The sequence below is a fragment of the Hevea brasiliensis genome, chromosome 8, assembly GCF_030052815.1.
Source record: "Hevea brasiliensis isolate MT/VB/25A 57/8 chromosome 8, ASM3005281v1, whole genome shotgun sequence".
Taxonomy (NCBI): Eukaryota; Viridiplantae; Streptophyta; class Magnoliopsida; order Malpighiales; family Euphorbiaceae; genus Hevea; species Hevea brasiliensis.
In genome coordinates this window covers 101,127,968-101,188,915 of record NC_079500.1, presented here as the reverse complement: position 1 = coordinate 101,188,915, position 60,948 = coordinate 101,127,968, and the positions used below count along the sequence as shown (strand labels likewise).

General features: G+C 35.5%; 7 protein-coding genes across 22 annotated transcripts; 3 read left to right on the top strand and 4 right to left on the bottom strand.

Annotated features, from left to right (window-relative positions):
* Nucleotides 1-8,040: 8,040 nt before the first annotated feature.
* Nucleotides 8,041-13,289, bottom strand: LOC110668035 (U-box domain-containing protein 35). The gene is made up of 11 exons (XM_058150864.1): nt 13,021-13,289; nt 11,459-11,700; nt 11,030-11,154; nt 10,817-10,941; nt 10,336-10,598; nt 10,189-10,246; nt 9,785-10,079; nt 9,548-9,709; nt 9,070-9,474; nt 8,219-8,983; nt 8,041-8,121 (listed from the first exon to the last, which is right to left on the bottom strand). Exons 1-11 carry the CDS (start codon nt 13,287-13,289, stop codon nt 8,041-8,043), a joined length of 2,790 nt encoding a protein of 929 aa, XP_058006847.1.
* A 430-nt stretch (nt 13,290-13,719) lies between these two features.
* LOC110668065 (superoxide dismutase [Mn], mitochondrial) lies at nt 13,720-17,156 on the top strand. Its single transcript, NM_001405331.1, is given in 6 exon segments — nt 13,720-14,067; nt 14,984-15,030; nt 15,110-15,235; nt 15,358-15,414; nt 15,842-15,919; nt 16,811-17,156. Coding segments are annotated over 6 exon segments (702 nt in total). The 5' UTR covers nt 13,720-13,772; the 3' UTR covers nt 16,910-17,156.
* A 772-nt stretch (nt 17,157-17,928) lies between these two features.
* On the top strand, nt 17,929-19,701 carry LOC110668095 (40S ribosomal protein S26-2-like). 2 transcript variants are annotated; one of them, NM_001405330.1, is given in 5 exon segments: nt 17,929-18,170; nt 18,271-18,363; nt 18,464-18,548; nt 18,627-18,760; nt 19,372-19,701. In NM_001405330.1, coding segments are annotated over 5 exon segments (399 nt in total). In that variant the 5' UTR covers nt 17,929-18,167; the 3' UTR covers nt 19,456-19,701.
* A 3,158-nt stretch (nt 19,702-22,859) lies between these two features.
* Nucleotides 22,860-25,946, bottom strand: LOC110668099 (tRNA (guanine(26)-N(2))-dimethyltransferase). The gene is made up of 6 exons (XM_021829192.2): nt 25,336-25,946; nt 24,859-25,059; nt 24,646-24,745; nt 23,994-24,194; nt 23,812-23,874; nt 22,860-23,402 (listed from the first exon to the last, which is right to left on the bottom strand). The coding sequence occupies exons 1-6, from the start codon at nt 25,944-25,946 to the stop codon at nt 23,289-23,291; spliced, it is 1,290 nt and encodes a 429-aa protein (XP_021684884.2). The 3' UTR covers nt 22,860-23,288.
* Nucleotides 25,947-26,217: 271 nt separating this feature from the next.
* On the top strand, nt 26,218-45,887 carry LOC110668066 (uncharacterized). Of its 8 annotated transcripts, XM_021829102.2 has the most exons (12): nt 26,218-26,358; nt 26,556-26,687; nt 31,384-31,513; nt 31,664-31,972; nt 32,953-33,132; nt 36,078-36,170; nt 43,193-43,375; nt 43,462-43,564; nt 43,650-43,835; nt 44,344-44,858; nt 44,954-45,458; nt 45,541-45,887. In XM_021829102.2, exons 4-12 carry the CDS (start codon nt 31,757-31,759, stop codon nt 45,618-45,620), a joined length of 2,061 nt encoding a protein of 686 aa, XP_021684794.2. In that variant the 5' UTR covers nt 26,218-26,358; nt 26,556-26,687; nt 31,384-31,513; nt 31,664-31,756; the 3' UTR covers nt 45,621-45,887. The 8 variants fall into 8 exon arrangements, with proteins under 8 accessions (XP_021684794.2, XP_058007903.1, XP_058007902.1 ...); XM_058151920.1 differs by lacking the exon at nt 31,384-31,513 and having other exon boundaries at nt 43,650-43,805; XM_058151919.1 differs by lacking the exon at nt 31,384-31,513 and having other exon boundaries at nt 45,546-45,887.
* On the bottom strand, nt 40,738-42,444 carry LOC131182393 (uncharacterized). Its single transcript, XM_058151929.1, has 2 exons — nt 41,442-42,444; nt 40,738-41,130 (listed from the first exon to the last, which is right to left on the bottom strand). Exon 1 carries the CDS (start codon nt 42,420-42,422, stop codon nt 41,580-41,582), a length of 843 nt encoding a protein of 280 aa, XP_058007912.1. The 5' UTR covers nt 42,423-42,444; the 3' UTR covers nt 40,738-41,130; nt 41,442-41,579.
* LOC110668068 (alpha-galactosidase 3) lies at nt 43,743-53,364 on the bottom strand. Of its 8 annotated transcripts, none has more exons than XM_058151925.1 (16): nt 53,037-53,364; nt 52,671-52,729; nt 51,889-51,945; nt 51,755-51,789; nt 51,239-51,342; nt 51,053-51,125; nt 49,692-49,750; nt 49,542-49,607; nt 49,365-49,448; nt 49,003-49,067; nt 48,823-48,905; nt 48,209-48,299; nt 48,010-48,068; nt 47,395-47,600; nt 46,852-46,919; nt 43,743-43,963 (listed from the first exon to the last, which is right to left on the bottom strand). In XM_058151925.1, the coding sequence occupies exons 1-16, from the start codon at nt 53,252-53,254 to the stop codon at nt 43,947-43,949; spliced, it is 1,344 nt and encodes a 447-aa protein (XP_058007908.1). In that variant the 5' UTR covers nt 53,255-53,364; the 3' UTR covers nt 43,743-43,946. The 8 variants fall into 8 exon arrangements, with proteins under 8 accessions (XP_058007908.1, XP_058007906.1, XP_058007907.1 ...); XM_058151923.1 differs by having other exon boundaries at nt 47,460-47,600; XM_058151924.1 differs by lacking the exon at nt 43,743-43,963 and adding an exon at nt 46,287-46,547.
* Between the last annotated feature and the right edge of the window lie 7,584 nt (nt 53,365-60,948).

The following is a 60,948-nucleotide window of genomic DNA, read 5'->3' as shown; positions in this document are numbered from 1 at the left end:
AGTTATTCTAATATGTTCAGACAATGAGGCGCTTATGCAACTTAGATACTTTCCGATCTCATCCAGTCATGGAACAAAAAAGGAATTTCATTTCATTTCAAATTAAAATATATACAAGTCATTCGGCTGGAGGATCACCCCCAGCCTGTTTTACATTTTGTTCACCCCCTCTATCACCTTCAGCCTCCTCCTCGCTATCCTCTTCGTCTTGGGGAGCCAAGTCCACCATCCAGGAAAAGTCCTCCTCGGGATAACGCTTCCTGAGCTCGGCCAAGTGATCCCCATGGGCGTTCACATAAGCGTCGGCCTCTCTTGTCACTGCCTCTTCTTCTTTTGCTTTGAGTTCCTCAGTGAGGCGAGCGACATCAGCGGCTCGGAGCGCCCAAACCTCTTCAAGAACATGAGCTTGCTCGGCCAGTTTATCCTCGTAGAATTTCATCCGCCCCTCAATTTCAGCTATGTAGTTTTGGGCGGATGAAAGTTGGGATCGGAGGGAAGCGGCTTCCTGACCCACCTTCTCTATCTCCTGCCTCAAGCGGTGAGCCTTTTCCCGAATGATATGTTGGTTCACCAAACTCTCCACACTCAGGCTCATAGTCTGGGTCAGGATATCATCGAGACTGTTCGGGGTTAGCCTATCCCGATCCTCCCGAAGGCAGATGGAGGCCCCCAAAACCTTAGCCAAACCCGGATTCTCCCGAACAGTTCGGTTCTTCTCCAGGGAATGGATCAGTACTTGAGCGCCGCGGGAGAGGGTCCTCGAGGTAGGTTGGGAAGGACCCCCTTCCGCACTCGAAGCAACTGGAGGGGGTGGTGGCGGCTCTTCTTGACAAGGAGGAGACCGGATCACTTCTACTTCAGGGATCGGAGGTCCCGAGGGTCGGGATGAGCCTCCCTGCATCTCTACTGAGTCATGCCTGGGCGTCTGAGAAGCCTCGGCGCGTTTCATCTCCCGCACCTTTCTGGAGACCTCTCTCTTCCGCTTTCGGCTCTCTTTGGAAGCCTCGCTGCCCGCCATGCCTGCACAAAGAATAAGTCAGTGAGTTCGCTAAGGCCCAAAGGTCAGAGATATAGAAAGTACCGAGGCCGAGGTCAGAGAGCTGAAGCCCGCGTTCTTCGCCGGTAATCAGCTGCATTGTCCAATGATGCAGTTCGGCCGTCACCGCATCTAAACAGGAGAATTTCTGAGTGGCCGCCTGATCTTTCAACTCCATCACCATTATGCCCTCTTCCCTATTCAGGGTGATGCGCTTCGGAAGTAATGGGCCCTGATGCAGCCAGCTATGCGGGAAACCCTCAAAACCGCTCGGAACCTTGCTCCTCAGAATAAAAAAGCGATTCTTCCAATTCTTCAGGGAGGAGGGCAGGTCGGTAAAAAGCCCACAATGTGGTTTCGCCTGAAAGAACCAGTATTCATCGTCCTTTCGACGAGTCAGCCTATGTAGCTCGGCGAACACCTTCGCTGTAGGACTGAGTCCCTTAGCTCGGCAAAGACCTCTGAAGGCTACCAGGATCCGCCATGAGTTCGGGTGAACTTGAGCTATGCAGACTTGGTGGAATTTCAGAACTTCCTTAAAGAAGTCATCAAGAGGAAACCGCAGCCCAGCTTTTAATTGCTCTTCGTATACCATGATCATATCATTTTCCTCGAATAAGTGATCAGCTCGGAGATCGCCATGATACCTGATAAGTTCGTATGAATCGGGCCGAAGGTTATATTCTTTGCTAAACAACTGCAGATCGGTTTCTTGAAGGATTAACGGCAGCTCGTCCACAGGAAGGCTTTCTCTCCCTGAAGAATGCGTTTGCCTCGAGGGTCCCACTTGACCACGGGATGGAACGGAGGATGTTGGAGGTTCAGATCGCCCGCTTGGTCCGACCACCTCAACTTCATCAGACGACCATGAAACATGAACAGAAGAGGGGCTCGTCGCTCTCTGAGCCTCGACACCGCTCATTTTCAAAGAAAAGAGAGAAATTTAACTAAAGAAAAGATCAAAACCCTTACTGGAGTGTGATTGGTGTCGGAAGAACTTGAAAAATCGAGAGAATTTTGGAATCACTCGCGAGATGCTGAAAATGACATAAGGGGGCAACTGGCTGACCCATCCCTTATTTATACCCGTCTGGGCAGTTAATGCTCACAGTGTCCCAAGCGGCGCATCAGTTAGCGGGATTCGCCAGCTTTTTCTGATACGTCTCACGAATATTCCGGAAACTCCGTAATTAAATGAGGGGGGGATCGACTAATTAAAGACCGGCAGATTAAGGTAGATGTTTTACAGATCGGTTAAGGGCTATTCAGTTGGGAATCAGATCGGATAAACATATCAGAGATCGGAAAATAACCAATGCAATAATAATAAAATGATAATTGTCAAAATAAAATTTCACTTCCAAAAAGGTCAGATTACATCATTTGGGCGATCTCTATAGATCGGATTACATTAGAGGTCAGATTACATCATTTGGGTGATCTCTATAGATCGGATTACATCAGAGGTCAGATTACATCATTTGGGTGATCTCTATAGATCGGATTACATCAGAGGTCAGATTACATCATTTGGGCGATCTCCAGAGATAGGCAGTACATCCTATCTAGTAAAGGCCTATGTCAAAGCCTAGTCTCGTGGCTGAATCAAAAGATGTGTTTGATCAGGAGATCGGCCATCGACATCGGATAGATGTACAGCTTAGATGGGGGGACTATGACTCTCATGAGGATAAGAGAGGTCATCGTCAATGTTATCGCTCCGAACCGAGCCGCTGTCGGAACACCCAATGTGGTGAGAAGCGAAATGAACTTCGAAGGGCAGTCACCAATAATAGGAGAGAAATTAGCAGTCTTCTCACCCGAAATCAGTTCGCCGATTATATCAGTCAACCAACTCGAGATTGACACGATCCATATTCTCGATCTGGATCGGTAAATTAGTCCGGTTCTCTCACTGTTATCAAATATGGCCATAGTGATTTTCTGATCACCAGGGTCGAAAATTTTCAGTCGGTGAACAAGGTGAACAACCGGAAAAAGATCAAAAGCAGCTATCATGGCTGGGATTGTTGTCGGAGCAGCTAGAACAGGAAAAGTGAGAAAGAAAGAGGAGAAAATGAAATGCAGAAGGATTTCCCGTTGAAGGTATATATAGAGAAGGTCTGAGCATTTATTGCTAGCAGAAAACGAAGCGGACGCCTTGGAAACTGAAGGAATAAATGCCTTGATTGAATAACCCCGGACAAAGGAAAAGACTTTGGAGCGGGAAAGATCGGAGAGGGGCCCGGCATGAGAGATCGGAAAAGGATCATATTAGAAAGATCGGAAGGGAGGGGAGATCGGAAAGCAAAGAGAATAAGACAACTTCCAATAACTGTCGTCATAATCAGAGCCGAGGTAGTTAAAGCGTTGCAGACGAGATCAAATCTCCACCGCACGCCTCATTTGCAGAATCGCTCACATTACTGACAGGTGCCAGAGTATGTCATGACAGTCCTGTACATCTCAATCTCCACCATTGATCTTACTTGTAAGGACAAGCCCGGAGCCCTTGGATCAAAGAAGAAGGCGACAAGACTAGCGCTTTTTATTCCCAGCCCTCGGATCGCCCTTGACAAGAAAATTTTAAGCCGTCAGATTAGAAAAGAGAAAGGACAAATATTCTGAAAAGGATCTCAGCCGTTCATTCTGATTCTCTTTAATTCTCAAGCATCAGATCATGTCTTTTAAAATCCAAACCTTCCATCTCCCTCAAAGAAAATCCTGACCCTTCATTGGAAGCACCCGGTCCCTATAAATACCTGCATGAAAACTGTTGAAAAAAAGGGGAGGAAACGAAGAAAAGGGTGGTGACTATAGTGGAGAGGCTCTGAAACTTAATTCAGTTTTGCTACTCTGCTATTTTTAAGCTTTCAAAAATAGGAAAAACTTCAGAAACCAGTTTTCTAAAGTATTTTCTTTGAAGAAGTATTGAATACTGAAACTATCCATTTTCAATTCGTTCATTACTTTGTGATATCCTCTCTTAGTTTCAGTTCTGCCTTCATTTCCACTTTCATTTTCCAAGCTCAACCTCATTCAAACTCGGTTGTTGTCATTTCGGTTTGACTGCATTTTAACTTGGTACTCTTCATTCCAAGGAGAACATTAGTCCCCAGATTATTAGCACGCAACTCTGCAACATTCGTGACTTCATAGCTAGTTCAATAGGTTCAACTTCCTACAAGTGAGTGTCTGAACTGTTGCCCTATTCAATGTTTGTCTCTATTATCTTTTTTTTTATGCTCGTAATTTTTGTTAAAGTTTGTCTTATGTTAGAAGGTCCCACGTAGGTAGTTATTCTCTTGAGTTTATCTTTTGATACATCAGTTCATGTTATTTATTTGTTCTTGGTCTTTTATTATCTCTTAATGTAGGTGTTCTGGTTACGGGTAGCGTATAGGTAGTTTGATAAAATGTTGGTAACTGTATCTTAACACAAGAGTTTCTTTAAATAAAAGTTTGGATAATAAATCAGAGAAAATTATAAAGACGAGCCACTAGACTAGCTCAAGAAGGTGACTGGGTAAGGTGTGGAGTCGGAGTAAAATCGAATTTCAGACTAGCAAATGAAATAGAGCAAATATGGCTTGCCGAAAGGTACTGGTAAGGCGACCACATGGGAGATCGGTAAAAATTAAGTCTGATTTCCCCTATCTAGTCACAAGATACCGATGAGTTAAAAGAAGCTTAATCCGGGTTCCCAGTGTCTTCGGATGCCAGAACCCTTAGCCTAAGGTCCTTGCGCGACACGAACATAATTAAAGTTCAAGAGGTCGGAGGAGAGTTCTTACCTGATCCTCATCCAAACCAAATAGGAGATCGGAGGAGAGTTTTTATCCGATATCCTTTATCAAAACTCTAAAATTACATATTAAAAGAGATCGGAGGAGAGTTCTTATCCGATTCTCAACCAAAATTTTAATAAATATTTAAAGAGATCGGAGGAGAGTTCTTATCCGATTCTCAATTAAAAGTTTTAATAAATATTAAAAAAAAAGACCGAGGAGAGTTCTTATCTGATCTTTAATCAAAACTTTTAATAATCATTTAAAGAGATCAGAGGAGAGTTCTTATCCGATTCTCAACCAAAATTTTAATAAATATGTGGAGATCGAAGGAGAGTTCTTATCCGAGATCCATCATTCAAACTTTAAATAGAGTATCCCCAGAGATCGGAAAAGCTTTTACCTGGATTTTCTCAAATTTAAACTAAGACAGCACAATACGCAAAGTAACCCCCTAAATAAAACTGATACGCAACACTAACTCACTAAGGGTCATCTCATTTATTTATGTATCTGGGTAACCCGAATTAGTGAAAAATCAAATATTCCCTTTTATCAAAGGGATTAATCCACTAAGACTCTTTCGATCTGAATCTGTCACAATTCCATGCCCACCATCAACTCCAGTTGCTTTTGTGGCGTTGGCACGAGCAACTCCTCCCTTGCTATGTCCTACTCCATTGCCACGCTTTCGACCACCTCTTCGTCCAGCAGAAGTTTCACGTGGTCTATTACCCCACCATTCTGGATAACCTATCTGCCGAAAACAACTTTCAACATCATGTCCCTCTCGGTTGCAATTAGAACAAATTGAGGATTTGTCTTTATCCCCCCCTGAATTTCGATTACCTGCTCAAATTGCAAAGCTCATAGGATTGCCTCTTTCTTCCTTGGTTCGTGTCATAGTTCGCACCCACTCTTGCTGAACAACCATAGCATAGGCACGATTCAAGTTGGGCAAGGGTTCAGTGCTCAAAATATTAGAGCGCACTGTTCCATATCCTTCTTCATCCAAGCCCATCAAAAACTGATGAACTCTCTCTTGTTCACGCTTTCTTTCCAATTCAATGGTAAGATTGCATCTGCAGCCTGCACAAATATACACTGGTATCTGATCATAGTTGTTTATTTCATCCCATAATGTTTTGAGTCTTCCGAAATAGGACACGATCGGTTGACCTTCCTGCCTAAAATTTGCCAGATCCGATCTCAGTTGCTGCATTCGTGGACCATTCCCAATCGAGAACCTCTGTTTAATATCCTCCCACAGATCCTTTACATTCTCCATGTGAGAGATGGTCGAGCAAAGCGTCGGTTCAATGGTGTTAAACACCCAAGAAACCAGCATAGAGTTAACCGTCCACCAATCTTCGAGTTCCAGTGAGTCATCTGCTGGTTGCTTGACAGATCCATCAATAAAACCATATTTCTTTTTAGCCCGCAATGCAGTCCGCATAGCTCGTGCCCATTCTTCGTAATTCTTGCCCTTCAACTGAACTTGGGTAATCAAGTTACCTGGGTTGTCATTCGAATTCAGTGTGTAAGAACTAGAAGTTTTCTTCCCTGATCCAGAACTCTCATTTTTCTTTTCATCAGCCATGGCTCTGATACCATGTAAAAGAACTAAGAAATTTTGGAATAAGAATTCTGATCTTTATTGCCCCATAAATCAAAGATATATATAAAAAATTACAGCTAACAATTAGGTTCCTAATCAAGCTAAATTACCAAAATTGTATCAGAATCATACAACAAAAAGTAAGAACAGATATGCACACAAAAATTCCTAAACAAATGCTCTAAATAAATGCAACATAAGTGGCAGCTAACAGCTGCCTTTCCAATATTGAGCTAACTGCTTCAAATATTTTTACCCTAAGCGTACGTAATTGTTTTCTCAACTCTTTGCTCATGATGTCAGGAGATATGGTCATGTGTCATAATTTGTAAATTGCGAATTATTTTGGTCCTAGAAAGTTGGGAAATTTAATTCTCCAGAAGATGAGAGAACAGGAAATATATGTGACATAAGGAAGCCTTTGAAGTGTTTATTTTTTTTTCAATTCAAGTAAAAGTACTTAAAAATGTATGTTGAAGACAAGTTTGGATGAAAAGTTGGTTTCATAGATTAGAGGAAATTAGCATGAGATTATGTATGTTGAAGACGTGTGGATGAAAAATTGGTTTCATGGATTAGAGGAAATTAGCATGAGCTTATGCGTGCATAATACTGCAATTAGTAACATTTTTTGTGAGTACTGTACTGCTATCATTCATGGTGATGGTTCAACTTATATGATCTATTATGTTCTGAAAATATTGTGGTATTATGAGAGTCATGGGAAAACAATGATATTAATTATATTTGGCTGGTGGAAACTACTATGGAAACAAAAGCTGTTTGTAATAGGTCCATGGTGAATGAGAGAAAGGAGTGTGAAATAACACAATTTTTTTGGCCATACAGAACATTTTCTTTCACAACCCATTGAGCTTCAGCGACTATTTAAGCATTTTGAGAAGAATGGAAAGGGACTCAGGGTGATCTTCTTTTATTATTATTATTATTATTATTATTATTATTATTATTATTATTATTATCTTGTGTTCCGCTATTGAGCGAGAAGCAGCTGATGAATAACCAACATCATGCATGTAACTATTCATTTCTTATCTGAGACCCAAGTAACACAACAATGGTGCCTAAATCTACAGATGTGAAGCCAACCTTTTCTTCTCCTCTTTTGATTTTCTGTTTTCACCAAAATAATTACAGATGCATCAACTATTTTTCAGAAACTTGTCCCTTTTACAATCAATCTCAATCACAATAATTACAGAAAATCACCTAAACCAAAGCTAATCATAGTTGCCACATTGCTTTGTTCTTTGTTAAGTATGAAAAGAGCAAAAAAGTTTTTCTGGTACACTAGTGAGCTACACAACTGGGGTAGCTTTCCCTTCTTAAATTAACTCCCTTACCCCAATCCTGAACCAATTGAAATTCAAATTTTAATCCTTATACTGAAAACCTGAAACTTTACCCACTGGAGTATTGGAGATGAAACAAAAAATAATTACAAGCATGACAAAATTAACAAAGTAATTTCACTTCTGACTTCTTTTCTGTTGGACTCCCAGGTTCAACTAGTTTCCTCAAGTTTGGTGCCCAGTCACATGCACCATAAGCATGAAGTAACAACCAGAGGTAAAATATCATCTTCTTCCTCCATAAGATGATGAACTTGAAATGCTTGAGCTATCAGATGCAGACAGTACATCGCTCATCGTCATTTCCTGACAATAAATAAGCACATATAGTGTGAATAACAAGTTATCTAATGAATAGACTTTAATTATTGAATTGAAAATATTTTCAGGATGATTATCTCACTTGAAGTGACGAAGTATGACTGTGATTGGTTGGGCTTCTTGTGCTAAATATACCTCCAAACATGGGGTGGGGCATGTTTTCTTCTCCAAGTGCTCTCAATCTTTTAAGTTCAGGTAATATGACCTTCCCAAGATCTGGTCTGTCTTTCTTTCTTAGTTCTGCACATTGAAGAGCTAATTTGGCCAAATTCAAGGTCTCCTCTACAGGCCATTGAGGGACAGCTGGGTCAAGTACCTCAAAAAAAGTTCCATCCTCAATGGAACTTTCAACTAGATGAGCTAAACCCATTGGTGGCCTGGCTGTTATTATTTGTAGAAGCATAATACCAAGTGAGTAAATATCAGATTTTGTTCCTAGCATTCCAGTTTGCTGATATTCTGGATCAATGTAACAAAATGTTCCTGCTGCTGATGTCATGTGATATTGAGTGACACTATCAGCTACAGATGGAGGGACAAGTCTTGCCAAGCCAACATCACTTATCTTGCTGACAAAATTGCGGTCAAGCAAAATATTGCCAGGTTTTAGGTCACGGTGCACCAAAGGTTCTGGCTTGGTTTGGTGGAGGAAAAGAAGGCCCGTGGCAATCTCTGCAGCAATTCTGAATCTTACTTGCCAAGGAAGAGGTGGGGTATTTCCTCGCTGGAAGAGACGATCATCTAAGCTGCCATTAGCCATGTGTTCATAGACCAGACAACCATACTCTGGGCAGGCTCCAAGGAGGAGAACCATGTTTGGATGCCGAATGCAGGACAATACTTCAACCTGCAAGAGTTTTTGGATATTATAATTGAGATTAAAATGTCTGTCATTTTGAAGAAAGCCTAACACTCATGAGCAAAGTTTTGAACCTCTTGCTGAAACTGTGACTTTCCTTGAGCTGCATCTTCACGTAGAACTTTAACTGCAACTTCTGTATGATCTAGGTAACACTTGTAAACTGGGCCATAACCTCCTTCCCCAATTTTCAAAGAGTCTGAGAAGTCCTTTGTTGCTGTTTCAATTTCCTCAATCGAGTATCTTCGGTACCTAACATCACTTGGCACCCAAGATTCCCTTGCCTTTGTCTCTTCAGAGTCTCTGAGAGCTTTCATTTCTAAACTTATTCTCTTTTGTGCTTCCAGCTCAGCAAGTTTCTGGGCTGCCTTACACTTTGCTTTCTCCTTCTCTACTAGTGCCAATGCAGCTTCCTCTGCAATTCGTGTCTCATCAAATCTATGTTGTTCTTCAAATTTCCAATGTTGATATTCCCTAGTCTGAGGAAATTTTATCAGAATTTAATTTTTCATTAAAATTCTTTGTATAACATATGGTTGATTTTATCAATACCTTCTGTTTTGCTGAAAATGCCTCCTTGCATGCTGAACTGTACATGCCCATTGTTTGCTTCAACTCTAGTTTGAGTCTCCTCATCTCAGATTCCACATCGTCCTGTAAATTTTGAATAATTGAAGCATTAGTTTTGTCTTCAATTGGATTATATGTCTTAAATAATTAAATCAAAGAAATTGTTGTGTATTGGTGGATGTTTATGTCCTTCTCTCTGACTGTGTGCAGTGTCCATACCATGTTGTGTGAATACCATGATGTTTGCCCCCTGTCTTGTAAGCTGCATGAGTAATTATGCTGCAAACCAGTGTCTATTGATGAGCATGCCGAGTACGTTGACCCAAAGCTTCTACAGTCATAGTCATTGCCAATTGCGCTCTGGGGGCTCATTACAGATTCTGAATTGTCATGGAAAGATGGAAACAAGCGATTGCTGGATGGCGTTCCACTGCTCACATATGTTATATCCATTTCTGGTTGGTAAGGGTCATATGATTTGCCCATTGAACCTTTATTTCTAATGAATGGTGACCTGTTTGAATTGTTATCAGGTTAGTCCTCTCATCGGGGTTCCATTTTAGATGTTAGAAGTAGCCTCTATTAACTATAAATTGTTAATCACACCTTTCTGTTGAACTTACTTGATCATATCTGAGTCTTCTTGGAAGCCATTTGACATATATGATGACCTCTCTGAGGCTGTTAAAGAGATTGACATAAACTCATGTGAGCAATGACAAAACCCAGTTAAAATGGGAAGAAGGATGAGGCGAGTTACAAAAGCAAACCTCTGGGAGTTTGGCCAGTCAGATGTACATCAACTGAAGCAGGAATATGGTTGCGTATGTTAGGCAACTGAATTTGAGGTGGAGGTTTTGCAGGTGGTGGAGCACTAGCAGACCGTACAGAATGAACCTTTCCTTTGCTGATGACATATACTGTGCAGAAGTCCGGTGCAGCTTTTGACACAGTGATTGGGATGTCTGTTGTCTTCAATTTTCTGTGGCAAAAGGATATAATTAGTATTTGCATAGTCACATCAGAACCCTTCATTCAAATAGAAGTGCTTATTGAGATTGTATGGTACTGTAGAACTGATGTATGGATTGTAAGATATATCAAATAAAAAATAGAAGTTGCTGTTTAGAGCAGAGCATCTGATTGATGTTTTGCCATTCATTTATTTTCTTGTTTGTTTTTCATTTGAAGGTCCTGCCAACAAATGTCTGATAAATGATTGTTATGAGCTAAACCTCATAAATGGTATACCTGACGAGTAGGCCTCCCCTTGTTGGTGCTCCAAGTATCAAGGTCTCTATCACATGAGAAGCAGCATAGTCTATTATTGCTTTGGATATATCAACATCCTCTACTACAACGTCATTACATCTTATCTGCACGAAAGATAAATGATCAGGTTACAAGAGTAGATTTATTATGTGACGGGAGAATATGAATGAACAAAGAAACAGAGCAACTTACATCCTTCCGCGTGCAGAAACAGCGGAATGGAAGGAATAATTCCCTGGCTTCAGATTCAAGTTGTTTGCTATGTGTTGTTGAAATCTCACTAGCATCTGTAATGGAAGCATTAGCTCCCACTGTAGCTGCAAAGGGTAATGGGAAAAATTAAGTTCTTTTGGATAACAAATGTAAACCTCATACGTATCTAAGACATCATCAGCAGCAGCAATTCTCCTTAATAAGGAAACCATTAATAAGCAAGTTAACGACAAGCAAAAAGGTTTTTGTTTATAAGAATTCTTTCGATTTCCGGTGAAGAAATAATTTGATCCTTTCGTTTTTGTTTTTGGTTTGAGAAACATGTATAAAGAAAATGGAAAATTTTCTTTTGTAGTTTAGTTAATTGTTAGTGGCATGAAATGTTTATAGATGAAAGAAAAGCCATACGTGGGGCCTTTTGTTTAACATGAAGAAGTGTGACAAATTGGCCTACGCTGAGAAGATGATCAACAGCCCATTTAAGGGCATATTGGCTCCCTTTGTCCTTGCCTATGGCCACTGCAACACTTTCTTCTCCCTTTTCTGCATTCTTTCTGACCATATTTTCCCTTCCTTTTCCTCTCCCCGAAAATATTCCTGGCCGAAAGAACGCAGAATTAGCAACAATCCCGGAAAATGAAGCTTTATATCTGAACAGTATCAACAACGAAATGAAGGTGTCTAATAATGGCTGCCCCTTATTGTCTCCTTATTTATAACCAACTCAACAAATTCTTTGCCTTCTCTCCACTGTCCATAACATGGAGTCTATTAATTAATTGTCGTGTTAAGATTGTTGATTCTGTCCAGAATTTTTATGTAACGGTAAAAACAACCTCATAATTATCCTTCCCACCTTCTCTTCCTTTTGTTAGTATATATGGCTAGACTACTATGAGACCAGCTTTTGCATACTGAGATCAAACCTAAACTCTGATCAATAAGGTGGGGAACAAACTCGTTTACAAACTGAGCTAACTCTTAAGAGTTATTTACTGTAATAATATTGAATTAATTCATAATTTTATTGGACTTCAACTAATTTTTTTCCTTTTTATGGGATGAATTCCTCAATTGGAAAATCTATATAAACAAAGTATTTCCATTTTAGCTCTAATTAATTTAGCAATAAAAAGAAATCATTAATTAACTTAATAGACGTAATTAAACTAGTTGAGGTGAGTTACAAGAAAACAACCTTATACTAGTTTGAATTATATTTTGAGATAAATGCTAAAAAAATCTTATATTTTTTAAATTTTTATAATTCTACTCTATATTATAAAAATTATTAATTAAATTTTAAATATTTTAACTCTTACCAATTTCACCCTATTATTAATAAAATCGTTATTTCACTAACAGAAAAGACACGTCAACTGTCATGTTATGCCAATGATATGATATAATTATTAGAAGTTGAAAAATATAAATTCTAATTGGTAATTTAATTAGTATAGGATATAATTAGTACAAGTTAAGATATTAAAATTATTGTATATACAATGAACGCATTCTAATCATTGATTGTGATGGGATTCACATAAGACTCATCATGATCAATAATCATAGTCGTTATACAAGAATTAATTAAAGTATATGCCTCACTAAGAAATATTCTCTATAAAATGTTATTATTTACTTATAAAGAGGATTAGATAAAGAAGAATAATAGTTTCTTTTCTTTTCCCACCCCCCTCTAACTTGAGAGTCTCTTTGTTTTGTAAGTCCTCTTCGCTGATGAAAATGAGATCCATGTAGGTTCTCTTAGCTCATGAAAATGAGATCTATATTATTAATAAAGTAACAGTTTCAAAGCCCATCACCTATAAATTTCATCTCAAGTTAGAAAGCCAATGGTGTTCCAACTAGTAAACCAATTAGGTAGGATGCACCAAAGTTTATAACTATTTGGGGACAGTTGCATAGCTCGCAAGCTCCAAGTGTAGGCAAGGCAAGCGATGTCAAACCTAGCTGCTCCTTCGTATGTATCTGTCCCCACCAAATTTTCACCGCAATTGTGAAAGCAAAGGCCAATACTCCACAAACAAATGCCACAACGGGTCATATAATGGTAGCCCTTTGCCTGTGCAGGTTGCCCAGCCCCAAAATCTTGCCCAACACGGGTTGACAAACCCAAGCCTAAAGAGTAAGGAACTAGATAAAGCAAACCTGTTGTTTGAATGAGGATTCCCATTGCAGCCACACTTGCTTGTGAGAGGCCACACGATAGGAACATTACTTGATACCACCACCTAGGCCTAGCCAGGGCCGATTCAATTATTGAATCGGATTAAGATGGGTTCAGGTCAAATCTAAGATCGCCTCAGGTCAACATTTAGCAAACCATATTGGCGTTGAATTGGTCAAACTGAACAAAAATGCGACAAAACCTGCTAAAACTGTGATCAACATATCCAATTTCGATTCATCTTCTAATCAGACCCTAAACATCGATTTCAATCCAAAACCAGCCCATGGCCATGGCTATTACCAATACTCCAAGCACACTGATAATACAGTTAAGATTGATTGGACTAGTTTAGGCCCACGGTTTTATGCGGCGAAGAGTAAAACGGTCGCCAACGAGCCAGCTAGCCGCTACCCTAAGATGACCTGGCGTGTCTCGTGACGTCGCAAAGAGAAAAGCAGGAGCTGTGGTTTTATATATACTAGCATTTCTTTCTTCCCCTACCGCACCACAGAATCCTTCGACAAATCCATGGCTCTGCGATCTCTAGTGACCCGAAAGAACCTACCCTCAGCCTTCAAGGCCGCCACAGGGCTAGGGCAACTGCGGGGATTGCAGACCTTCTCTCTCCCCGATCTCCCTTACGACTATGGTGCCCTGGAGCCCGCGATTAGCGGCGAGATAATGCAGCTGCATCACCAGAAACACCACCAGACTTATATTACTAACTACAACAAGGCTCTCGAGCAACTCAACGACGCTATAGAGAAGGGCGATTCTGCTGCCGTCGTCAAGTTGCAGAGCGCCATCAAGTTCAACGGTGGAGGTTCGTTTCCTCCTTCCATCATCGATTGCTTATTTCTTTTTGTTTGAGCTGTTTTGTTTGATTATTTGATGGGAAATTTGATCATCGGGAGCAATTTTAGCTTATATAGTTGTTAAAGTGTTTTTGAGGAGTATTATTGGACTTTATTGTGAAAAAAAATTATAGTGTTGCTTTATCAGAGCAAGATTTGCTTGACTTGACGTTTTTAATTATCTTGATTATTATTCGCATTCAATTGATGGTAGCAGAAATTGATACTTAATGGAAGTGGATTCGATTGTACATTAATTGACTAGATTCAAGTGAGCAACATGATATCCGATCACGAAGAATAACATGATATTGATACTCAAAGAGCCGGCCACTTTGGTCACGGCTAGCACCTACACATTGGACCTCACCACTCTGAGGGCCACCAATCGGCTACACCAATTGATATGAACCTTTGATTAGTCGCCGTCACCACTCTGTGGTTCTGATACCAATTGGTATGAACCATTGACGAGTCGCTGGCTGAATTGAACCATGTGAACCACCTAGGTAGAACTCATATCTGGCTTGCATACAAGGACTTAAAAACTGGCTTGCGTATAAGGGCTTATTAACCTTTCACCAAGGTTGTTTCCAAGCGATGTGGGATCGTAACAGCTGTCTTCTATTTTAGAATGGGAAAGATTTACTGTTCTTGGATTTCTTTCACAATAAAACAATGCAAATGGAACTTCTGATATTGTGTTGAGGTAGTCTTGAGTGCAGATTGCTAGCTAAAATAATTCAGTTTTGTATATCTTGCCTTTTGTCTTCCTGCTGCTGTGTCTTTATTTAGGCAAAACTGATTGTGATGGTCAAAGTTTTAATGTTGCTTCACTGGTGTCCTTCACTTTGTTTAACTTATGACAAATAGTTTAACTTTCAGGTCATGTCAACCACTCCATTTTCTGGAAGAATCTTGCCCCCGTCCGTGTAAGTCTATTATTCTATTGATATTTATTTATTTAGCTCCATTTTTTTAATTCCCTGCCTAACACTTCATGCATGACAGGAAGGAGGTGGTGAACTCCCGCATGGTTCCCTTGGTTGGGCTATTGACGCAGATTTTGGCTCACTGGAAAAGTTGATACAATTAATGAATGCAGAAGGTGCTGCGCTGCAAGGATCTGGATGGGTGGTAAGTTATTCAGTTTGTTGAATATTAATCAATGGTTTTCTGTTTCTGTTTATATCCGATAGACTGGTTTTATCAGTTTATTCATTTTTGCCTTTTCCTTTGGCAATATTTGATCTTGATAGTGGCTTGCCTTGGACAAAGAATTGAAGAAGCTTGTGGTTGAGACCACTGCAAACCAGGTAACTTCATAATATTGTTGTAAACTCAACTTGTGGTGATTAATGAGTTTTCTTGCACTTCTCATGTCCTGCTACTTTAAACTTTTAGCCATGGATAATACACCGTTAACTGTTTGGATTCCATATAAGAACTGAGGATGCTATATCACTGTGAAACCTCTTGATTTCATAAGGATTCATTATACAATAATGAGGTGTATGAGCTCCACAAATCCCTTGTGTAATTTTTAGAGTTGGCCATTATCATGATACATGTGAGCATGAATCTTATCTAGGACTAATTTCAATATCTTCGGTCCTCAAGTTATCTACAGATCTGGTGAACTTCCTGCATCTGATGATGTCAAATCTTTTTAGCCTTTCTGCCGCTGGAAATTTATTATTGTGCTGTAATGTTGACCTAGTTTGGTTGTGGTTCTTGTCACAGGATCCATTGGTAACTAAAGGACCAACTTTAGTTCCTTTGCTTGGTATTGATGTTTGGGAGCATGCATACTACTTACAGGTGAACTTCTGTCTTTAAATTGTTCAGTATGGTTTCTTTGTGATGTTTAGATTCTTTTTTGTTTTTGATGAATAAAATGATGTGTTATTAGATGGTTTAATTATATTATTGATGATCCTTTACTTTTTGGTGACCTTCAGCACCTTCAAAATTTATCAGTATTGCTTTGGTTGCTACTTGCTTTAGAATGTCTTATAATTTTAGTTTAATGAAGCTAACGCTTTTCATTAGCATTTATCAAGCATTTAGATAATTAAAATCTATGAGGGACATAGTGTTACAAAGTAAAATTGTCATCCATTTTATGCGACGGGTGAAAATTTCTAATATGCCTTGGACAACATTAATGCCAAGGGTTAATAATTTATTTTGACTGGTAAAATGAACTGTTGCTTATTTTGGAGCCTTGGAATTGAAATTAATCTTAGCTTGTGTGGAATAGCAATGCAGCACTTGATTGCAGGCCAAACTAAAGAGCACAACTTACTTTCATAGTTCAGAGCCATGCTGAACATTTACATGGCATGTTAAGGTTACTTGTCAATGGCGGCCATTTCTTACGCCATGACGTTGAAATATTCATGACAAGTGATCAAAGGCAGATTATTCTCTAGTGTCGCCTTTGTCTTAACATGCCTAACTTCGAGAATGTGTTTGCGTACTAGTAGTTCTAGTTGGGTTAGGTTAAGCGCTCTCTCTCTCTCTCTCCCCCCTGTGTTGATATTGATTTGTATGGTTTGCATGGAACACTTATAGAAGCAAAAGATATTGCACTTTGAGTCTGAAACTCATTTGCTATTTGCTCCCTTTCTCCAAATATAAATTTGTGATCTTTAATCTGCTTTTGAATTTGTCAGTGACTTGGATTTTTTGTTATTCCTCATGCTGCAGTACAAAAATGTCAGACCAGACTATCTAAAGAACATATGGAAAGTAATGAATTGGAAGTATGCAAGTGAAGTGTATGCCAAAGAATGCCCTTCTTCTTAGAGTGCTTTCCATCCCATGATGGAAGTGGCTTTTTAGGCCCGGTTCAAAGATGGAATAAAATGAAATGATGTGTAATGTGTTGATGTATTGACTTTCGATTTTCCCCTGTTACCCTTTGTTCTAATGGGCTATTTACTGGCATATCCAGTGGACGAGAACTGGAACATTATTGCGTTTTTGTTCATTTGTTCTATGTTGGTTCCATCATTAGACATTCTATACTCCCTTTAATGGTGTTTTTTTTTTTGAATTTTTATTTTTGGGATCTTTTGACTACAATTTGGTTGCTAATTGAAGGGAGTTTCAGATTGCCCTGATTCCTGTAACACCATGTTCAGGTCGGATGATAGTTTCCTCGGGATTCTTCACAAAATGGTTTGTTTATCTTTTAACAGTTTGATGATTAATGCAACGATGAATGAATATGATTGCAAAGGGAGCATTATTCGGATTGTTGACGAGCATAAGAGGGGAACAGCATGATAATTCCAAATTAAAACAATGTTTTCTAACTAATTTTTTATGAACGTTTATTTCTTTCTATCTTTCTACGATGGGCGTTTTCTCTCCTAGGCTACCCAGCGTCAACGAGGACACTTCTCCTTTTGAATTTGCCCCAATCTCAACAAAAATTGTTATTTTTATTAGGCATAGACTTGAGGAAATTGTTAGAATTATGGACTGGTTTTGAGTTGGATCGCGTGTGTATGCATACATTCCCACTCTCCTTAACTTTTATTTCTAATTAATTTGACCCATCAAAGTTACATCAAAGCTCAATTAATCCCTATTTTCGTCATAATCTTCTAAATGCCAATAAAACCAACATAAAAAATAATTTACATGTACTCATCTATTTTGTAACAAAAACATGGAGAAAAAAAAAGTGAAAAATAAAAAAATAAATACATCAAAATAAAAATAAAATATTTAGCGAACTCTATATAGCTTAATAATTCATATTTTTATTATTGACAAACTAAAATTAAGAAAATTAAATATTAATTATTATTTGGGCAAAAAAAAAAAGGGATACTGGGTAATTCAGTAATTATGCCAAATGGAAGGGTACAAAGTTAAAAATAAAAAACAAAATAGTGTTGTCAAATACAAATTCTCTCAAAATATGCTACTCTGTCTCTGCCCTATAAAAGTCTCCTAAGCCATTCTCTGATCCATTGGAAAAACCCTAGCAGCAGCCCGCTCAGATCCTTCAATTCTCTTCTGGGAAACACCACCATCTCAACCACCGACAGCCATGGTGAGCTAGATCTTTCTTCTTCCATCCCGCCTCATTCTCAATCTCAATCTCAATCTCTCACAATTTTTTTTTCCTTTTTTGTTTTTTTTCGTTTTTGCAGACATTCAAGCGTAGGAATGGCGGCCGTAACAAGCACGGCCGAGGACACGTCAAGTTCATCCGCTGTTCCAACTGCGGCAAGTGCTGCCCCAAGGTATTCACTGTTTTCTAAATCCTTCATCTAGACATTAATTTGATTTTGTTTCAAATTTGTGATTTATGTCTGGCTTTTGAATTTTTGATAACACCTAAAGGATAAAGCAATCAAGAGATTTCTTGTGAGAAACATCGTTGAGCAAGCTGCTGTGAGGGACGTTCAGGATTCCTGCGTTTATGATGGTATCTCTCTCTTCCTCCTTTGTATAGCTATTTGTTGTTTATTTAAAGATTTATGGTTTGATTTGAATGATTATGCAGGATATGTACTTCCCAAGCTGTATGTGAAGATGCAGTACTGTGTTTCATGTGCCATTCACTCCAGAGTTGTGAGGGTTCGCTCTCGCTCTGAGCGCAGGAACCGTGAGCCGCCACAGCGCTTCCTCAGGCGCAGGGTACTAATTTTTTCGTTTTCTTTTCTGTTTATATTTTTTTTTTCTTCCTTCAATCTAATTTAATTTACGGTGAAGTTTGTAGTATAGCGTGTCAAGTGCTGTTGTTGTTGTGGGATTAACCATTGTCTTCTATTCTTAGGTCCTTGCTTTATTACTGTCTTGGTTGCTTTCTGATGCTACCAGTTTTCTGTTGAATCTCAAAATTGGACAATAAAGTTAATCCATATACTTATTTTAACCTGAAAGTTACAAGTGTATTTACTGGTTGCCTCTGATTTCTATTACATTCTGATGTATAGCTGAATGCAATAGCTATCTACTTATGGGACAATTGTTTGCCTAGTGCCTATTTCATTTGATTATAGGATTCAGATATTTATACATGAATAATCATATCTTTTAGCTGATTTATGTCCTGCTCTGTCTCCTTGTTCCTTTTCCTTGGTTTGTAATTCCTTGATATATACTGTTGAGTATTCTAAGGTTGTAGTTTTTCTTGTTCTATGTTGAACCATGTTTGACGTTCTTGGTCTACATGGGTTTGTGTTGTGGCTGTTTCCATGCATTATTTTAAGATTTTGTTTCCTGCTTTTGTGGTTGCGATTTCTCAGGATGACTTGCCAAAGCCTGGACAGCCTGGTCAGCCTGGTCAAGGAATTCGTCCTGCAGGGATTGGTGCTGCCGCCAGAGCTTAAGAATTTGATTTATTCTGTTTGATGTTTTGTCAAGAAGTTACTCCTGGGATTATCGAAGGAATGTCTTGAAATTTCACTCTTAAATTTGGACCTGCTAGATCTATTAAGGATTATATATGTTTAAGAACTTGAAAGTTTTTGGTTGATGAGAATGTTTTTTGAGATCACTTGATTTTCTACTTTATGGCTGGGCATTCCAATAACAGGTTTTTCCCTTATATAATCTAATGATAGATTCAGTGGCTATGTTGGCTTCTGCATTTTTAACTTTATTTTTTAGGGAAAATTTGTAGTCTTTGGGGCAATGCTTGGGTGGTAATGTGTTCAGAAAGCATTTTACCACACCCATTGATAGGGAGGAATTGGGAGAGATTGATATTGTTTCTAGGATATCTAAACTGGTAGTATTTAGTTCTTGCTAGCTATGCTGCAATTTCGCTTCTTTGATAATCTGAGTAACTCAATATTGTTCTCATACATATAATGAATGCATGCAATTTGGCTTGAAGATTGGCACATCGATGGAGTTATTTTGCAGTCTGAAAAAGAAAAACGTCTGTTCCCCCTTCCTCTCCCCAGTTGAACCCTTCCTCCTCTTCCTCCCTCTGTTGTGGTTTCTCTCTTGTTTCTCTCTAGTCTCTTAACCCCCTCTCCTTCCATCTCTCTGTCTCAGTACTTGATAAATTATTTTAGAATGTCAATTCCAAATCACTCTCGAACACAAAGCAAAACAATATAATAATGATCGCAAAAAGTAAACCATTGAAGCAAACACAAATCAAATGACAATAAGTATAATAGAATAATTCTCTGTATTTAAAACTTAATTTCTGGAGAGCGCAATAGTTGTCATGGCGTGCGAAAAAATGTAAAGAAACGGTAAGAAAATGAACAGGCTTCGAGTAGACGGATAGCTAGAACCAGGGAGAGATTTCCCCATTAACAGTAGGAGCAGCAATGACTGCACGTGAGGACCAAAATTACGAGGGAGCTGAAGGAAGCATGGAAGTTTAAGGCTGTGGGGGACAGCGGCGTAGAAATCAAGTAGATGTTATAGAAATGCTGCCCTTTTAATTTATCAATTTATTTTTTAAAGAATTTTGATTAGAGAGTATAATTATGGTAACTATTTTTTTTTTCAAAACTGTCATATAGTATGTATTTGTAATTTTAATATTTTTATATAAAATTTTTTATTAATTTTTTATATAATATAATATTATTATAATATATTAATTATTATTATGATAATATAATTACTTTTCGTTTATCATGACATGTATATGTACTTATGTTTTTTAGATTAAATTAACGAAGACGAAAGTATATTAATGAAAATAAATATTATAAAAGTGAAATTTATTATGAAAAATTTATTATTGTAATATAATTTTATTATTAGTGCCTTATAAATATATAAATTTAATTATTTATTATTTTTTTATTTATATATTTTCGTGTTAAATTTTTTAATAATGAAGTATTGAGTTTACAAGACTAATTAACCTTTAATATTTTATAATTTTTATAAAAGGTATATAATTAACGTAAAAACTTAAACTTTTTTCAACTTTATTTAAGAATTTATATATATAATAATAAAATAAATTCAATTTGATATAATTTTATATAATGTTAATTTTTTTTATTTTTAATTATTTTAATTATATTTGCTAAAATTAATTGTAAACATTCATATTAATAAATATCAATATTATTAATTTTTATTTGATATATAATATTTTACATAATTTTATATTATCAAAAACCTTTAAAATAAAATTGATAAATATATTAACACTAATAAATTAATAATTAAATTTTTTTTATATAAAAAAATCTATGTTAATAGAATAAATAATATTAATGTTAGTATATTATTATTTTTAATTAAATTATTTCTATATCAAATATCGATTCATGTTTATATTTAAATATTAATTTATTAAATTAAAATAATAATTCTTTTTTTTTAAATATTATTTTTAATTTTTTTATACGTATTTATTATTTGTCAAGTTAAAATAAGATTATAATATTAAAAAATTATTATATTTTTTATATTTACAAACATTAATATTTTTAAATTTTAATAACATATCATTTTAAAATAAAAAAAATTAGTATTTTAAATTTTAATCATCCTATTAGTTATATTAATTTTATAATTAAACTCAATTTTTTAAATAATATATATTTATCTATTTAAATTTTTTTCTTATGTATATATAATTTGTTTTACATGCGTAATTATATATTATTTAAAAATTTTAAATTCATATAATTTTATTCTATATCACATATTATAGTTACTTTTTTTTTATGAATCAAAAAATATTAATTTTTTATAATATTTCTATTGTTGCATATATATATATATATATATATATATATATATATATATATATATATATATATATGAAATTAAAAATATTAATTTATTTTAGAAATATATCTATAATTAAAAATATGAATTTACTTTATATGAAATAATTTTTAATGACTTATAAGAAATTAAATTAAGAAAAAAAAAACTTCAAAAATTAATAATATAATTCATATGTTTGGTTGATAAATTTTTTTTTCTTGTTCTTTTGCATAAATTTAAATATTATTATATTAAAATATTTTTCCATAAATAATTATAATTAAGATAGAGATAAAAAAATTCATTGAGGTTCATTAAAAAGTTATTCATATAAATAAAATACTTTCTACTTTTGTAAATAATATAAATAGTGATAGTATTTTTATAAAATTTTATTTTGAATTATATTGTAATAAAAAGTTAATTGAGTAAAATTTAAATACAAATAGAATTAAGAATTTTAGTTTTATATAAACTTTAAAATTATATAGATCATTAAATTTTAAGTTATAAAAATTTTAAATTTATGTAAATTTTAAAATTAAATTAAATAACAAAAAATATAATTATAAATACTATAAGTAATGAAGGGCAATTTAAATAAAGTCAATATTCTCCTCTCCCTTCACACATTTGTATATTATATAGATATAGAATCTTTAATTTTGTAAATATAAATAAACATTTTGAATTATAAAAAAACTTAATTAAGTAGAATTTAAATACAAATAAGATTAAAAATTTCAAATTTATATAAACTCTAAAATTAATTAGATAATAAAAAATAATGACTGTAAATAATAAAAATAATGAAGGGCTTTTTTAAAAATCTTAATGTTCACCCTCTTTCATATATTCATATATTATATAGACTTGAGGCATGCAGGGATAAGTGTAAAAAAGTTGATTTTTTTTTTTTTGAAAAAAAATGCGTCAAGTTTAGCATATTTTGGTGCTGAATCGAGTGTACAACATGCTTCTCCTTGTTTTGAATGATAATATAGAAAAAAATGCAAAAATGGGAAAAAGAACATAATTTTGTGCAGGAAAAAGAATGGTATTTGATATTTTGATTCTTCAGTTACACTCAGCATTCCCAACCTTCTCACCTTTTTCATCTTCTTCCTTTTTTCCATGGTAGATAATTTGTCTATCTCATACTATTGGTAAGATGTATTGGGGTATCATTATTGCATTCAACACATTGAATCGATTTAACTCTCATAGTAAGTGTTTCTAAACAACTTACTATTGAATCAATGTGTTGCTAAAAAGTATTATCGACCTTCAAGTAGAAAGAACATAACATTACATGCAAATACAAAATATCATCTTTGCTTACCAAGTTTACACTCAACCAATGTGAGAGAATCGACACCATCTTTTCTATTAAGCATTTTCAATGTCATGAACAACATTTCTCCCCCAGCTATGGTAAGTATGCCTGCTCTAAAATAGCTTTGCATCAAAATTTGTCAACACCCCGTAGCTCCTTTGCAATCCTTATGCATTCCGCCATGGGACAATTTGTCTTGATTGCGTTGGAAGCAATGTGCGACCGACTAACAGCATAGCCCTCCTATAAAAACCAAATTCACCAGGCTGTTACTCTTGGGAAATTATTTAATGGGGACAAAGAGGTTACTAATGAAATTTGTATCTGAGTGAAGTGTGAAAATGCTGTTACTAATGAAATTTGTATCTGAGTGAAGTGTGAAAATGCTAAGTCAGATCTTTCTTTTTCTGACACCCATGACAGGGAATTATGAAAATAAAATAAGCTTCAGGATTCGTAGGAAAAAGATGTTCTTTTCATTGTATTTTAAACTTTTATCAGTAAAAGCATAGAATTAAGCAAGAATCTATTGGGTCTCAAAATCATTCAAAATGAGGTGAAGTTGAACAGAGCTCCCTATTCATGCAGCAGTATATGTCCTATAAAGCCTCATGCCTGATCATGATGAAATGTTATAGAGGAAGCAGCCTACCTCGAGGAGGGTGGTCATCATGGTCTTCAACGGAGGTGAATTAATTTTTGCACGGCTTGCCATCTGAAATGATTAATGGGATAAATAACAAAATCTTCCTTGAAATGTACATATAAATTTGCCCAATGCAGCATATTGACAGAAACAAACAACATGAATGGAAAAGGGATTCACATGAAGACCTCATCCATTTTAATGTAGCCAAAAGGTAAACTGGGGTCACTTTCATCTAACATCCGTCTCAAAAGTTTATCCAGATCAGCTCCTGCACTGTTTCCCATCCATCCCCATTGCTCAGCTAAATTTAACATTTCTGTGATGAAGGTAGCACTATGAAGAGGTCCTGTCCATAGGGGTCCTGAAACAGTAACCGGACTACAAACCTGAAAAACCAGATAAAAAATGTTAGCATATCCTTTAATTGTATGCAGAGCTAACAATGCATGAGAGTCTTGTACTTTCATCCACAATACCAAGAGCTAGCAAGAAAACAGCAGTGCACCAGTACCAACAGGAAGAAAGAGTAACAAAGAAAAATTTAAGATCATATTATCTTGAAAGAGAATAATGTCTTAGAGTGTGTTTAATAGAAAATTAAAAAATTAACGTTAAATGCTACTTTATAAATTTTAAACTTTCAGGAGGATAATTATTCATGTAGTCCCCCCAAGGTTATCATTTAACCCTTCAAAAGAATATAAATATCAATGAAGTAAAAAGTTAACTAGTCTTTTTAAATATCTAAAAAATACTTATAAGGGATTAAAAGTTACAAAAGTTATAATTAACTCTTGTTAATCTTGTACCAAACGCACCCTTAGACTGAAAATATACCTTATTGCTGCTGCAAGAACAACTAATTTGACCAAGCTCTTCCCATGAAAATGATCGAGTATTTCCACATTGGTTGCAGTAGCTGATGAACCCATAATGCCTATCATAAATGGTAAAGACACAGCCTTTTTAAGTATCAACACCAATATACACAATCGAACTCATAAAACTATAACCCCACCAACACAATTAAAACATTGAAGAAAAACAAACCTGTTCTCATGTTCCTTCCCTCGATTTACTTGGAGCATGACCCTAAAAACTGGTCCATGATACGAATAGTATGAAAAAAGTGGGGTGACATGATAGCCCAGCAGAGATGCCTCCCGCACAGCCCCACCTATAAGCATTCGCAAACCAATCTCATTGGAACAAGGCATAGGGCGTACATATGCTCCATATGCAGCTAAGGAACTAGACCACAGAAATACAAAATTTTAACTATAATACTCAGGACCAACAAATTACAAAACCCATTCAAAAAATGTTAACTCGTAGCCAAATCCTAAGAAGCATCTGATTTTAAGGTAATTCCATGAGAAATGTGGTAACGACTATTGGCAATAAAATGTGTAGTCCTCTGATGAGACCATAAACATAACAATGAGTGTAGTGTCCAAATCACAAGAGAACAAACAACATCAAGTCAGCAGTTCATTTCTACAAGGCATGCAAACTTCAAATGCTCACCAATAAGGCCGGTGACCACCTGAAGAGTACCCATCAGTGGAAGTAAGATAAAGCAATCCATTCAATTTCAAAGTACTCATTGCAGACCTCAAAAACAAAGAATCACTCCCAAACGAATCGATATCAATCAAGTCGAAAAAATCCCTCTGCAAGTAACATTCCGTCAAGACTCTATTTGCATCAAAATGCGAAACAGCCCATCTCCTCGCATCGCCAAAGCCCCTCTCCACTTTCTTCAAATTCCCTAAAATAACTCCTCTGTACTCGTCATTTGCGTCATTTGCCAACACAAAATCCGCTTTGGCTTCGAGTAAATAGCGACAAGACCGGATTCCACAGCCACACATTGCGTCCAGGACCCGTAATCTTCCTTTTGATTGCTTGTAGAAAGCTGCGGCCAGAATCCCTAAGTCCCGGCCTTTGGCACTTTCATGGCGAAAGAAAGTCTCTCCCGTCTCGAACTCGATACCCCTTTCGGTTTGGCGCTCGCATATGCAATGAAATTGGTAAACTTGGGGTTTAAAGCTTCGAAATTTGGGGTTCGGATTAGGGTTTTGGGGTTTTCGAAGAAATGGAGAAGGGGTTAGGGTTTTAGGGGTGATAATTGACATGGCGGGAAAATTGAAGGATAGGGTGATTTTAGAAGAGTTAAGTTATTTGGCTATATAAAAGAACGGTCCAGATGCTTTTGATCATCTTTTGATCAAAAGATTTGACATCCATCCAGATTTTGCCACGTCATGATCAATCCCACTTTGGAGGTGTTTTAGAGTTGTTGGGTAACGTTTGGTGGTTGAGAGGCGTTAAGGTTTATCTCGCTTCTGGGTTTTGTGTTTGGAGTCCCGTTGTGAGGGTTTTAGGGGTTTTTTAGTTTTAAAATACTTCCTTTTTTTCTTCGACTATGATAAAGATGGTGCCTTTGTGCCTGCTTCAGTCTCCTGAAACCAACAGATATTTGAAAATTAAGCAAAATAGCAAGGCAAAGCAAAAGATGAGAGCCAAGCCAGTTTGTCACTCGTTTAGGTAAAAGCTTCGTCATTCAAAGTTTTAAGATTTTCCCATACTTTGATTGACATGAATGTAACGTGGCATTTTCTGGGTTTCGTTTCCTGTTCTTTAGCGTTTTATAACCTTATCTATTTTAGTATTCTGCATTGTCTTTTCTGGAAACTAGCAAAGAGGGGTGATTTTGTTCTGAAATTGGAATTGGCTCGTTTTAGGAAAGTTCCAGTGTAGCACAGTGGTTGCAATATACAGTGATTGGTAATCACAATGGTTATTCAACTGAACCGCAGAGCAGGCTTTAATTGATCTGTGTTTGCGGCATCATAATCAACTTACTTTTTGGAAAGGTAAGAAGGGATTTCCTTAAAAATATTCTTCTTGTAATATCAAAAAATAGAAGTTAGCCATGTAGTTGATTGTTTTGGCGTTTGTCGGTTTTGATTTGGTTTCATTTTTTTTATTACTTGAGCTCTGATGTATCTCAAGTCTCAATCATTTCTCTTTAGAGCTTTGGCTTGATAAATGTTCAACCAATTAATCATATTTAGCTTTTGCAAGAACTTACAAACTCCAATTATGATTGTTGATTTCCCCAGTTAAGTCTTAAAATCTTATAATTCTAGGATTCTGAATACCCATTACCCAATACAAGCTGGCAATAGAATATATGATTAATGTCTTGGAAGTAGAGTATATCTAAAACCTCCATTTTCAATCTTAAAATCAAGTTTAGAAATAATTCTTCATATTCGGAGATTTAAATGATTATTTCAAATCAGCCAGGCATTTAAAGTTATATCAGACATAATAGCTAAAAGCAGTAAGTAATAAACCAAATTAAAACCCTAGAAATAATTTTATATCAGGCATTTAGAAATAATTATTCATATTTGGAGATTTAAATGATTATTTCAAATCAGCTAGGCATTTAAAGTTATATCAGACATAATAGCTAAAAGTGATAAGTAATAAACAAAATTAAAACCCTAGAAATAATTATATATTAGGCATTTAGAAATAATTCTTCATATTCAGAGATTTAAATGATAGCACAAACATATAGATATTGCTTTTTTAATTTATTAGGGCTCAGCTGGCAAAACCAAAAAAATAAAACTGCCTACTTGAAAGTGAGAAAACCAAACCAAAAAAATTAGTTAGCCGAGTATATATATATATATATATATATATGTTGTTTCTTATTTGAGTTCAATTTTAGTTTTTATCATTTGAAACTGCAATTAATCAAAATGAGTGAAAGATGTATATAACATGGTTAACGGGTATATGTATCATATAGTATATACATTTTATTTATGTTTCTGATTTATAAACATAATAAGTTTTCTTTTTCTTTTTTTTTTTAGAGACTTCATTCCACTTTTGTCTCCCTTTTTTTTCTTTGGTAGAAGATCCTTTTGTTTGCAGAATTTGTCTATTATTATTTTACAATTTTATTTTGAGTATGTGGTACCAAGGGTTTAAAAAAACAGCTGGTATTTAACATATCGGTGTTTTGGCTATTGGATACAATATTTCCAGTTATGATTATGAGAATTTGGAATCAAACCAAAACATAGTTTTATTGGCTAAAACAACTATAATGATTCACTGTGATATAATAGCCATAATGGCTGTGCAAAGGAGAAGCAGCAGAAGGGGAGGAAAAGAAAAGAGAAGGGTGAATTAGTGGGTGAACTAGATAAAGGGGAGGATAATGGCATTTGGATTTCTAGATTTCCCGAAGAAGAAAAGGCAGCAGGAGGAGGAGGAGTAGGAGAGAGAATGGGGGAGTGAGGGGCATGCCTAGCATGCCATCTTGCTTCTCAAAAGGAGAAAGAGAAGGGAAAAAAGGGGGTTGGGCTGTTGTTGAACAGAAAACGTTCTCTCTCTCTCTCTCACTCTCTCTCTCTCTCTCTCTCTCTCTCTCTCTCCAATTTTCTTTTTAGTATAATGTCTAAATTGATTTCCATTTAAATTCATAATTGGATTGACACTTTTATCCTTATATATAAATGAAGGTTTGTAACACAAACTATTTGAAAATTGATTTCTTTTAATTTCGTATTTAGGTTATGTATTATTTTTTTTTATCATTTTTTTTTTGTAATAATTTAGTGTTATAACCCATTGTATAAACATCTAATTTTTGAAAAATAAGTTTTTTTAGTGAAATATTTATTTCTTTGAGTCCTTTTTCCTATAAATTATTAGTTATACAAGATTTTAATGATTTTTGCTTAAATTCTTCATTTATGTTGATTTGAGTCATTTTACTAATTTTTCAAAACAATTCATGATAGGGTTGATTTGGTTTGATACCGTTTTGCCATTCTCAATTTTGCTATTCAAAACCTTAGATTTTACTATAATGCTAACTTTAGTAAAAGAATGGATTCTTTATGTTGTTGGGTAATGTTTCTTTAAATAATTGTCGTTTATTTCTAAAGTCTGTTTGGCATTACTGTTGAGAAAAATATTATTTTAAATATATTAGTTAAAGTGTATTTGAAAATGATTTAAGATTAAATTTGATAAATTTTAATCATAAGAAGATTAAATTAACAAAATAACTTTTTTTTAAATGCTTTTTTCAATGGCGTCTAAAATGGTGATTTTTTTTATTATTTTTTTCTCTAAAAAGCATTTTTGGCACTCCAACCACAATGCCAAAATGGGCACTTAGTCTAGTAAATAGTACCATAGTTAGTGGGTTTTACATTGTAATCGACATCATGATTTTATTTTTTCAGTTTTTACTTTTTAGAGTTTTATTTGTTAAGTTTTAATTATTTTTAAAACGTGCTATAAAAGAAACCATGATTTAGTTTCAAATGATATTTGGGCTTAAATTAATAAATTGAATTTCGTCCAAATAAAAGAAAAGTAACTTGAATTTGGTAAAAACAATGAAAACCAATTTAACTGAACTTGACCACTTTGACATGTTTGTGGACACCTATTTTTTGACCCCTAGAATACATGCTTTGTAGAGACAGCGAAGAGCCCTGGGATGAAAATATCACTAGATAGTGAAGAATCCTGAAGCACTGAGGAGACTATGAAATGGCAGGCATATTAATAAAATAAAATAATTTGTAATTTTAGTAAGTAATACATGCATTTTGGTTGACTAATTCATTTTTAGGAAATTGCATTTTAGGGAATAGACATTTTAGGAAATAATTCATATTAGGAATTTAATTGTACTTTTGGAAAATAAAAAGTTTTAAGGGCCATAAGCCTGTATTATTTAATTTAGCTTAATTTAATATTTTTCAATGTTCTGTTTTGGTTTTAAAAAAATTCTTAAACCAAAATATTCAAGGTTTTAGTGAACTCTGCGCTCCTCTAGAAAGAGTTATGTTATAACTTGTAAAATCTTACAACTGTACTAATTGGTTTGGCAATCTTGAGGGCATCTTGTCAATTTTAGGGAGCTTCTTCATCCAAACGATTGGCCTCTAGTTCTTGTTATTTATAATAGGTTACGTAATTGACAAACATATAGAGCTCAGATCACCTGCAAATGATAAGTATACCTTCTCTTTGTTTATATTTTCACCTTCAAATTTTATTCCTCATTTAGATAATGTGACATTGGCAATGCGATTCTCAGGTTATGCACACTTGGATTCTTGTTGCTAATTTTTTTACCTTTTCAAACCTGCTTGTTTATTTTCATGACAAGCTTTGCAGTAAAGATGAGATTTTGACTAAAGATGTGTTTTTGACTGTGTTGTAAGGACCGTAGGATCCATCTTCACAATTGGATGCACTTGGATTCGAATTCTCTAGTTTAAACTTTTTGGTTAAAAGGATAACCAAACTATTAAAGTTATAATCCAGTCTATCCGTCTTGCAAATTGGATGATTTGAAAAAAAAAAAAAAATCTTATAAGAGGAAAGGCCCTCATTTATGTCTTGTTTCTCTGCTTTTATTGGATTGGTCTGCTATCTGACTTATGTTTAACATATTGTAGATCTGTATTTCTGTGACTATCACTTATGCTTCACAAATATGATTCCATAGAGCAAAAATTTCAAGTTTTCTTGACATTTCTAGAATATATATTCATTGAAATAAACTGAGCTATAGAAATGACTAAAAATTACAGATGAATCCAGTTCTGACTTTTATAGCCTCTTGTTTTGGTAAATACCAGGATCCCAGAATGATTTTGAACTTTCTCAAACAGCTCAGCGCATTTTATAAAAGCTTTTGTACAAGGCAGTTGACATTTTTTCCCAGAATATGACAACATTGGGCAAAATAACCAATGTGTCTTTAACTCTTTATGCAATAAATGAAATTACTAGGTCATATCTTGGAATAGAGCTAAGATTTCATTTAATAATGGAGAGATTATCCACATTTACCTATCTATTTAATTCGAATCACACAAGATGAGGATTTGGAAGCTAGAAGTAGAAAAAGCTAAAAATTGATTGTCATCAAAACTAGCTGCGGTATGTGCAAATATGGAAACACAACTTTACTATTTAATTTTATTGCAATTTGTCTTGCATTATGTGTTGGACCATTAATGAAGACGAAACCACTTTGTCAAGAGAATCTCTGCCAATTTTTGACAGGCAAGACTCTTTTTTTGTGGGCCATGAAGCTTCATTCTAACATCTTCTACTGGATAACAAGACTCCAGTCAACAGCAGAATGTATTCATTTGAAATTCATCTCTTTGACATTCACTTATGTTCATCTACTGATCCAATTCTGGAGTTTTTCTTGAATTAAAAGAGAAGATAGGGTGGGGGAATGGAAAGTTCCCTTTTTCTTCCTTGTTAATATCACATCTGTCCTTGTTACTTACTGTTGTCCATGTTTGTAGACTCCTACCTTTAATTTTTTTCTTTAAAATCTAGTCTCATTTATGTGAAAAGGGTAATCTCACCCCCTGTTCCTTTTCCAAGAGGAACCCAAATATCCTGCTTTTTCAAAATAATCCCAATATTTTGTTTATGGTTATTTCTGATCCCTTTTTACTAACTGTAGAACATAACTGTTCTTTTTTTGTATAAAAGGGCTTGTAAAACTTTCAGAAAATGACGGAAACAGTGTTGGAGTCTGTGAACAATATGAAAGTACTTTCAACTACTTCTAAAGCACCAAGCAGCTGATTTTGTTCTCAACTTGGTGCCAATTTGGGATATTGTGGGTTTCTGCTGTTTTATCAGTGTATTCTAGTCATCATGTTCTTCCTCATCTATTCTCCATGTCAGCTTTAATGAATTTGTTTTTCTTTCTGCTTAATTCACAAATCTTATTTCTAACTGCCTAATGTTCCAGTACTAATTTGTACAGAGTCAGTTGAGGAAATATCAATGGGGCATTGCAGTGGTGAGGGATCCTGAAGTTTCTTTTTCAGGAACTGAAAATTCAGCTCTTCTTTTTATTATGGGAGATCTTCAAGAAAGTTTGTCTCCTTGCTCCTCTTCCATCTCTTCACTTGATCTATACCCCTTGTCAATTGATCCTGAGCTATGGTTAATGGCTGAGCAAAGGACCCAAGAGATACTTTGGATTATTCAACCTGCTATGGCTTCTGAGCAGAAGAGGAAGGAGGTTATTGATTATATTCAGAGGTTAATTAAGGGTTATTGTGCAACAGAGGTGCGAATTGCCCACCCTCTTTTTTATGTATTTCTTTTCTAGAGGAAGTATTGGATACAGTTCTTTTTTTTTTTTTTTTTTTTTTTTGCATTTCTTTGATGTAATTTCCATTTTTCTTATAATGGGGTTGACCATAGAGATTTTCACTTACTGCCTTAAGGGGGTTTGTATATTGCGGATCTTTCTTGTCAATATATTTGTATAAATTTTTTTTTGAAGTTGTTTTCAAGGAAAGTTTGTTTTCACAAGTTCTTTCTGTATCAGCAAAGAAACCAGTTTGTGATATGGGTTTCTTATTAAGGACTCACTTCATGTTTTGGAGCCATAAGGATTTGAACTGCTGTAGTTCATCTGTGGGCAGTTATTCTTCTAAAGGATGACTAAATGTGTCTCTCTGACTTTTTTGCACTGGGAATTTAGTTAGATTTTGGATAGTAAATGTCCTTCATTGCATTTGCGTATCTCCTTCTGTTACCTAGTTTGTGCCTATTCCCTGCTACTCGTAGCGTGGCTGCTTCCACTTTTTGTATGTGGTGGGAAAACTCGTTTTTTCACTTTAAAACTGAGATTTGGTCACTGGTTGAACTTTTCTAGTTTATGGGGGAATAACTAATTTAAGCTTGTACACGCATCGTCATGTGGCATTCTGTGATAGCCTGACCCAGGTGCCACATGAAAACGATGACGTGAAAATGATGAATCAGAGGATTTAAGAGTAATTTTGTACGAGTATTTTCTTTAACCTTTTAGATTGACAGTACGTGGCATTCTGGAGCTTTTCGCGTAGCCTCATTTAAATTTGAGTACTGATCCCACTCAGTTGAAGATTTATTCCCGGGATCTGAGGAACCACTTTGACTTTGACTGCATTTGCCCGTAAAGGCTTTGCTGAGAAATTTTGATGGTCAGTTTATTGAAGGCGTATTACATCGACCTTAAATTAACTTCAAGTTGTTTTGCATTGTCATGCACATTCACAGGTCTTTTCATTTGGTTCGGTACCACTGAAAACCTATCTTCCTGACGGAGATATTGATCTAACTGCCCTCATCCAACAAAACATGGAAGAGGATTTGGCAAGAGAAGTCTGCAATATCCTCAAATATAAAGAGCAGGACCCCAATTCTGAAGTAAAAAATGTGCAATATATTCAAGCAAAGGTTAACTTTCTTGACTTTAATGCTTCTGTTGTGAATTCATGACTTGGTAGCCCGCTATATATATAATCACATTCCTTTGGTAGTTGTTCTCTGTTGCCTTTTGTTTCAATTAATAACATAATGAGTTGTTCTCTCTCTCTCTCTCTCTCTCTCTCTCTCTCTCTCTCTCTACTCTCTCTTCCCAAAACAAGAATCTCTTGCACTAATTGAGTATGGTATTCTTTTTGAGCAAAGACACTTGACCTAGGTGGTTGATTAGTTTTTCTTGACCTAAACACTTGCTCTCTTTGCTTTTAGAATATGAGCCATGATACGTACAATGCTCTAGATGCCGACAAATGCAATGAAAGGTTGTTACATTTGTTAACAAGGCTTCAGTGTGAGGATGCTGACACTTCTTTGGATTCTTTCTAAAGAGAGTATGTTTAGTAAACTGATTTAAATATTTTGAACCAGAAGCAAAACTGATCATTTAAAACTAGTGTAATATACTTTTTCTTCGTCTAGAAATTTTCAGTAACTACTTTCTATTCATTAGTTAATCTTTAGGTCATTAGTCATCTCGTCCATTCTTGCATAGGTTGACAACTAATTTGTTAATGTAATTAATTCACTGACACAAATAAAAATTTTATTGTGGATAGTTTTTGGACTCAGTCCTCTTGGGACTACATATGCCTCTATTGGAATGTTGAGTGACTACTGTATCTATCTATCTTTTTTCACACTATGTCCTTCATTTATTAATAAATACTTAAGGGCTATTTTTTTGAATCTCAGCAATGCTTCATTTGTTTCACAGACAATAACTTTGTATATAAATTTGTCTACCTTGTGGGTAGTAAGTTTTGTTAAGTAGAATATTGTAGCGCACTCTAGTTTTAGTAGCTTTAAGCTTTTGGGTATAATTGGTTGTTTAACATAATATCAGTGCAGAAGTTTCTGCACTGGCTTTACTTTCTATTCTGATATCATTTTAAGCAGCTAATCACTTTAAAACCTTGAGCAGTTAGATTGTGGGCTAGCACGATAGTTAATATGCATAATTTATGCTAGTCCTTCATTTTTGTTGAGAAGATGGTGAAAAAATTAATGAGAAATCTGGAATTCCATTGCAGACATGGCAATTCCAATCAATGAGGTCTAATTCTCAAACTGTTCCCTAACTTGTTATCTGACTGCAGAACAAAAGGAAAATAAAAATTATAACTTTTTTTTATAGCTTGAGGCTGAAATGGCCTTATTTATTATAAATTTGGGGTGATAGATGGCTTCTTCATAACTAATAAAGCATTCCATTAGCTGCATTTGGTGTTTAGAACAACTATTGGATAGGGACTTGCTCTTCTATTCCAACAAAAAAGTAGCGGTAGCAATTTCCTATGAACTTCTTTTATTATTATCATTTAGGATATGACTTCTTCATGTTTGCAAAAAAAATATTATAATTTTAAAAAGGTTCTCTGCGAAACCAGTTTTCATTTGTCATTAAATGTGCATAAAAGAGCCTTTGATCACATATCTCATTGAACTATGAGTTATTTATTACTAAAAGTTCTAGTTGAAATAAAAATACCATTAAGCCCTCTACCCCTAGCGATTGTCAATTTGGAATGTTTGTTCCAGTTAAGGAATATTCTGATTTGAAATATTGATTCTACCAATCCAACTGTTCTTAAGTAAAACAAGACAATCTTACCCATTTAGATAGTTAATAGTCTCACTTGACTATAAGTAATGAGAAAGTAGTAGCAGTCACTGTTTGAGTTTTGTTTTTATCAACTTACAAATGTAAAGTATCTTGTAGTCATTTTAAATAATATTTCATGTTCATATGAACTCTTATATTCCAAATAAGGTTTCAAGAAGTTAGTTTCTTTATGTACTCCACAAATGTCATACTTCATTTCCTTTCCTATTCCAGTTATTATGTTTATCCAAGAAATAAGTCAACTAAGGCTTCACTTATGCATTTATTTCCGGTCGAAACTTTGCTTTTACTAAGCTTAACTTGCAAAATGCAATTGTAAATTTTTTATTTAAGGTTCTCTGGAATTCAGTGGTCCATTATTGCTATGTTATGTTCCAGTTAGCAACGACTTTAAGAAGCCAGATTTTTTATGAACAAAAATAATTTCCGTTCTTCAATCTATTTAAACAAAAACATAACAGTCTAGCTAATCAATTATTTTTATTGCAAACTTTGCCTCTTAACACCTTTTCCTCATCATAAAGGAAATTTTAGTTTCCTGCTAACCCAAAACACCCCCCCCCCCCCCCAAAAAAAAAAAAAAAAAAAAAAAAAAAACCAAAACAAAACAAAATAAGAGACAGGAAATGTAGTAATAATGTCAATCAAGAATACAGGTTCTTCACATTTTCCCATCATGCTAGGTTGCCTAGCATTTGCAACCCATTCCAAATTCACGATAAGTTGAAATTCAAGCCCAAGATGTTTAACAGAGTTTATAAGAGACAGGAAATGCAGTAATAATGTCAATCAAGAATACAGGTTCTTCACATTTTCTCGTCATGCTAGGTTGTCTAGAATTTGCAACCCTTTCCAAATTCACTAGAAGTTCAAATTCAAACCCAAGATGTTTAAAAGAGCTTTCAATGATGTCATGTTGCAGAAAAAACTGGAGAGAGAAGAAGTATATCCATAATTTGTTTGTGTAAGCCTATGCAAAAGGAGGCCATTTGTATGTGTAGATATAGGATTCAGTGTCGTACCAATTACATTTAAATTCTATACAATTATAGCACTTGTCGTACCAATTACATTTAAATTCTATACAATTATAGCACTTGTACATTTTAAGACTAGATGCATGCTTATTTGTGCAACTCAGGTAACAGAAGTGATGCTTGATAATTTTTTTTTTTGTTGAACATAACAAAGTCGATCATTGTCTAATCTACAATGTTGCAATTTTTTATGGCAGGTTAAGATAGTAAAATGCTGCGTGAAGGATATATCAGTTGACATCTCTTTCAATAAATTGGCAGGGCTCTGCGCTCTTTGCTTTCTGGAGCAGGTATGATCCTACATTCCCTCAGGTCTAAAATTATGGAGTAATTTGCCTTCCTGAATGAATATACTGGTAATAATCTGTGTTAATGTTGGAAGAGATAGATGTTATGTGGAGGAGAAAATATAGAAATAAGGCAAGAAATATGTAATTGGGCTAGTAGAGCCGATTAGAATTATGGAGGGAAAGTTTGTTAGGTCTATTATGTAGTTATTAATTGTTTTAGAGGGAAACTATGAGTAGTGACAGCTGTTAGTGTTAAGAGCAAATATTAGAGAATTGGAGGGGCATATGTTACAAAAGGGAGTTGAAATGCCTGTATTAAGCATTCTGAATTCTGATCAATAATATTCTCTATCTTCTCTCTAAAATTCTCTTCTTTCTCTCTCTCTCTCTCTCTCTCTCTCTCTCTTCTATTCTATTATTTCTTCTATTTTCTTCTCTGGAATATCTACTGTTAGGGCTACTAGCAAACATTGGTATCAGATTCCCCTCCAATTCCCTAATAACTGCTTTTAACACTAACAGCTGTCACTACTCATAGTTTCCCTCCAAAATAATTAATAACTACTCAATAGACCTAACAAACTTTCCCTCCACAATACTAATATGTTCTACTAGCCCAATTACATATTCCTTTCCTTATTTCTATAATTTTTCCTTCTGTACGTAACAATAGAACAGCAAGATGAGTGAGATCTGGGAGCTTATGGCAGAGAATTAGGTACATGGTTAAAGGGGCAGTATGTAAACATTTTTTGTTCCACTCTTTTAACCTCCATTGTTGCTTCTGTATGCTGTGAGAGTAAAATATTCTCTTTTGGAATACTTTAGAAAAAAAATTTTGATGAAAATTGTTAGTTTTTGCTAGCAATAGAAATTTAATTATGTACATATAGAGATATATAGAGACACATACAAGTTGTGAGAACTCAAACTCCTGCTTTTGTGAATTTTGCATCATTACTTTGGTACATTTCATGCCCACTGCACTGCTATGCTTGTGAGGATATTATTATCTGTACTAAACTGATCGATATATCACTGTTCTAAGAACAGTGTTTTGACCATTTTACCCTCCAAGACTCAAACCTAATTACAAAACACATCACACGTCCCTGGCACTGGTGTTCAGCCCCCTTCCCCTTCTTCTTTTCTCAGTTTTTTTTTTTTTTTTTTTTTTGGTAACTTTCAAAAAATTTTGCTTTCTTTTTTGCATTTTCTATTTTTATAATAAATTATTTTAGTTCTTCCAGCGCTGTTCTAATTAAATTATAGTTATTAAAACAATTTGAGCATTATTCTTTTTAATATAATAAATTTTATTTTGTAAATTATCATTATATTGATGAAATATCAACACTTGCATCAAAGTAAAAGAAAAATAAAATCTTCATTTCATAATAATATTTTTATGCTCTTCCTTTTTGTTTTTTAAACTGTTAACTTTCTTTTTTAAATAGTAATGTTTCTTTAGATTTTTCTAAAGTTATTGCACATTAAAAGACAAAAAAGAAAAGAATATTGATAATATTTTTAAAACAATAATGAATATAAATTACCATTTTTATTCTGAAGAAAATTGCATTTAAGTAAGAAATGATTATTAAATTTTCAAATGATATCTCTTATGATTGACAATTTATTTAGTGAATTTAACTGATTATGTTGTGATGGAATTTCATAATTTTTGGTTTGTTAATAATGTGGTTAAGTGATATCATATGTTATTTTTACAAATATTAAATACACTTTCTCTATAGAATTAAAAGTGGGCATATATTCATATAAATAAAGTAGCTTTCTTTATGATTGAATTCTATAATAAAATATTTTTTTATTATGAGGTTGCTTTTTATTCAATTCATCACAAAATATAAGAAATAAATATTTTGATATATATTTCATTATTAATGTTGATTTGGCATTTGTAGAAAGAGATAATTCTTATTGATTTCAATTAATCTGTACATGGGTATATATATACAATTGATTCCTATAATTGTGTTCTACTAATTAGGAAGAAATCCTAAATAAGAAATTCTAAATAGGAATACAGAATACAGAATATATAGAAATATAGTGATCGACTTTCCATAACACTCCCCCCTCAAGTTGGAGCATAGATGTTAATCATGCCCAACTTGTTACAAATGTAGTCAATCCTAGCTCCATTCAGAGCTTTTGTGAAAATATCTCCTAACTGCTCTCCAGTTTTGATGTGTCCTGTTGAGATGATCTGTTGTTGAATCTTTTCACGAATAAAGTGACAATCAATCTCAATATGTTTGGTCCGCTCATGAAACACCGGATTAGAAGCAATATGAAGAGCAGCTTGATTATCACACCACAATTTCGCAGGCAGGGAGGTCTTAAAACCTGTCTCATCTAGTAATTGAAGTATCCACATTACCTCACATACTGATTGTGCCATGGCTCTGTATTCGGATTCAGGACTAGATCGAGAAACTACACTCTGCTTCTTGCTTCTCCAAGACACCAAATTTCCTCCAATGAAAACGCAATATCCAGTAGTTGACCTCCTGTCAACCTTAGATACAGCCCAGTCGGCATCTGAAAAACATTCAACATTCAAATGCCCATGATTACCATATAGCAAACCTCTTCCTAGAGCGCCCTTCAGATAACATAAGATTTGTTCTAAGGCTTCCCAATGAGCAACAGTTGAGAAAGACATAAACTGACTTACCACACTAACGGCATAAGCAATGTCAGGACGAGTGACTGTAAGGTAGTTCAATTTTCCTGCCAATCTCCTGTATCTCTCTGGATCTTCAAACAACTCACTGTCCCCTGCTAACAGTTGTAAAGTTGGAGTCATTGGTGTGCTACAAGGCTTAGCACCTAATTTTCCTGTCTCTGTCAATAGATCGATGACATATTTTCTTTGAGACAAGAAAATACCTTTCTTACTTTTCTTAACTTCGATACCCAAGAAATACTTTAACAATCCTAAGTCTTTGGTCTGAAACTGAGTTTGGAGGAAGATTTTAAGAGATGAAATACATGCAGAGTCACTCCCAGTTATGACAATGTCATCCACATAGACTACCAAGAGAATTAGACCAGCCTCAGATTGCCTATAAAATAGTGAGTGATCATACTTACTCTTTTGCATACCAAATTCCTGTACTGCTTCACTGAATCTCCCAAACCATGCCCTAGGACTTTGTTTTAAGCCATAAAGAGATTTTCGAAGCCTACAAACTTTACCCAACTCCCCCTGAGCAACAAACCCAGGTGGTTGCTTCATATACACCTCCTCCTGAAGATCACCATGAAGGAAAGCATTCTTGATATCCAATTGATGCAGGGGCCAATCATATATAGCTGCTAAAGAGATAAACAAGCGAACAGAAGTAAGTTTAGCTACAGGAGAAAAAGTATCAAAGTAATCAACCCCATATGTCTGAGCATATCCTTTTGCTACAAGGCGTGCTTTTAACCTAGCCACAGAACCATCAGGATTTACCTTTACTGTAAATACCCATTTGCAACCAATAGCTTTCTTACCAGTGGGCAAAGGCAATAGTTCCCATGTACCATTAGCATCTAAAGCCTCCATTTCCTCTTTCATAGCATCACACCAGCCAGGATGAGACAGTGCCTCACCAACAGTATTAGGGATAGGAACAGAGTCTAAAGAAGTAACAAAACACCGAGAACAAGAAGACAATTGATTATAAGAAACAAAAGAAGAGATAGGGTAAGTACATGAATGTTTACCTTTACGAAGAGCAATGGGTAAGTCTAGATCAGAATCATGATCAGTATGAGGTACAGGATCTCCCAACGAAGTAGCTGGTGGAGGATCTGAGTCAGGAATCTCCAATCTCCTGGAATAAACATGAACAACGGGAGGTCGAGTAGGTCTAGAGACAGAAGGAACAGGCTGTGAGAGAGGACTAGACATTGGTTGGACAATATATATTAAGAGATCATCCTCCTCCCCCTGACTCTCATACACAGATGATGGAGGAAAAAATGGAGTGGACTAAAAAAATGTGACATCTGCAGAAACAAGATAACAATTAAGAGTAGGAGAGAAATAACGGTACCCTTTTTGGAGCCGGGAGTACCCAATGAAGACACATTTGAGAGATTTTGGATCCAATTTAGTAATCTGTGGACGAACATCACGCACAAAATAGGTACAACAAAAAATACAGGGTTCAACAGGGAACAAAGATTTTGTAGGAAACAAAGCAGTATAAGGAATTTCCCCATTAAGGACAGAAGACGGCATACGATTGATAAAAAAACATGCCGTAGAAACTGCATCCGCCCAAAAGTGTTTAGGTACTTTCATTTGAAAAAGAAGAGCACGAGTTACCTCAAGAAGATGTCGATTTTTTCTTTCGACCACGCCATTTTGGGATGGGGTATCCACATAGGAAGACTGATAAAGAATGCCATTTTGTGTCATATAAGGCTGAAATTGTGCTGAAAAGTATTCTTTGGCATTGTTACTTCTTAATATGCGCACAGAAATATTAAATTGAGTTTTGATTTCATTACAAAAGGCTCAAAAGATAGAAAACAACTTAGAACAATTCTTCATTAAATATAACCAGGTAACACGAGAGTAATCATCAACAAAAGTAACAAAATAACGAAATTCAGTTTTAGATGTAACAGAACAAGGACCCCAAATATCAGAATGAACTAACTCAACAGGGAATGAAGCCCGTTTATTGACTCTAGACACAGAAGGCAAACGATGATGTTTTACAAACTGACACGACTCATATTCTAGTACTTATAAAGACTGAAATTGAGGACACAGCTTTTTCATGGTAGACAAAGAAGGATGACCCAATCTACAATGAGCTTCAAGAGGTGTTAAGGTACTGGAGCAAACAAGCGACCGCAGTACATGATTTTCCAGAATGTAGAGACCACCTGACTCGCGTCCTCTACCAATAATCTGCTTCGTCGTAAGATCCTGAAACAAACACTGATCAAGAAAAAAGGAAACAAAACAATTTAAGGTACGAGTAAGTTTATTAACAGAAAGTAGATTAAAAGAGAATTTTGGTAGACACAAAACAGAAGACAAAGAAATTGACGAAGTCGGGTTTGTAGTTCCAGAACCCATGACACAAGAAGTAGAACCATCAGCTAAAGTAACAGTAGAGGAAGTGAGATTAGACTGAAAAGCAGATAGAAGACTAAAATTACCTGTCATGTGATCTGTCATACCAGAATCAATAACCCATTTGGATGAAGAAGACACAAGGCATGCAGTGGATTTACCTGACTCAGCGATCGCAGTGACAGGGGAACTAGTAGGCTTTAGAGATGCCTGATACTGGGAAAATTGTGCAAAATCCTCTGCAGATACCAAAATAGTTTTCTCAGAGGAAGATACTGTAGAATTCTCTGCTGTCATATTTACCATCTGTGATCGCTGATTTTTCCTCTGAAGTTGCGGACAATTATATTTTGTATGGCCAGGCTCATGATAATAATAACAAATGACTCCTCTTGAGTCCTGATTAGAACTAGCCTCTCCATTACGCTGATTATTTCTATTGCCTGTAATTCCTCCTCTACTTCCTCTTCTATTACCCTGTTGTTCATTTGGATTACGGCTAATAAGAGCACTCTTTGTGTTTGTGAAGATTGAGTACTCTCTGTACGAAGGACCCGTGTGAACGTTTCATGCAAAGAGGAAATCTCAGAACTGGAGAGAATCTGATATTTAGAAGTCTCATACTCTGAAGGAAGGCCTGTAAGAAAACTCATAACAGCCAGTTGCTCCCGTTGGGCCTGCTGAACTTTCACATCAGGACTAAAAGGCAACAATACATTAAGTTCCTCATAGACCCGTTTAAAATCCATAAAATAAGCCGTGAGAGACTTATCCTCTTTCTCAGCACGGTAGAATGCCTTACAAACATCATAAATACGGGAGATATTCCCTTTACCAGAATACAAAAAATTTAAGTAATCCATCAATTCCTTAACAAATTCACAGTGATTAATTAAAATAATTACCTCACTATGAATCGAGTTCCGAAGCTGCAAAAACAACCGAGCATCCTCCCTTAGCCAAGTTTGTCGTGTATCATCAGTGGGTGGATCTTTAGTAAGGTGATCATCCTTATCAATGCTACGCAAATAGACCCTAACAGTTTTACTCCACTTCAGGTAATTTGAACCATTAAGTTTGTGTTCCGTGATCTTAGTCATCACCGGAATCACATCAGAAATAACATTCTTATTGTCTGCCATTTGTTGAGACAAAGAAAACTAACCAAAATACTAATCTAAAGTGCTTATAACAGCAAAATAACCTAAAATCACAAATCAAGCAAATACCGAAATAGGATCTGAGAGCCAAACCTCAGAAGTCCTTTAGTGGTATACTGGATCAAGCAACAGCACATAGTGGTGGAATGAGGGGGTTGAGGCGACGCCGGCGATGTTGATCGGGGTCGAAACGGCCAGTCGACGGCCAAAGTCTCTCCTGAGCTGGGTAGTGAGAACAAATAGTCACCCTATATTGATGACCTGCTCTGATACCATGTAGAAAGAGATAATTCTTATTGATTTCAATTAATCTGTACATGGGTATATATATACAATTGATTCCTATAATTGTGTTCTACTAATTAGGAAGAAATCGTAAATAAGAAATCCTAAATAGGAATACAGAATACAGAATATACAGAAATATAGTGATTGACTTTTCATAACAGCATTCAATTAAACAGCATGCATATAATTTTTTATTATATGGAAATAACTAAATAAATTGTAATTAGTTTTGAAATTATATAAGTCTAATATTTTGAATTTTCATAAAATTTTTTATTTTAATTTTAATCATATCAATAAACAACTTTGATAAAAATACTGCTAGCAAACACTTGTAGTGTGCATGTGTATATATATGCAAAAGAAAAAAAAAAAGAATCGTAGCGATAGTGTCAAACCAAAACCTTCTTTTCTATTGTTAATGTTATACCTATTTTATTTCTCTTTTGCTGACTGTTTCTCAGGTTGACCAACTTATTGGGAAAGATCATCTTCTCAAACAAAGTATTATTTTGATCAAAGCCTGGTGCTTTTATGAGAGCAGAATTCTTGGCGCACACCATGGCTTGATCGGAACATATGCTTTAGAAATAATGGTCTTATATATCATCAATATCTTCCATTCATCACTACCCGGTCCTTTAGCAGTGAGTGTTTCAATTTCAATTTTTTTTCTTTTTTCTGTACATCTGCGGATGAATTGATTGAGCTGACTTTGATCTTCTGTTTACAGGTACTATATCGATTTTTGGACTACTATAGCACTTTCGATTGGCAAAATTATTGTGTCAGCATTAATGGTCCTGTTGCAATATCATCCCTTCCAGAAATTGCTGGTAATTTTTATTAGACTATGTGGAGAAATCATCTTGATCAGTTTAAGCATTTACTTAAGACCTCTCTTTCTTGTGTTCTTTTCAGCCAAGCCACGAGATAATAATGGGAATGAGTTATTGATCAATCCAGAGTTCCTGAAGAACTGCAGAGAGACATTTTCAATTCCAATAAAAGCAGTTGAAAATGGGGGCCATGAATTTCCTATTAAGCATCTCAACATATTGGATCCTTTAAAAGACGGTAACAACTTAGGGCGTAGTGTCAACAGAGGTACTTAAATTAGTGATACACACTGAAGCTATAGTAGGTGACAATATAGATTTAAAAAGCTTGTGCATAGTATCTGCAAATATGAAACTTCCTGTATGGGCATGGGAGTTCTTACTCTTCTCCGGGACCTGCCACAATTTTAAAAAAGAAAATTTGATGTTGTTTGTCAGACGATACTTTACACATCAACTACTAGCAACAGACATTTTTATATCACTTTATAGTCGCAATAAAGAAATATTTGAATAGCAAGATGAAAAAACTGTAGATATTTTCTATGTCTTGAAGACGTAAAAATTTCTAAAGCTTTACTATATTTTCTATACACATACGCACACACTTATGAGAGAGAAAAAGACATATTCACAATTTTAGCCATCTTTACCTGAAGATATGGAATTAAATTCTGAATTCATTTATATCTTAGGGAGATGAAGACGAAAAGTCTTCCATAGTTACTAGTGCTTGAAACTATTTAGCTCATAATGATCCATCACTTGCCTTACAGGAAATTTTCACCGTATAAAATATGCCCTTTCCCATGGGGCTCAAAGACTCGGGGAAATCCTTACGCTGCCAGGAGAAAACATGGGAGCAAGGCTGGAGAAATTTTTTGTAAATACTTTGGATCGGAATGGGAGGGGAGAAAGGCCAGATATACAAGTTCCTGTGCCTGCATTTGGCACTGGAAGATCTGAGGTGTCTGATCTCACAGGACACTATGACAATGACTACAGTGGTCTACTACAGGGACAGTGGTATCACAATTATTCAATGTCTGTTTCTCCCCAGATCAGTCCACCATCATCACCTTCACCTTCTCAAGTCCAACAGAGAAGTACCCGGGACATACTGTCTCAGTTGCTGCAATACAACCAAAATGCTTTTTTTCAAAGAGGCATAAATGTATTTGTCCCAAGAGTGCCGCTCTATCACCCTTATGCTTCATACCTATACGCCACTACTTCTGGTATAGATGAAATGGTGAAGTCACGAGGAACAGGCACATACATACCTGATGTGGTATATCTAAATTAGTTGTTTTTTTCGTTGATTTGTCAAAATCACTAGGTTTGTTCACTCTAAACCAAACATTAAATGTCACTTGAATTTTGCAGAGTAATCATCCTTGCAAAGATTTGTTATCATGGAGGAGGGTCAGGAATCCAGATTCTTTAACTCGTAGTCCGGTAAAATTGTCTCGAAAGGCTAAGGAAGTCGAAGTTGAAAATGATCCAGAGGCAGATAAGAGCAAGAATGTTTGTTGCCTTGATCTTTCACTGGATGAATTCAAACCGCAGAGAGAAAAGGGTGAGAATAGCAGCTCCATGAATCTTTCACTGGATCAATTCCCTCATCTTCCCTACCTTAAGAAGTCAATGTCATCAGAAATCGGTCAGTCCTGTCAGCCCATCGTAAAGCCCTTGCAGGCCAGAGAATGCTTTGCCTCCTTAAGAAGTATCAATTTTGGGACTTACAGGCATTCACAGTCACCATTGTCATTGCCTTCGTCAATGGCAAGGAAGCAAGTGGATTCTGGAGTTCCCAACACTTTGGAGATAATGCCAGCTATCCCAAAAATGGGAAAGCTGAAGCAACAAGAATCCCTGGAGACAGATAAGGGTATTTAATCATTCCTTCGTGTATTAAGCTTTTTAAAGACCATACACAATATTCTCTATGTATCTCTTCACTAATTTGGCAGTGCAGGGTCAGACAACAAATACATCCCCTTTAAGGTTGAGGAGAAAAGAGTTCGTAGATAGAAGATGGAGACAACAGTAGGACAGAAAGGTTGATGCACTATCCTGAAGTAGATAGTTGCCTGCGTAGTAGTAATTCTAATACCTCTTACTCTGTGACTTGAAAAATACTTTCGTTTTTGTTTCTCTCTCAAAGCATAATGCATAAAGCATTTGTAGAGGATGAGTTTCATCAACCTTTTCACCCCTTTTCGGGTGATTTTGTAGAATTATACAGTAAAGATGTTAATATGCAATGTTCTTGAGTCCCTTTTCAGGAGATATTATAGGAAAGACGTTTTACATGCAATTTTCTTGAGGATTTTTCGTTCCCTGCCAAAACCCAGTTCAGAAGATATTATGATAGAATTCTGAAATAAATTCTGTTCCCCTTTAAGCCCACAAGAGTAAAAAGTGACAATTGCCCGTTTCTTATTTACAATCATAAATGGTTTCTCAGATTTTCTTGATCGTATGAGAATTGTGTTAGGTCCTGAACTCTTTGAATATGATGATCAATTCTGGAGTGTAGTTCATAACTGAAGAGGTGTTTGCTTAAAGAGAAAATGAGAGAGAAGGTAGGAAATGGAGAGAAAAATAAGAATTAAAGACTTGCAGAGAACTGATGCGTAATAGTTCACACCTTCACTAAGGCTTCAAAGACAAAATTTTTCCTTTTTAAAAATATGTACATGGTGAATATTGGAATGCCGAGAAATCAAATAGATGTAAAGGACAAAGCATGTTGGATAACCAAAGGAAGATGAAGATGAACCCATTACAATTAGTCTAATTCCAGCCTGGTTTACAAGAGAGAAAACCGTCTGGTTTACGCCAGTTTCAGTCCAGCGGACCATGGCCATATCTATCAATATCTTATAAAGGATAAATGAATGAAATTTGAACGGCTGTGCTGGAAACATTGAATCAGATGTTCACCTGTCGCCACTCAACAGAAGCCAATCTACCCCTATAACACATGTTATTGTTTAAATAGCACCAAGGAGCATGTCTTACACTAAAATTTACTGTTTATGTATTGTCTGAAAAATATTTTATAAGTTCCAATCCAAGTTTCTACATAAATAACTGCTAGAGATTGACAATATGCTATAATAACACTCTAGTTTTCTCATCTTCAAAGGAAATTAGATGCATAAATATTGAAGCATAAGCAAGAGTGGAATCACCCCCATGAACTAGAATCACACAGCAATGCATAGGAACAAAATTAAAATTCAGAGCGTGATGCTGACTGGGGAGTAAAGATATACATTGCACAGTCATGAGAATCAACTCGAGCACCAAATGATGCCACTGCATCTCCTGTAACATCTTTGTGCTGCAAACCCAAAGGATCATGTAGTAAGCACAATATCAAGTTTACAAAGATACAAAGCTCAAGCCAACTTTTATAACTTAAAAAATTAGATCAATGATAAGTCCTCTAAACAGAAACAATTCACTAACTTTAATTGACCTATTAAATTATGCAATGTTTATCTGACATACTTTCTTCCATTTATATAATGTGACAATGTTAACTACTGTACAGCAGACCACTGTGGAATGGCAATATTCAGCTCGTAAAGCCGGCAAATTCTAGTCACTTAAATTTAATATTGTATTAAAGAGCAAGGACTTGAAAGGATTCTAATAATCTTAGAAAGAGTTAAACATCAAGTGAATAAAGTGTGAGACCCACCATGACCGTGTAAGATGCCACAATGATAATGCTAGGCAAGTTTTGCAGATTCAGTGGCCACTGATACTATTTAGACACACTAGAAGAAACAGTTTCTAATAAGTCTCTTAACCTGTTGTTTATGCCTTCAATACCAGTAAACTCTGCCGAAATCTCCATGTGATTCAGTTTCCTTACCTGCCACAAGTTTCGCACTGAGACACTGGTGCCAGATTCAAGCCCAAGTACATTCCATTTAGCTGTAACTGTTGCAGCTTTGGAACAACGATTCCAGAGAGCAACCACTAAGCGATTTCCTGACAAAGGACCTGCCCAGACCTGGAAATAATCAAAGTTACTGAAATAAGTTAAGCAGATAATTGCATACTCGGTGTTCTTCAAGTTAAAACAAAATCGACTAACTCAGTTTTACCAAATAGTTAAAACAAAATCAACTAACGCAATTTTACCAAATATACTTTAATGAACCAGATATTTCATGGAGTATAGAACTAGCGTTGTGTTTTTACTTCTGCACAAAGCAGCTGTTCCATAGATGCAACAAATGGGAGAAACAAAAAAATTCTTTTCTAGTAAAGCACTGTGCAAGGGGTGGGATGGTTTTTCTCTTCAGTCAGAAAAATGCACAATAATGCAACACAGTATGACTGGGAAACATTCAGTTATTCATCCCTACTCAATGTGTAATATCAATTGAATATATTATAAATAAATGAGAGTGCAGGACCTGTAGGCAACCATCAGTTCCAGCAGTGTAAACTTTCCTTCCCTGGACCCCAAGTGGGTCTGCAAAAGAATCAAAATCCTTGTAAATTTAGTTTTACAGATAAGATAAATGGAAAATATGGTAAAACATGAAATAGAAAGCATGACAATGATGCTTTAAACAAGTTGCATAGAGAGATATATCAGAATCATGAATTCACCTTGGTTTATGGCAATGACCTCCTCATTTGTTAGAATCTCATAAGTTTCTGCTGTCATGTTTCTCACGTCGCAACCAATCAAAAGTGGGGCCTGTACATCTAAGCTCACAATAAGCATTATGGTTTCAAAAGGTCAGATTTAGCTTGCATGTCCAATGCTAAGCTTGTGCAAGTTTGAAAAGAGGCAGAGTTCCCACATGACCCACAAGGAGCACTAAACAAGTGGCACTTCTACATATTCATGACCAATTAAAACATTCAGGCGTCACAAAAGGGTAAGATAACAACATGGAAACATGTCAAAATGATAAAAGGAAAAATAAGCATGGTTTTTCTGAACCATACAATTCTATCCAACTCAACAAAGCCTTAACCAGAAATATATGGAATGGACATCATGATAGTTTCTTCACTAGCTCTTATGATGATATTTTCCATCATATATAATCATTGATTAGCTTAAAAAAAAATGGAATAAATACGTCATTATTGCGCTAGTTAATCTTTCTGGATTAGAAAAAGCATAAAAATAATAATAAATTAAGGATATTTTGCCAATTCAATCATAAATCCCAAGCTACATCAGTAAAAGAAATAGAATTCAGAGGAGAGACCTTCATCAAAGCCCAGATGCTAAAATGAGCACGATACTCCTGGTAAGTCATGCCTCCATTGCCAACTTCCAACATATCTGGATCTGCCACAGTAAAATAAGATGGAAAATAAGATAAAACAGCTGGGACAAAATAGCTGAGCCTTCATATCTACATGTTCAAAAAGTTCCAGGGTTTTACCATTCCATCCACCAGGTCCTGCGTAGGCTGCCCATTTATCATTCAGATCAGCTAAAGTGGTCATGCTTAACAATCAAGAAACAAGAATCAATCAGTATTATGATCTACTTGTTGGGGAAAAATATTGCTTACAGCGCCTTCTCGAAAAAAGATAGTTAAGTTGCTCATAAATTGTTCAACATCTTAAGAATGAATAATAAATGTGGCAAGGCTGTCAGTTGGGATGGCAATTAAATAGCATAATTTTCCGTAGGTAAATAAGATATGAACAAAAGTTGCTTGGGCCTTTTAAACCAGACATTGAAGTCTGTTTATCATAATATATACATTTTGAATAATATATTAGGGTCAAGATGATTAACCTTGCCCATGAATTGTTGATGTCATCTGTTGTGCGCCAACTATTTCCAACTTTCCCAGCCCATAAGGCAGGGTCATCGACACCCCTATCAACACAAAACAAATGGGCCAAATTTTACTTTGATAATAATAGGGACTATATAGGATGCTTACAGAAATATATGAAGTAACTGCTTTACCATTCACAAAGTGAATAGAAAATTGTACGTCCAGTTGCATTAAGAGCATCACGCATTGGTGGGTACCTGGAAATTATCAAAATACATAATTATAAGGTACTTAGTGATGGTTGTTTGACAACATAAATAAGACGAGAATGCAGATGAAACCTTTTTTTTGGTTCAATGCCCAAATTGTAACAGTTATCATACTTTAGATAATCCACATCCTGATAGAACAACATCAAACATTAGCTCAAATTAATAGCCCCCAAATAATATTACAACCAAAGGGTATCAGGTCTTCTAAAGAGAAATCATACATTACAGGTTCTGATTGAAATTCCCATAACAAAATGTTTACTTAACCAGATTTGGGCACAATATGAAGAATTTCAAACTTATTTGTTCATAATATACTTGATGTGATTCATAGCATGTAGAAGATCATTTAAATCTTATACAAACAACTCAACTCAACTAAGCCTTTATCCCAAAAATTTGGGGTCGGCTATATGGAGTCGCTTTCTCCACTCTGAACGATTTTGGGTTAAATCCTCAGAAATGTATAATGCTTCTACGTCATGTTGTACTACTCTCCTCCAAGTCAATTTAGGTCTACCCCATTTTTTCTTTCTATCCTCTAACCTAATATGCTCTACTTGTCTAACTGGAGCCTCCGTATGTCTACGCTTCACATGATCAAACCACCTCAATCTCCCTTCTCTCAACTTATCTTCAATTGGCACCACTCCTACCTTTTCTCTAATACTCTCATTACGGACTTTATCTAGTCTAGCATGGCCACTCATCCACCTTAACATTCTCATCTCTGCAACTCTTATCTTAGATGCATACGACTCTTTCAGTGCCCAACACTCACTACCATATAACATAACCGGTCTTATGACTGTACAGTAAAATTTTCCTTTCAATTTATTGGGAATCTTACGATCACATAAAACTCCCGTGGCACGTCTCCACTTCAACCATCCAGCTTTAATCCTATGACTAACATCCTCCTCACATCCCCCATCTACTTGAAGGACTGAGCCTAGATATTTAAAGTGATCACTTTGGGGCACTCCATTCAAACTAACTCCTTCCCTATTACCAGTTTGGCCTTCACTGAACTTGCAATGCACGTATTCTGTCTCCGTTCTACTTAACTTAAAACCCTTTGACTCTATAGTACTTCTCCAAAGTTCTAGCTTTCTATTGACTCCTTCTTGTGTCTCATCCATCAGAACAATATCATCCGAAATCTTAAACAAATAAAATCATTCAAATTTTCAATCATGAGATTAGGTGATGATTCTAAAGATTTTCAGTTATGAATCCTGTACTCTTGACATTTCTAGTAATCGCTTGTGAAATGATAGGTTTTACTTGTGTGCTTCAAAAGACAACACAAAACACAAAAACCAATATGAAAGGATTTGTATCCAATGCACATAAAACTATGCAAAAATAAAGAATAACATAATTGATAGACCTTTAATCAATATTCAGTACAGGGTAACAGAACTAACCCAAGAAGCAAACAAGTCTGCATCATCTTTTTCATGGTAAAGTGACCCTGGTCGAACTTGACATGTAAAAATCCTATAGAAATGCAGTTTGGTGAGTCCAAAGAGTGAGTAGAGATCTAATTAGCAGTGATCTAAGGAATGATCTATCTTCCAGCTTCAGAACAAATGCTGAAAAGTTTATCCTACCCAGCATCAGAATAGATACCAAGCTTGAGGCCTTTCCCATGTACATAATCCGCAAGAGCTTTGATTCCCGATGGAAATGTTTTTGGATCAGGGACCAACTGACCCTGTGAAACCAAATGAGTCAAAGTAAAGAATTTGGCATAATTGATAGTTTCAAAGTTTTGCCAGTTCTATGCCCCTTTTTTTGGATGTGTGCGAGGAATGAGGGGAGGGTATGGAGCTTTGCCAGATTTTCAGTTCTACACTTTCTGGAGTAAAAAAGTCATTTCATTTTGGAAGTTTAAGACTTTGTCTCTGTAACTAGCAGATAATCATTGAAAGAAGATGCAGTATTGTTGGTCCCATTGAAAGCAGAAAATTCATTGGCAAGTCAAAAAGTAATTCTAGAAAACTAGCAGAATTTTTTTTTGACCCGTAATATCAATGAGTTCCTCAAAAATCAGAAGATCTGTCATAGCTGTTATAAATTATAAAATAAGAACTATAATTTCAATGGTACTAAGGGACCCAACTGACCTGTACCTCTCGTGTTGCAGAAGACCAACAATCATCTGCATCCAATGAATTGGAATAAACCTGAAGAGAATCAAAAAGGCCAAGTAACAGGAAAAATAAAAAATAAAAAACTTGAAACAACCAGAGCATCATACCTATGTTGACATAAACATAACCTAAATCAGCCAAGCCAGTTGAAATAAGTGCATCAGCTGTCAAACATAAAACTGAACATTAGTATTATTTCTAAATAAGTTAATTATCATGGGTAAACAAAGAAGTTCCTAATTCTTAGGATCCTCTATATCCAATTTAGAATTGAGATTATAGTACGTCCACAAGTAGTGATAATTGATCAAATTGCATACAAGAATACATTCAAATATTAAATGCACAAAAAGTCATACATTTTAACAAATTCTCAGAAAGTAAATGTCATAAAGCAAACATCAATTTTACAGCACGATTAGCAAAATCCAGTGACTGTAATGCATATAGGGTGTCTATAAGAAAACATGTTTTAAAAATGATTAATACACATTAACAATCCACCCACCTGCACACGGTATTTTATTCTTCATCATTGATGTGGAAACATAGATATAGTGTTTGTGAGATTTTAAAGATGCTAAAACTTCCCAAATAGTAGAAAAGAAAAACCAAACTACAAACTCAATCATTGTGATTAAAAATAATAATTATTATAATAATTACAAACTCAATCCTGCCTCTGCTCAAAATTGCTCTTTCCACTTCTTCTCCTTCTCTTTCTCATTTCAACTTACTTCCATAGCCATTCAACCACTTTGTATTCATCCCATTTTCTTAAGGAACCCAGTCAAATCAATTTTCTTTAACTCGTGAATTTTAACAAAAATAATAACATCATAAATTCATTATCAATACCAACAAAAAGCCAAAATAGTAATATAATTACCTGTTTCCTTGATGACAATTTCATTGATATTGCAAGCAAAAAAATTCCAGCTATTCCATCTGGAAGAATAAGATTAAGAATGCAATATCAAACACCCAAAACAAAGTCATGAAAAACTATAAATTTTTGACACATGTTACACTTGCATCAATAAAAAGAAAAATCCCCTGATCATACGCAAAACTGAACACACGCAAAACTGAACACCTATGCACCCCAAGAGGCCAAGAACAACAGGATCCCATTAATACCACATCCAAATATTTGAAAAAAAAAAATCTCATTCAAGAACATTACTTCAGTATGATATAAAAAAAATAATAAAAAAAAGGATGAATAGATGAAGCAAGAGAATGAGTGAGAGACCCCATCTGAGGAGTTCGAGCCAAGCCGTTGTTGAGCTGAAAAATCCCATACTTGGAAGTATCAAAAATCATACTAAAAGATTTGCTATACCCAAAATTCCATTTCTCATAGCTCTGCAGCAGAGGCTCTTCTCTCCCTGCAACTGCCTCTCGAATCAGCCATAAAGATAGAGAAAGACCCACAAAATACAGAGAGAAAAAACAGCATCTCTTCCCCATGAGCGAATACAATCCTTCGAGTTTGTTCTTTTGCTCTTCAAAGCTCTTATATCGAAAATTTTTGCGGAGAGAGAGAATATATATTAAAAAACAGAGCTTGCGATACTAAATATGCTATGTCCATTTCCTGCAAATGCCAGGTCAGCATTTGGATTATTTTTACTCTAAAACACAATTATTTAATTCCTTAATTAATCAAAATGGATAATCCTTGTTTACCAATATTAGATAATATTGTAATATAGAAAATAATATAAATAAATAATAAAAATTTGCAATACTGGAAAAAAAAAAAAATCTTATAGACTGATGTTAATAATGAATACTGAGAGCCTTCCTCTTAAAAGAGCTTACAAATAAATGACAAATTTAATGAATAAACCCTTGGATGTTTAATCTGATGTCTTCTTTACTGCTTATTTGGTTAAATCTGGAAAATGAAAGCTTAAATCTAAGAGTTGAAGGTGGGGTTGAGGAATGCTGAAGTATCATATTTCATCATCAATGAAATGTTGTTAAGAAAAAATAAACAGCTTTTAATGGGCCTCCAAGAAGGATTTTACAACTTGTAAAGAGAGTAAATGGACATGGGCCATAGATTCAACTTATTTTCAATTCAAAGCTTATTAAAGCCTTCATAAATAATGAAGTATGCATAATTAAATAAATAATTAAGCTTTGTATAGGGAAAAAAATGGTAGAGGCAAGAAAGAGAATGAAAGAAATCACTAAAATAAATCTAAGTTAAAAATTTAAAACATAATGCTAATAAAAATTATCAACGAGCAGCAGGTGATATGTATAAATGTAACAACCTAAATTTTAAAATATAATTTTTACTAATTTTAAATATTATTTTAATATTATTCATATATATATATATATATATTGAAATTTAAAGGATTTATTTAAATGTATAATTACTATCTTAAAATAGATCTTGAGTTAATTACTTGATTAAATTATTTACATATCAAAGTATACTCATTTTTATTTTAATTTACTTTAGATGAATTAACCAAAGTTATATAATAGTGATTGAACTATTTTTTTTAATTAAATAAGCATATACTATACTATCAGTTTAATTAGTATTTTAAAAAGAAATTGTTATGTCATATTATATTATTTTTGGATTATAATAAAATGAATTTGATTTTGAGAAATTTATATCAATACACATTATTTTAATTTGAGCAAATGCTAATAAGGTTTAATTCCAATTACTAATATTGTATTATTAATAATACTAATGACAATTCATTTAACTTAAAGTAAATATTTAGGTAAACTTGTTTTTTTTTTTCCTTTAAAAATATTTTTGTAGGTAAGATTTGTCTTTTTCTTTCAAGAAACTAATATATTATTATTAAATTATATATATATATATTATATAAAAGAAATCAAATGGACCAATCGCCTTTTGTCTTCTACCCAACCTAAGCAAGATTCACGTCCTTCTCCTCCATGAATGACTGCAGCTCCCTCTCCCTCGTTCCAACTCTTTCATCGGCACTAAATGGACCACACCAATGACAGCAAAGCTTCTCTAGCTAGCAGGAATGCTGGTGATGAATGGAAGGGCGACAACAAGCAAAAATGAAGAGAGAGAGAAAAGGGTACCACAAATTCAGATGACCAATTCAGTGCCGTCTGGCGACCAAATCCTGCGAGACTGGCTGCATTTGACTCCTCGTGAACCCAGCTTTCTTTTAGTACCATCCTTGCTTACAATGGTAGCTAGAATAAGGAGAACCGACGAGAGAAAGAGTAAAGAGAAAAATGGGCTCTCTAAATGAGTTTCCTAATGATCTAGTTGTCGGATTGAAGATTTGAGGCTATCAATAAACTCAGCACATCGAAACCTTTGAGATTGAATCAATCCTACTCCGATGGGGCACCGTTTGAAAAAGGGAATCATCGAATGGTTCAGATTGTTTAGTAAAATTTTTGACATTTTTTAGTGCCTGTAAATTAAATATAATTATATGATAATTATTAATAATTTGTGTGCTTCATTTTAGTGTAATTGGATCGGTGATAGCTCACTGACACTCGATGTCGAGTTTTCAGACTGGTCTGCGTGTTCGGCGAGCTGTCTCAAAAAGGAATCTTGTTTACGGTTATTCCTAGCATTTTCAAATGTTCCAGATGTATTTAGGTGGCAAAATTTGCAAAGATAATCCCGAACTGAAGTTGTGTAGTTTTAACCTTGATTAAACTAGTTGATAAATCGGTAAAATATTCTTGACTTAGTAAAATTAAGTGAAATAAATTTAATCAATACAAGGATGATGTAGAGGACCTCTAAAAATATTTTTATAATTTTTAAAATGCTGAAAATAATTATTTAGACTGTAGAAGAGTTAGGGACTTGAGCTATAATTTGGAGAATTAAACCTAGATTAGATTTCTTATGGGCCCCAGATGGGCATCATAATTGTTATTATGGCTTGAGACCCTGTGAGTTGCTGTTGTTGCATTTTTCTTGCATGAAAGTTAGGTCCAATTATAGAGGAGACTGTCAAAATTTCATCAAGTCTATAATTTGAATTAATTAGTTAATTTTATCATTCTTTTAATAGAGGTCAGCATGTATGTTTAGGTGATCGATGCCAGTGGTCTTCTCCTTTCAGCTGGACCAGCTGCAGTCAAGTCGACCAGTCTATGAATTAGATATTGATTATTTTTATAATTTTAATATTAATTAATTAATTAATTAATTATATATGGCATGTTCATACATTTTATAAATATTTAATTATGCACACATATAGTTAATATATTAGAGGTATTTTGATTGCTACATATTTAATTATTGTTATTTATCTGTGAGTGTCGCCTGAGGATAATTTAGAGCATTGTATGTGTGTGATGGCGTAAGTATAGTATAGATATAGATATGGGTAGGATGGGTAGTCGTGGCTGGAGCTTGACTCGCTGGGACTCGATCTTTATATTTGGATAAGTCAATGTGAGTACGGTTTTAAGTTGATCTTACTGGCCCCTGCACTTGGATTATTAAGCGAAAGTTGGCTTGAGTTGACATCGCTGGCAGGTATTGGATTAAGAGAGTTGTATAGAGGATCAGCTCCTATATATGTATTGATGTGATACACTGAGTGTGCGAGCAGCTTCAAATTATCTTCTTATGCAAATACTATATGAATTATTTGATATATGTGATGGATGTGCATTTCATGATAGGATTGCACTAGTTTTAAATAGTTATAGAAATTGCATCTATAATCAATATCTAAACTCACTGAGCTGAATGCTCACTCTTGTTTAATAATTTTTCCCTAGGTATAGGAGGAGTAATTTTCTTGAGAGTTTAACCTGCTACTTCCCGCAAGGTACAACCTTGTTAATTAGAAATTTTTATTTATTCATTACCTTATTTAATTACTTATTTTATTCTTAGAACTCCGTTGTGAGACTATTTTGATTAAATTATTGTATTATTAATGAATATTAATAACATTAAATGGTTTGTACATGCTGTGTAACAGGGCTGAGCTAAACTCACCTAGTAGGGGATTTCTGATAGAAATCGAGTTAAGTTGGCCTAAATAAATTTATAATATTTTATTTTATTTTGTTGCATGTTGGGCCTTGATCTTGATCCTGGTTATAGGCTTGGGAGCAGTGAGACTTACTACGGGCCTAGGAGGGGCCATATAATGATGATGAGATATGGGTTGAGTTTAGAAGTGTTATTTGAACAATTTTGCAGATTGGGTAGATCCCAGGTATAAGGAAAACTCTGCCGGATTTTCGGCATGAATTAGGCTGTCTATTATCTCTTTAGAATCTTAGTTTGAATTAGCGCTAATAAATCCATAATATAATTATCTAGGTGATTAAGGACAACTATTTTCTCCTGCCCAATAGTCACGATAGCCTTTGGTATACTGTGAGTAAAATATTAATTTTAATTATAATTTCGATATTATTATATGTTCAAGCATGCCCATGCATCACTTATAAATATGTATCTATATAGTTAAACACTAGGCACGTTTTATATTACATTCATAATTGTTGAAGTGCCATGGATATTGTTTGTGGTAATTTAGAACAGTGTGTGTGCGTTGGCGTGTGTGTGGTATGATTTTGGATATGGACAGGACGGGTAGATACGGCTTGAGAGACACTCGTTGAGACCCGATCCTTCGGGATAGACACAGCTTGAGAGACACTCGCTGGGACCCCGCATTTATTTATTAAGCGAAAGTCCAGCTTGAGAGACACTCGCTAGCAGAGGTTGGATTAAGAGGGCTGTATAGAGGATCAGCTCCCATATATGTATTACTTGACAGTGTTGGGTGTGTGAGTACTCCAAATTGCCTTTTTGCTATTATGATGTAAATTGTATGAAAATTATGATAATGTTACATTTCATTCTACAGGGTGCATTAGCTTTAGATAGCTATAGAAATTGTACTTAAAATTGGTATTTTACTCTCTGAGTTGAACGCTCACTCCTGTTCATCTATTTTTCCACGCTACAAGAGGATCATTTGTCACGACCCAACCTATGGGTCGGACCGGCACTAGGACCTGGGCCAGCCTAAAGCCCCCGAGGCCCGTAGTAAGCCTTAACTATTCATTAACCCAACTCTAAGGCCCATTTGGGCCCAATTTCAAGAAAACAAACGGACAAAATCCGGCCATAAAATGGACTTTCCAACGGGGAGTTTTCGACTCACCCGACCTGTAAACACAATAAACAATCCATTGGGGAGCTCAGCTCACCCTCCACATACTCATCAACATAATAATAAATGGGAGCTCAGCTCCCTCATCCAATCCATCAAAACAGACATAGAATATTAAGTTTACAGGTCCAACATGATAATAATATTACAGACCAAATTCAAATAATTACTGCTAACACATGTGGAAATTCTAGGAGTAATTAAAATTACACAATATTGATAAACAACCTGCGAGGTAAAAAGGCGAGTTAACCTGAACAAAATATCCTCCCGTGGCTGTAAAAATTTTTGAGCAGAGTGAGCGTTCGACTCGAGAGTAAAATATCAATCTTAACTATAATCTCTATAACTATCTCAAACTAATGCAACTGTAGAGTGAAATGCAACATACACAACATTTTCACATCATAACATCAAAAGGTAATTTGGAGCACTCACACACCTGTAGTATCAATCATAACATATGGGGTGATCCCCTATCTGACTCTCTTAAATCCAACCTGGTGCCGAATTACTCAAGCTCGGACTTCCACTTAATAACCAAATCGAGGTCCCGAATTACTCAAGCCGTGACTACCCCTCGAAGGCAGGTCCCCAATTACTCAAGCCGTGACTACCCGTCCTATCCATAGTCCACACCACATCACACGCACGCCAACGCACGACACCGCTGCTCCAAATTACCACAACAACATCCATGGTACATCAACGATTATGAATGCAACATAAATCGTGCCTAGAGTTTAACTACATAAATATATGCATATAAGTGATGCATGGGCATCTTTGAACATATAGTAATATCGAAATTATAATTAAAATTAATATTTTACTCACGGACTTGACGACAAATTCTTGTGGCGGTGGGCGGAGGAAGAAAGGCATCGCTCACGACAATCATATTACATTTATTTAATACAATCGACTCAATACAAACAAAGAAAAAGACCAATTACGCCCTAAGTCGTGCGAAAATCCGCAGAGTCTCCCCTATACCTAGGACCTACCAACCCAGCATAAGGGTTCAAAATACACTTCTATACTCACAATCCCTATATCCACAGTTCAATCATATCACACAGCCCCTCCTGGGCCCATCAAATCAATCATCCATCACAATACGCAAAATTTCAATTTAGTCCTTATTATTGATCATTCTTGCAAAAACTGCCCAAACAAGCTCTAAAAATTATAAAACTTTGCCGCGGTCCTTAGCAATATTACTAAGCTATTGCAAAAGAATCGTAATTTTCTAAGCTACCACGAATATTTTATGGATTTTTAATCCTATTTAAGCACTAGAAAATTACGTAAAAACTAGGTTGGGTTTACCTTTGCCTATTCCGACTTGAGGACGCTGGGACGTCTGACAATGGGGGGCTAGCCAAAACCTCGGCCCAATTCGGAGACTTTTCCGGTCCACGTCATCTGGCAGAAATTTGCATCTTGGTCAATCGTCGAATTTCCGCGAATCGAGGATACCTACACGAAGCCCATAACACGGGGTTAGCACATAAATTTTTCAAATTTTCTAAGCTCATTTAATGCTCGAAATTACACCGTGAAGTTCCGTGGGACCCACCAAAAGCGGTGTCGGAAAAATTCGAAATTTATGTCGCTTCGAAGCTCTCGACTAATGGAGCGTCTTTGGTGGCCTCGGTTTCCTCGTGGGATTCACGGTTTTAGAAATCTAGCCCAAAAGTCGAAATGGGCTAAAATCTTCCCGAGCAAAAATCGGACAAACCGCTCGATGGATTTGGCGTTCTTGGTGTCTATGGAAAGCTCTCGAGTAGATGATTTTAGACACAAGACCGGTCCAATCGGTGGCGGATCGGCCGGTTGGCGGAGCTGGAAGCGGCAGCGCGGGGAGGAGGAGAGAGAAAGAAAGAGAAAAGAGAGGACGACGCGGGAGAAGAAAAAGGAAAGGAGCGGTTCGATTCGACCGGTCCGATCGATCGGTTCGATTCGGCGGTTCGATTCGAAATACAAAATTTTGAATTTTTACTCGCCTCGGGAAAACGAGGTCCAAAATTAGAAAAATTCCGTAAAACTCGAGAAAAATATGTAGACTCCAAATATATTTTTAGTTTTGCCACGTGGTCTTTAAATTAATTTTTAAAAATCATCAAAGTTTATATTTTGGAAAATCGAACCCGATTTTAAAATCAAAAATCTCAAAATATTCATAAAATTTAAATAAAATTAAAATATCAAAAAAACTCATAAATAAAAAAATAATGGGTGTAAAATTCTTCCCCCCTTACAGAAAATTCGACCTCGAATATTTACACAAGACAGAATAAAACACATGATTATGCATTGAACAAGTAAGGGTACTTGCTACGCATGTCCCGCTCGACTCCAGTGCACTCTTCCACCGACTCCTCCACAAAACCTTAACCATAGGGATCTGTTTGGATCTCACTGTCTCACTTGGTAGTCCACTATGGCTACTGTTGCTCCTCAAATGTCAAGTTCTCTTTTAGCTCTATCACATCCGGCTGCAGTACAGGAGAAGGATCAGGAATGTATTTCCTGAGCAGGGAGATGTGAAACACGGGATGAACGTGAGAAAGGTTGGGTGGTAGCTCTAACCGGTATGCAACTGCTCCAGCTCTATCAGTAACCTCAAAGGTCCGATATACCGAGGTGCCAACTTGCCCTTCTTTCCAAATCTCATGACTCCCTTCATTGGAGAAACCTTCAGAATACATAGTCGCCTTGCAAACTCCACATCCCTCCGTCTGGGTGCATAACTTTTACGCCTCTTGAAAGTCCTCGATCGTTCCACGATTAAAGGAACTACCTCTGAAGTGTACTGCACTAGGTCTACATCATGCACTTTCACTTCCCCATTTCTGTCCAACACAGAGGAGACCCTACACTTTCTTCCATATAATGCCTCATAGGGTGCCAACCCTATGCTGGAGTGATAACTGTTGTTATAGGCAAACTCCACGAGCTAGTTGCTCA

What these genes read in the sequence shown, in the direction of transcription:
- LOC110668035 (XM_058150864.1), bottom strand. Translation starts at nt 13,289, where the DNA reads ATGTTCCTATCGTGTGGCCTCTCACAAGCAAGTGTGGCTGCAATGGGA. An exon ending in CATGGTATTCACACAACATG is followed by an intron (nt 9,710 to 9,784) that starts GTATGGACACTG and finishes TTGATTTAATTA; the next exon opens with TTTAAGACATATAATCCAAT. An exon ending in AGTCACAGTTTCAGCAAGAG is followed by an intron (nt 8,984 to 9,069) that starts GTTCAAAACTTT and finishes AAACTCTTGCAG; the next exon opens with GTTGAAGTATTGTCCTGCAT.
- LOC110668095 (XM_058150580.1), top strand. An exon ending in GCGGCAAGTGCTGCCCCAAG is followed by an intron (nt 18,364 to 18,463) that starts GTATTCACTGTT and finishes TAACACCTAAAG; the next exon opens with GATAAAGCAATCAAGAGATT. An exon ending in AGCGCTTCCTCAGGCGCAGG is followed by an intron (nt 18,761 to 19,371) that starts GTACTAATTTTT and finishes GCGATTTCTCAG; the next exon opens with GATGACTTGCCAAAGCCTGG.
- LOC110668099 (XM_021829192.2), bottom strand. Translation starts at nt 25,946, where the DNA reads ATGTCAATTATCACCCCTAAAACCCTAACCCCTTCTCCATTTCTTCGA. An exon ending in GCTACATTAAAATGGATGAG is followed by an intron (nt 23,875 to 23,993) that starts GTCTTCATGTGA and finishes TAATCATTTCAG; the next exon opens with ATGGCAAGCCGTGCAAAAAT. An exon ending in TGATGACCACCCTCCTCGAG is followed by an intron (nt 23,403 to 23,811) that starts GTAGGCTGCTTC and finishes TGGTTTTTATAG; the next exon opens with GAGGGCTATGCTGTTAGTCG.
- LOC110668066 (XM_021829103.2), top strand. Translation starts at nt 31,757, where the DNA reads ATGGGAGATCTTCAAGAAAGTTTGTCTCCTTGCTCCTCTTCCATCTCT. An exon ending in AGGGCGTAGTGTCAACAGAG is followed by an intron (nt 43,836 to 44,343) that starts GTACTTAAATTA and finishes CTTGCCTTACAG; the next exon opens with GAAATTTTCACCGTATAAAA. An exon ending in GCACATACATACCTGATGTG is followed by an intron (nt 44,859 to 44,953) that starts GTATATCTAAAT and finishes TGAATTTTGCAG; the next exon opens with AGTAATCATCCTTGCAAAGA.
- LOC131182393 (XM_058151929.1), bottom strand. Translation starts at nt 42,422, where the DNA reads ATGGCAGACAATAAGAATGTTATTTCTGATGTGATTCCGGTGATGACT.
- LOC110668068 (XM_058151921.1), bottom strand. Translation starts at nt 53,254, where the DNA reads ATGGGGAAGAGATGCTGTTTTTTCTCTCTGTATTTTGTGGGTCTTTCT. An exon ending in AGGACCTGGTGGATGGAATG is followed by an intron (nt 48,906 to 49,002) that starts GTAAAACCCTGG and finishes TTACTGTGGCAG; the next exon opens with ATCCAGATATGTTGGAAGTT. An exon ending in GAACTGATGGTTGCCTACAG is followed by an intron (nt 47,601 to 48,009) that starts GTCCTGCACTCT and finishes GATTATTTCCAG; the next exon opens with GTCTGGGCAGGTCCTTTGTC.